The sequence below is a fragment of the Rattus norvegicus genome, chromosome 4, assembly GCF_021556685.1.
Source record: "Rattus norvegicus strain SHRSP/BbbUtx chromosome 4, alternate assembly SHRSP_T2T, whole genome shotgun sequence".
NCBI lineage: Eukaryota > Metazoa > Chordata > Mammalia > Rodentia > Muridae > Rattus > Rattus norvegicus.
Genome location: NC_141537.1, coordinates 166,213,081 through 166,274,351, shown reverse-complemented (window position 1 = coordinate 166,274,351; position 61,271 = coordinate 166,213,081). Strand labels below are relative to the sequence as shown.

Below are 61,271 nucleotides of genomic sequence, written 5' to 3'. Positions count from 1 at the left end.
TCTGTTTTTGTCAAGAAATAAGGAAAAAGATGAATTACTCCAGAAAATTTCATAAATTACAAAAATAGGAGAGTATGCATGTACAGCTTGTCTTTATTTTCTGCTGGCCCTCATCTCAGTTATTAATGTGAGGGTAAGGCCAGTTACAAAGGCTTACTGTTTACTAATGCATTGATATCTATTATCAGATTGTTTCCTTTGTGAGCATTACCTTATATATACTAAAGTGTAACAAAATGTATTTTCATTTAGCCCACTCTTGCAACATCATGTATGAGTATGTTATATGTGACATGACTGTGTACATCAAATGATTTAAGATTAAAACTTCATATTGCATCCTCCAGGCCTCTCTATGCTGTTCCCACACCCGTCCTGGCAATGTGCCATTTCTATTTTCCTGGTTCTTGGCAGTTATTAAATATTACAACTCATTTTGAAGACTTTGAGCCAGGAGTCTCAGATGAGAGAGAATATTCATTGTTGTTTGTCTGGGCCTGAATTATCCCACTCAGTAGGATCTTTTCTAGTTAAATCCATTTACCAGGTACCAGCATGAGTGGGATCTATAGACTGTGGCTTGCATGGAGAGGTTGGCCATCTTAGGTGTTTGGGTCTTCAACACATAAACTCAAGTGATATTTTTGTGTCTTGGATCACGTGTAGTAATGTCTGTGAAGGTCTGAGCATACTGTATAAATAAAGAGAGAAAAAACATTTAATTGTGTTTATCAAAATGTGTAATAATAACTTTAAAGCAACATTTTTATTTATTACTTAAACTTTGATTCTTTGCTATTTGCATAGATTGTTTAAAAGTCTTTCAATGATTTTCAGTGGTACCGATTTTACCTAACATTTTTTGGGTGCAGAAATCTTGAACAAACAGGTCATGTCAATAGTATAATAATTTAGTATTAATTTTTTAGTTCTTTCCATATTTCCTAGAACTTGATGTTAGCATTAGAAAAGTAAGCAACTTTAACACAAATCTGCAAAGATTTCTCACCTGTAATTGAATTCAAGGTTAGTCCATATCAGGGTGTTTGGATCATTAAGTGAATTAGTCAGGCCCCACCCTTTCCCAACCCTCTGTACCATCAGATCCAGGTACTTTCCTAAAGGCAAACATTTACCTTTTTCTGTTTTTAAAAATCACTCAAGAACATATTTTAACACAGAAGATACTCCAAATACTGCCAAGATGAATGAGCAGAGGGTCACTTTCTCAACTGCGAGATTTCATAATTCTTCAGTGCTGCAGAACCAGGAGAGGACAGAGGAGACTCAGAGGCCTAGAAAAGCTGGAAACAGAGGTAAATGATTTTACCATTTAAAAAATGTATTTTAAAATTTTAGGAATTTAAAAGTATCCTACTGTCATTTATTGAAAAGTATAATGTTATATTACATCTGGGCTTGGTTATGCACACGGGTGAGTGGGAAGAAGAGAGTATTAGTTGGAGGGTAATCATGTACAAAATTGTTGAAAGCTAAGTTTAAAAAATAAGGCAAACACGTTTTTTTTTATTAACTTGAGTATTTCTTATATACATTTCGAGTGTTATTCCCTTTCCCGGTTTCCAGGCAAACATCCCCCTGCCCCCTCCCCTTCCTTATGGGTGTTCCGCTCCCAACCCTCCCCCCATTGCCGCCTTCGCCCCAACAGTCTAGTTCAATGGGGGTTCAGTCTTAGCAGGACCCAGGGCTTCCCCTTCCACTGGTGTTCTTACTAGGATATTCATTGCTACCTATGAGGTCAGAGTCCAGTGTCAGTCCATGTATAGTCTTTAGGTAGTGGCTTAGTCCCTGGAAGCTCTGGTTGCTTGGCATTGTTGTACATATGGGGTCTCGAGGTCCTTCAAGCTCTTCCTGTTCTTTCTCTGATTCCTTCAACGGGGCTCCTATTCTCAGTTCAGTGGTTTGCTGCTGGCATTCGCCTCTGTATTTGCTGTATTCTGGCTGTGTCTCTCAGGAGCGATCTACATCCGGCTCCTGTTGGTCTGCACTTCTTTGCTTCATCCATCTTGTCTAATGGGGTGGCTGTATATGTATGGGCCACATGTGGGGCAGGCTCTGAATGGGTGTTCCTTCAGTCTCTGTTTTAAATTTGCCTCTCTCTTCCCTGCCAAGGGTATTCTTGTTCCCCTTTTAAAGAAGGAGTGAAGGATTCACATTTTGATCATCCGTCCTGAGTTTCATTTGTTCTAGGCATCTAGGGTAATTCAAGCATTTGGGCTAATAGCCACTTATCAATGAGTGCATACCATGTATGTGCTTCTGTGATTGGCAAGCTCACTCAGGATGATATTTTCCAGTTCCAACCATTTGCCCACGAATTTCATAAAGTCATTGTTTTTGATAGCTGTGTAAAATTCCATTGTGTAGATGTACCACATTTTCTGTATCCATTCCTCTGTTGAAGGGCATTTGGGTACTTTCCAGCTTCTGGCTATTATAAATAAGGCTGCGATGAACATAGTGGAGCACGTGTCTTTTTTATATGTTGGGCATCTTTTGGGTATATGCCCAAGAGAGGTATAGCTGGATCCTCAGGCAGTTCAATGTCCAATTTTCTGAGGAACCTCCAGACTGATTTCCAGAATGGTTGTACCAGTCTGCAACCCCACCAAAAATGGAGGAGTGTTCCTCTTTCTCCGCATCCTCGCCAGCATTTGCTGTCACCTGGGTTTTTGATCTTACCCATTCTCACTGGTGTGAGGTGAAATCTCAGGTTTGTTTTCATTTGTATTTCCCTTATGACTAAAGATGTTTCTTTAGGTGTTTCTCAGCCATTCGGCATTCCTCAGCTGTGAATTCTTTGTTTAGCTCTGAACCCCATTTTTAACAGGGTTATTTGTCTCCCTGCAGTCTAACTTCTTGAGTTCTTTGTATATTTTGGATATAAGGCCTCTATCTGTTGTAGGATTGGTAAAGATTTTTCCCAATCTGTTGGTTGCCGTTTTGTCCTAACCACAGCGTTCTTTGCCTTACAGTAGCTTTGCAGTTTTATGAGATCCCATTTGTCGATTCTTGATCATAGAGCATAAGCCATTGGTGTTTTGTTCAGGAAATTTTTTCCAGTGCCCATGTGTTCCAGATGCTTCCCTAGCTTTTCTTCTATTAGCTTGAGTGTGTCTGGTTTGATGTGGAGGTCTTTGATCCACTTGGACTTAAGTTTGTACTGGGTGATAAGCATGGTTCGATCTGCATTCTTCTACATGTTGACCTCCAGTTGAACCAGCACCATTTGCTGAAAATGCTATCTTTTTTCCATTGAATGGTTTTGGCTCCTTTGTAAAAAATCAAGTGACCATAGGTGTGTGGGTTCATTTCTGGGTCTTCAATTCTATTCCATTGGTCAACCTGTCTGTCTCTGTACCAATACCATGCAGTTTTTATCACTATTGCTCTGTAATACTGCTTGAGTTCAGGGATAGTGATTCCCCCTGAAGTCCTTTTATTGTTGAGGATAGCTTTAGCTATCCTGGGATTTTTGTCATTCCAGATGAATTTGCAAATTGTTCTGTCTAACTCTTTGAAGAATTGGATTGGTATTTTGATGGGGATTGCATTGAATCTGTAGATTGCTTTTGGTAAAATGGCCATTTTTACTATATTAATCCTGCCAATCCATGAGCATGGGAGATCTTTCCATCTTCTGAGGTCTTCTTCAATTTCTTTCTTCAGTGTCTTGAAGTTCTTATTGTACAAATCTTTTACTTGCTTGGTTAAAGTCACACCGAGGCACTTTATATTATTTGGGTCTATTATGAAGGTTGTCGTTTCCCTAATTTCTTTCTCGGCTTGTTTCTCTTTTGTATAGAGGAAGGCTACTGATTTATTTCCGTTAATTTTATACCCAGCCAGTTTGCTGAAGTTGTTTATCAGCTTTAGTAGTTCTCTGGTGGAACTTTTGGGATCACTTAAATATCCTATCATATCATCTGCAAATAGTGATATTTTGACTTCTTCATTTCTGATCTGTATCCCCTTGACCTCCATTTGTTGTCTGATTGCTCTGGCTAGAACTTCAAGAACTATATTGAATAAGTAGGGAGAGAGTGGGCAGCCTTGTCTAGTCCCTGATTTTAGTGGGATTGCTTCAAGTTTCTCTCCATTTAGTTTTATGTTAGCAACTGGTTTGTTGTATATGGCTTTTACTATGTTTAGGTATGGCCCTTGAATTCCTATGCTTTCCAGGACTTTTATCATGAAGGGGTGTTGAATTTTGTCAAATGCTTTCTCAGCATCTAATGAAATGATCATGTTTTTTTGTTCTTTCAGTTTGTTTATATAATGGATCACATTGATGGTTTTCCGTATATTAAACCATCCCTGCATGCCTGGGATGAAGTCTACTTGATCATGGTGGATGATTGTTTTGATGTGCTCTTGGATTCGGTTTGCCAGAATTTTATTGAGTAGTTTTGTGTCGATATTCATAAGGGAAATTGGTCTGAAGTTCTCTTTCTTTGTTGGGTCTTTGTGTGGTTTAGGTATAAGAGTAATTGTGGCTTCATAAAAGGAATTCGGTAGTGCTCCATCTGTTTCAATTTTCTGGAATAGTTTGGATAATATTTGTATGAGGTCTTCTATTAAGGTCTGATAGAATTCTGCACTAAACCCATCCGGACCTGGGCTCTTTTTGGTTGGGAGACCTTTAATGACTGCTTCTATTTCCTTAGGAGATATGAGGTTGTTTAACTGGTTTATCTGTTCCTGATTTAACTTCGGTACCTGGTATCTGTCTAGGAAATTGTCCATTTCCTGTAGATTTTCAAGTTTTGTTGTCTTTTATAGTAAGATCTGATGATTTTTTTAATTTCCTCTGAATCTGTAGTTATGTCTCCCTTTTCATTTCTGATTTTGTTAATTTGGACACACTCTCTGTGTCCTCTCGTTAGTCTGGCTAAGGGTTATCTATCTTGTTGATTTTCTCAAAGAATCAACTTTTGGTTCTGTTGATTCTTTCTATGGTCCTTTTTGTTTCTACTTGGTTGATTTCAGCTATGAGTTTGATTATTTCCTGCCTTCTACTCCTCCTGGGTGTATTTGCTTCTTTTTGTTCTAGAGATTTTAGGTGTGCTGTCAAGCTGCTGACATATGCTCTTTCCTGTTTCTTTCTGCAGGCACTCAGCGCTATGAGTTTTCCTCTTAGCACAGTTTTCATTGTGTCCCATAAGTTTGGATATGTTGTACCTTCATTTTCATTAAATTCTAAAAAGTCTTTAATTTCTTTCTTTATTTCTTCCTTGACCAGGTTATCATTGAGTAGAGCATTGTTCAATTTCCATGTATATGTGGGCATTCTTCCCTTATTGTTATTGAAGACCAGTTTTTGGCCATGGTGGTCTAATAGCACACATGGGATTATTTCTATCTCTCTGTACCTGTTGAAGCCTGTTTTTTGACCAATTATATGGTCAATTTTGGAGAAAGTACTATGAGGAGCTGAGAAGAAGGTATATCCTTTTGCTTTAGGATAGAATGTTCTATAAATATCTGTTAAGTCCATTTGGCTCATGACTTCTCTTAGTCTGTCTACGACTCTGTTTAATTTCTGTTTCCATGATCTGTCCATTGATGAGAGTGGGGTGTTGAAATCTCCTACTATTATTGTGTGAGGTGCAATGTGTGTTTTGAGCTTTAGTAAGGTTTCTTTTACATATGTAGGTCCCCTTGTATTTGGGGCATAGATATTTAGGGTTGAGAGTTCATCTTGGTGGATTTTTCGTTTGATGGATATGATTTGTTGAAAGCTAAGTTTAAAAAATAAGGCAAACAAGTTTAAGGGAAAAAAACAGAAAGAAAAATATAACCCTATTTCTACTGCTTAGATATTTTGGTAAGGGAATAAATCAGATGGAATTATTTGAACACTAGAACTTTGTGAAAGAAATTCTTGGGATTGAAGAAGTGAGGTTTTTATTATTTAGTTTAGTGAAAATTTATTATTTTTTACATTTGTTTATTGGATATTCATTTATTTACATTTAATATGTCATCTCCTTTCCCGATTTCCTGGCCATAAACCCCTTTCCTTGCCCCATCCCCCTTATTCCGTGAGGTGTTCCTTCACCCATCAAACCACCCCTTCCCACCTCCCTGCCCTGACATTCCCCTACACTGTGGGGTTTTTCCAGCCTTGTCATGACCAAGGGCTTCTCCTCGCCTTGGCATCCAACAAAAGCCATCCTCAGTCACATATGCAGCTGGAGCCATGGGTCTTTCCATGTGTAGTTTTTGAATGGTGGTTTAGATTCTGGGAACTCTGGTTTTTTGGTATTTTTTTTCTTATGGGGTTGCACACCTCTTCAGTTCCTTTAATCCTTTCTCTTACTCCTCCAATGGGGATCTTGTTCTCAGTTCATTAGTTGTGCATTCACCTCTGTTTTTTTCATGCTCTGGTAGAGCCAATCAGCAGATAAGTATAGCAGGCTAAACCATTAAAATTAAGAGAAAAGCTAGTGCCTAAAATAATATGAAGTGTTCTAGAGAAATGAACTCCTAAGGAAATGAAGCTTTTGTTTTCATTTGTTAGGAGTGAAATATTTCACTCTTGAAAAATGTGTTTTGGGTTGGGGATTTAGCTCAATGGTAGAGCGCTTGCCTAGAATGCACAAGGCTCTGGGTTCAGTCCCCAGCTCTGAAAAAAAAAGAAAAAAAGAAAAATGTGTTTTAATTGCCATAAATACCCCAACTTGTAATGCAACTAGGCAACAACAGATGTCCATCAGAAGAATTAGTGTCCTCCTGAGAATAAATGTACAGATGAAGGGAGAGAAAATGAGAGGATTAGTGTGTGTGGGAATGAGTAAACCCCAATGTTAACTCCCAAAATTACCAAAGAATAATTTTGTTTATTAATGAAGCCAAGGAAATCTTACTTTTTATCCTCTTTCTTGTTACTTTGTACACACTGCATTTGAGGTGCTCCAAGCCGAGATTTTTTCTTTTTCTTTTTCTTTTCTTTTCTTTTTTCTGATACAGTGGTAATCAGAGGCATGAGTTTCAGATTTCAATCTCCTTAGATACACCAAAATGTTTAGTATTATATTGAGTAATTTTGAAATTACAGGGCAATAGAGATTGTTGACTTATATGCCCTTTCATGGATGGGATTTTATACAGATCAAATCCAGAGCAACTCAGGTTCTCTATCAGTTCTCAAGAACTTTCATCCCTCTTTCCTTCCTCTTCATCTTCAGTTGGCTGGTTGACTGCATGCTTCAACTTGCTATCTTGTACATGGATTATGACTGTGCCTCCAGTGTCTTCTGTAGAATGTACTACAGTTCCTATGGAACTGTGTGAAGGGATATGCCTGTCATCTACCTCCTTCTAGGCTGAGTCGGGAGGATTCACAATACAAGGCCATGGCATTCTTCAAAATTTTATGAGACTTTATCCCTGTAGTATTCCTACAGCAGGTACATTTTAGATAGAAATCTACAGCTTTGAGAGCACATTTTCAGTCAGTTCATATCATAGACTTGTGTAAAAATTTTTCTGGGTTTCCATGCTACACAGACTGTAATATTTACTGAGATGTATTCTTTTCATGGGGATTTTCTTGTGTATTTTGCTTTTTTATGATTGTTCAGTCTGCTGGCAGATCACTGGACAGCTCTTGGAATCCTGCGTTCCTTTCGGCTAGTATCGGTTGCAGTGATGGTGACAAACAGTGAGTATTGGAGATACATCTTCTTTGATCTTCTGCATAAAGCATAGTTTTTGTCATGAACTGCTATGCAGTTACACACTTTCCATTTTTCTGCCTATAATCAGGGGATGAGCCAGAATCTCTGTACATTAATATTTTTTATCCTGACATGCTACAGTCTCCTTTCCCCTTACATACCTAAGCTATGAGCTCTGGGGCTGTTGCAAACTCCCCTTTCTGTCTCAATTTTGGCCATGTTCCTTCTTACTACTTGGTGATCTTACTACTTGGATCTTACTACTTGGATCTTACTACTTGGATCTCAGATAACTGTGAATTTTACATTAACATTTTGAGAGAAACAGCTCTGTAAAGAATATCAATGACCCTCTTTTCCTTTTTCTTCAACGTATATTGAGATCATGGTTAAGTAAAGAGACTTCATCTGTACAGCTAAATTAAAAGTTAAACTTTACGGGATTCCTTCATAATTAAAAGGAAATATCTTTCAGGATACATTTTAATATTGTTATACATGTGGATATGTAGCTTTCCATAAGCTCCAATAAGAATTTCATCATTTCCTAACGATGTTTATGTCAAAATTTTATGGTGTGTTAAGGTATTTATTTGTAAATTTGTGCTGTAAAAATGAAGTAATTGGACATTACTTCCACAATAATTTATACAGCTGTATTTATTTTATAATTAACTGTCCCCTAAGGAAAACTTGATGTATATATTTCTATAGTGAGTTAATTGAAGTGCCAATTTACAAATGGAAAAGTACCAAAAAAATTAATGATATGTGTTAGCTGTCAACATGAATCTTTTCTTCTAATCTTAAATTTTAATATGTAACACTTATGACCATTTTTGATGTTTTATATGTTACTAATTTTAATTTTTCAGTACAGTCAAGAAAAACATGAACTTCAGGAAACTCTATCCAACCTCCACCATAACTACAGCACCATGCAAAATGACATCAACTTAAATTAAGAAATGCTGAGAGATATGTCTACAGAGTATAGTGCTGTTAATCATTTTCTGGACTTCCTCAACAGAGAACAGAACAGATGGCACAACAAAACAAAGACTGTTTTAGATTCTTTGCAGCACTCAGGTACTGAGCATGGGAGGACCATGAGGGCAGAACTGCATTACTCTATTATTTCTTATTTGGAAGCTTTGAAGTACAACAAGCAACATAAAATGCTGGTGGTCACTGGGTTTATTGCTTGGGGGTTCCTTATTAGGGCCTGGAAACCCAGAAAACCCTGTTTGGTTTGGGAGAATATTATAGAAGTGAGTGTCCGTTTGGCACTCCTACTGATCCTAGAGGATGGAATTAGAAATTAGTACATCTGAGAATTTTGATTGCTTTGGTCTATGGGAAAATCTGAGTCTTTGACTTCATTCCTGACAGAACATGAAACTTTTTAATAAGAGCATAATATAAAATATTTATGCTAAAATGTACTTAGAGCATTTACATGAATGCAGTTATAAAAATAAACGTGTGTGTGTGTGTGTGTGTGTGTTTGTGTGTGTTTTCCATCTGAATTGTTTTGAGAGAGTTGGCCAATAGTAGGTTGTGATGATTCTCATTATGCAAGGACTGATATTTTTTAAATCTGCTACAGTATAAAATATGTCAGAGGGGAAAATGCTCCAAAATATGTAATTGAAATATTTCAGACCCATGAAACAGGTTTTGGGTCATTATTTTGAAATAACTTCATTATCTGTAAATGGTAGCATACTAATATAGTAGTCACTATAATTTTGAGATTGAGAGAGGAGGATTATAATTGTAAGGACAATGTAGACAGTCCAGTAAATCCCAGGCCAGTCTGTCCTGCACAATGATATCTTGTAACAGAAAAATGAAGATGGGAGATAAACATTAACAGAGCATAGACATTCGCAGCACCTCACTAATCAAAAAATTCATATTGGGTGATCCTACTATACAAACTGCACACATCATAATGCATTCATCTTGAAACATTTGGACTTTTGAGCACACCAATGAAGGCCTCGACATAACAATGAGAACAGCATCAGTAGCAAAACCTCCTTCATATGTCTCTTAATTTTCTTAACATAATAGCATTTCACTCAGATCAATATGTGGGGACTAGTTTGGGCACAATGGTTTACTGAAGAACTAGAATTCAGTCATCAGTTTAACCCCCTTTGATCAGAAAGTGCTCATTGCCTTCCCTTCTGCCCCTAGTATCTCACAAATGTCTGCTTCAGAGAACTGGGCTGTTTTAGAAATCTAATCTGAAAGCATTCATACAATGTTGTCTTAGGCCTGAAGTGTTTCACTTTGCACACCATCCTTAAAGTCAATGATGCTCATCACATAGGTCAGCATCCTGTTTTTGTGTTTGATTTGAAACAAGATGTCATTCTGTAGCCTAAGATGACTTGGAACTTACTGAATAGCCAAGGCTGGTATGGATGTCAACACTTAGTTTAGAATGGAATCAAACTGGCAGTGCTTCTCCTTGTTCTCCCTTTGGAGTGCTCTGATTACAGGCATAAGTCATCATGCCAGGCTGATCCATTTCACTTTAAAGAATAAATAGTATTCTTTTGTGTATTTTTGCTACATTTTCTCTAGTGATTCATCTATGATTGACACAAGAAATATTTCTATAGCTCTATGTTATTAACAATAGATCCTGGATGTGCAGGGGTCTCTGGTCATCATACATTCTCAATTTCTGAGCCATGTGAAAGTTTACTTTTTTCTTTACACAGGTTGAATAAATACAATGTTCTGATAACAGAATACCAGAAAATAATATGTTTAACCATTTACCTTCTCTGTTGTAGGTAGAGGTGTTGAAATACACAGGTTCTGTTATGGTATAAAATGTTATTATTTCATCATGGACAGAAAAACATGGAGTGGATGTACCCAGACCTGTCAGAATTACAGTTTGCCCCTTCTGACGATAGATGATGAGGATGAACTGGTGAGATACTGAATCCAGGTTTTTTGTTTTGTTTTGTTTTGTGTTTTTACTATTTGTATATGGTTTTCCTTTAATGTGAACAAAACTGTAAACATAGTACTTTTAAAGGGAGACTTGTTTTTATAGAGACACTTCTGTCTTTCTGTCTCCTCTCTTTCTCAGGAATCTATAAGAGAATACCTCAGAAACCATATCTTTCCCAGATGAAGTTTGATCCTTTGATAAAACATATCCTGTGGCAGCCTGTTGTTTATTAAATCCCTTCTGCCTAGAGTTTGCTCTTTGGAATTAGGAGTGTGGCTGTCTGAAATGAGTAATCAGATGACAACCGGGAAAATGGTTGAACTCTGGGCCTTGATGCCTAATGAGATAATATGAGAAATGTAGAATTAAATGGTTTGACCAGTTAGTCCCATTGTGTTTTTCGTGGAAAATCTCCATAATCTTTACTATATAGTATTCGTATGTTCTGTGAAAAAAGATATCTATCTTTAGAAATGACAATTTAAAAAACAAATTTAAAAAATTCTGGCATTTCCTGTTTATGCTGGGCATATGTCAAGGATAAGCTGAATCTTGTTGTAGAACTATTAGCAGTTTTATCAGAAACCACCAAATGGATTTCCAAATTGCTTGTAAAAGTTTGCACTCCTATTAGAATTGAAGGAGTCTTCCCCTTTCTCCACCTCCTTTCCAGCATGTGCCATCAATTAATTTTTTTATCCTATTAATTCTGATTGCTGTAAGATGACATCTCAGATTTCTTCTGATTTTCATTTCTTGGATGGCTAAGGTCTTTGAAATTTATTTATGTGCTTCTCAGCCATTTGAGAATCCTATGTTGGGAATTTTCTGTTTAGCTGAAGCTTAGAAGGTACAAAAGAAGAAATTGATACATCAGTTAAACAAAATGCTAAATTAAAAAAATCCTGACACAAACCACCCAGGAACTATGATATACCATAAAAAGGCCTAACCTAAGAATAATAGGAATAGAAGAATTTGACAAGTCCCAGCTCTAAGCCCAAAATTATTTTCAGCACAATGATAGAAAAAAAACTTTAGCAAGTTAAAGAATGATGAGACTATAAACATTTAGGAAAAGCTTTTAGAAAATTAATTAGATTGGGCCAGAAAAGGAAATCCTCCCACCACATAATAATGAAAAGATAAAATCTACAGAGCATAGAAAAAATATTCAAAGCACCAAGAAAAAATGCAGGGAACATATGAAGGGAGACCTATGAAAATTACACCCAAATTCGTAGCAGAGACTGAAAAGCTAAAAGGGCCTGGGCAGAAATCTTGTAACCTGTGACAAACCGGAGATGACAACATAGACTACTATACCCAGTAAAATTTTCAATCACTTTAGATGGAGAAAAGAAGATATCACAAGAGAAATCCAATTTCAAGCAATATCTATTCATAATTCCAGACTTACACAATACTAGAAGGAAAAATCCGACCTAAGGGGGTAACTAGGTAACTACATTCAGGTAAACACAAAAAATAAGTGAATTCTTACCAGCAAAAGCATATAAGCACACACAGTCACACACACACACACACACACACACACACAAACACACACACACAAACACACACAGAAACACAAACACACACACCACCAACACCACCACCAATATAATTAAGTTTAAAGCCACTCATATTTTAATTATATTTTAATTACTCTATTAGACATACCACTCAGGTATCTCATGTAAGATATACCAAATACTAGCAAATATGTCCCCATCTACTTCTCAGTTCTGTCACTTCTAGATTTTACCTAGGGAAAGTTCGTCTCTGAAGTATGGAGCTTCATGCACAGAATTTCATAGAGCAATTTTTGTCTTTATAAATTTTCTTTGAAAATAGGGCAGTACTTCCCATACAAGCACTTCCTATATGCTTATGAAGTATTCCAGAATGCACTGCACATTTGAACAATTTAATAGAGCATCAGAAACTGTTTAATGATCTATGTGCTTTTATGGGCCTTAAGCAAGAAGATTGTTAATTCAAGGACTGGCTTTGTACATAGTAAGCCTCAGTCTAACAAGCACTGTCACAAAATGTTTCATGAATCCAGTATCTCAGGACACCTGAAGTTTTTATTTTCAATAACACATTGAACTGACATAGTTTTGATTTAAATGTGATACTAGTAGGAATTTCTTTAGAAAGTTTACATGGTGAGATTGAGAGGTGGTACATGAAAGCAGAGAATGACACAGGAATGCTGGAAACTTTTGCTGCATGTTCTCTCATTCAACAGAAAAAATTTCATCATAAGGTTTGTTGTTTCCTTTACAGATGTTCCTTCATCTCCTGGTTACTCCAGACAGTTACTGGATTGGATTGTCTTATGATTATAAAAAAAGTGATTGGACATGGAATGACAACAACCCATCTAAACTGTGAGTTTCTGAACCCTGCAGACTGTAACACTGGTGTGGGGATTGGGAGAATTGTGTGCAAAGCATTTTCTCTCATTTTATATGACTTTCCTCATTTTCTTTGCACCACACTTGTAAGGAGAAGTTACTTAAGGCCATGTCTGTGCACTTGTTTCAGAGGGAAGATGTATGTTTTAGAAACTGACCAAAAGTGACTTAATACTTCATACACCTCAGGTCTGTTTGTTTTAAGTTGTGAAGGGCACCAGAAAGTCAAAAATCTTGAGAGAGTGTGAAGTGACTGAATAATCATGACAGATACAATGAGTCTCTGACACATTCCTGTGACATTTTTTGTTATCATTAGCTTACATAATTATTGTTTACTTAAAAATATAAGAACATGTTTATGAATACATATATATGTATGCCTACTTTCTATTTCGAAGTGTTGTGTAGACTCCAAGTTTTATATTTATTTATAATCTAGTAGAAAATTCTTCACTGATTATCTTTATTAATAATATTCATTTTTCTTGATAAATTTCATTTATCTCACTATATAAAATAAATTTTGATCATGTCATCCCCACTCCCCACAAAAGCTTCTTCTGCATCAGCTCTACCATGTGTTCTGCTAACTCATACCTTCATAATTATGGTGTATGGTTATAGGCCACAATCTTGCGTAAAGAAACACATCAGTGTCCACACTATCAAAAAAAGAATGAATCCCTCCTTTCCAGCACCTGTCACCCAAAGAAAGTTATTTCCTAAGATATAAAAAGCTTTGCCAGTCTTTGCCATACCTTTGTCCACATCCTGCATTTTAGAGAGCTCTTTCCCGGCTGTGATTCTTGCATTCTTGTTCTGTCCTCTTCCATGCTGTTCCCCAAGACTTGGTGGTGGTATGGAGGGGAAGAAGTTGATGTAGATCTCTCCTTTATGGCTGAGCACAAAATGCTTCTCCTAAGCATTTGACCAATTTCTGCCTCTCTACACTGACTTCTACCCACTGTAAAAGAAGCTTCTCTGATGGAGGTTGAGAGAAACTCAGGCTTAGGTCATTACTATAAATGATAAGAATACTATTTAATTCCCAAACATTAGCAGAGTGATAGTAGCTAGTTCTCACCTAGTGCCTGAGACCTCCCCAATTCTGGATTTTGTTTTCCATATTGAACATCTTTTTCCTGTGGTAAAGGCCACAGTTCCACTAGAAGGTATCTCTATTACAATTGTAATGCTGCACATATCTGTATGGTTTGTATCAGGTCAGCATTGCAGGATTGAGTGTCCAGTGCAGGACAGGATTATTCATAAATTTTCTCCCCTGCAACCTGCAAAGCACCTGCTAACCGTTAGAAAGCCAGCACAGAAAAAGATATTTCCATATTTGTTTGAAGTTAATGTCTCTGTCTTGATGGGAAGGTGTGGAATATCCTCAGCAATAGGGCCTTGCATTACACTTATAATGGATTACTAAAGACAGTAGCAATAGCTTGTGCTATTTGGGAGACAGCTTTTGTCTCCCTGACCAGTAATTCCTCTGGAGTAATCCTATGCCTTGCACATTGGTTCTCTTATAAAAATACATATCTTCTAAATTGTAACTCTTCTTTAATGTTAAATTTCAATAAATTAAGTTATTTTTTATTTTTTAAATATTTTTACAGTCCTATCTTTAGCCCCCTCTTAGTCCACCTTCTGTTCTTCATTCCAAAATTCCTTGCTCAGTCTCCAGTAGGATGTCCCCACCTCCCCTACCACCTCTCCAACAGTCCTCTGCACTGCCTAGGGCCTCATGACTCTCCAGGGTTAAGGGAATCTTCTCTCACTGAGGTCAGATCAGGCAGTCTTCTGCTGTATGTGTGTAAGGCACCTCATGAAAGCAGATGTATGTTGCATAGTTGGTGGCTCAATGTCAGAGAACTCAGGGGTCCAAATTAAATGAGACTTCTGGTCTTTCTATGGGGTAACCTTCCTCAGCTTCTTCCAGTTTTCCCTAATTCAACTACAGGGGACTCTGACTTCTGTCTATTGGTTGGGAATAAATATCTGCATTTGACTCTTTCAGATACTTGTTACTTTTTTTTTAAATTAACTTGAGTATTTCTTATATACATTTCAAGTGTTATTCCCTTTCCCGGTTTCCGGGCAAACATCCCCCTCCCCCCTCCCCTTCCTTATGGGTGTTCCCCTCCCAACCCTCCCCCCATTGCCGCCCTCCCCCCATAGTCTAGTTCACTGGGGGTTCAGACTTAGCAGGACCCAGGGCTTCCCCTTCCACTGGTGCTCTTACTAGGATATTCGTTGCTACCTATGGGGTCAGAGTCCAGGGTCAGTCCATGTATAGTATTTAGGTAGTGGCTTAGTCCCTGGAAGCTCTGGTTGCTTGACATTGTTGTACTTTTGGGGTCTCCAGCCCCTTCAAGCTCTTCCAGTACTTTCTCTGATTCCTTCAACGGGGGACTTATTCTCAGTTCAGTGGTTTGCTGCTGGCATTCGTCTCTGTATTTGCTGTATTCTGGCTGTGTCTCTCAGGAGCGATCTACATCCGGCTCCTGTCGGTCTGCACTTCTTTGCTTCATCCATCTTGTCTAATTGGGTGGCTGTATATGTATGGGCCACATGTGGGGCAGGCTCTGAATGGGTGTTCCTTCAGTCTCTGTTTTAATCTTTGCCTCTCCCTTCCCTGCCAAGGGTATTCTTTTTCCTCATTTAAAGAAGGAGTGAAGCATTCACATTTTGATCATCCATCTTGAGTTTCGTTTGTTCGAGGGATCTAGGGTAATTCAAGCATTTGGGCTAAAAGCCACTTATCAATGAGTGCATACCATGTATGTCTTTCTGTGATTGGGTTAGCTCACTCAGGATGATATTTTCCAGTTCCAACCATTTGCCTACGAATTTAATAAACTCGTTGTTTTTGATAGCTGAGTAATATTCCATTGTGTAGATGTACCACATTTTCTGTATCCATTCCTCTGTTGAAGGGCATCTGGGTTCTTTCCATTTTCTGGCTATTATAAATAAGGCTGCGATGAACATAGTGGAGCACGTGTCTCTTTTATATGTTGAGGCATCTTTTGGGTATATGCCCAAGAGAGTTATAGCTGGATCCTCAGGCAGTTCAATGTCCAATTTTCTGAGGAACCTCCAGACTGATTTCCAGAATGGTTTTACCAGTCTGCAATCCCACCAACAATGGAGGAGTGTTCCTCTTTCTCCACATCCTCGCCAGCATCTGCTGTCACCTGAGTCTTTGATCTTAGCCATTCTCACTGGTGTGAGGTGAAATCTCAGGGTTGTTTTGATTTGCATTTCCCTTATGAATAAAGATGTTGAACATTTCTTTAGGTGTTTCTCAGCCATTCGGCATTCCTCAGCTGTGAATTCTTTGTTTAGCTCTGAACCCCATTTTTTAATAGGGTTATTTGTTTCCCTGCGGTCTAACTTCTTGAGTTCTTTGTATATTTTGGATATAAGGCCTCTATCTGTTGTAGGATTGGTAAAGCTCTTTTCCCAATCTGTTGGTTGCCGTTTTGTCCTAACCACCGTGTCCTTTGCCTTACAGAAGCTTTGCAGTTTTATGAGATCCCATTTGTCGATTCTTGATCTTAGAGCATAAGCCATTGGTGTTTTGTTCAGGAAATTTTTTCCAGTGCCCATGTGTTCCAGATGCTTCCCTAGTTTTTCTTCTATTAGTTTGAGTGTGTCTGGTTTAATGTGGAGGTCTTTGATCCACTTGGACTTAAGCTTTGTACAGGGTGATAAGGATGGATCGATCTGCATTCTTCTACATGTTGCCCTCCCGTTGAACCAGCACCATTTGCTGAAAATGCTATCTTTTTTGCATTGGATGGTTTTGGCTCCTTTGTCAAAAATCAAGTGACCATAGGTGTGTGGGTTCATTTCTGGGTCTTCAATTCTATTCCATTGGTCTATCTGTCTGTCTTTGTACCAATACCATGCACTTTTTATCACTATTGCTCTGTAATACTGCTTGAGTTCAGGGATAGTGATTCCCCCTGAAGTCCTTTTATTGTTGAGGATAGCTTTAGCTATCCTGGGATTTTTGTTATTCCAGATGAATTTGCAAATTGTTCTGTCTAACTCTTTGAAGAATTGGATTGGTATTTTGATGGGGATTGCATTGAATCTGTAGATTGCTTTTGGTAAAATGGCCATTTTTACTATATTAATCCTGCCAATCCATGAGCATGGGAGATCTTTCCATCTTCTGAGGTCTTCTTCAATTTCTTTCCTCAGTGTCTTGAAGTTCTTATTGTACAGATCTTTTACTTGCTTGGTTAAAGTCACACCGAGGTACTTTATATTATTTGGGTCTATCATGAAGGGTGTCGTTTCCCTAATTTCTTTCTCGGCTTGTTTCTCTTTTGTATAGAGGAAGGCAACTGATTTATTTGAGTTAATTTTATACCCAGCCACTTTGCTGAAGTTGTTTATCAGCTTTAGTAGTTCTCTGGTGGAACTTTTGGGATCACTTAAATATACTATCATGTCATCTGCAAATAGTGATATTTTGACTTCTCCTTTTCTGATCTGTATCCCCTTGACCTCCTTTTGTTGTCTGATTGCTCTGGCTAGAACTTCAAGAACTATATTGAATAAGTAGGGAGAGAGTTGGCAGCCTTGTCTAGTCCCTGATTTTAGTGGGATTGCTTCAAGTTTCTCTCCATTTAGTTTAATGTTAGCAACTGGTTTGCTGTATATGGCTTTTACTATGTTTATGTATGGGCCTTGAATTCCTATTCTTTCCAGGACTTTTATCATGAATGGGTGTTGAATTTTGTCAAATGCTATCTCAGCATCTAATGAAATGATCATGTGGTTCTGTCCTTTCAGTTTGTTTATATGATGGATCACGTTGATGGTTTTCCGTATATTAAACCATCCCTGCATGCCTGGCATGAAGCCTACTTGATCATGGTGGATGATTGTTTTGATGTGCTCTTGAATTCGGTTTGCCAGAATTTTATTGAGTATTTTGCGTCGATATTCATAAGGGAAATTGGTCTGAAGTTCTCTTTCTTTGTTGTGTCTTTGTGTGGTTTAGGCATAAGAGTAATTGTGGCTTCGTAGAAGGAATTCGGTAGTGCTCCATCTGTTTCAATTTTGTGGAATAGTTTGGATAATATTGGTATGAGGTCTTCTATGAAGGTTTGATAGAATTCTGCACTAAACCCGTCTGGACCTGGGCTCTTTTTGGTTGGGAGACCTTTAATGACTGCTTCTATTTCCTTAGGAGTTATGGGGTTGTTTAACTGGTTTATCTGTTCCTGATTTAACTTCGATAACTGGTATCTGTCTAGGAAATTGTCCATTTCCTGAAGATTTTCAAGTTTTGTTGAATATAGGTTTTTATAGTAAGATCTGATGATTTTTTGAATTTCCTCTGAATCTGTAGTTATGACTCCCTTTTCATTTCTGATTTTGTTAATTTGGACGCACTCTCTGTGTCCTCTCGTTAGTCTGGCTAAGGGTTTATCCATCTTGTTGATTTTCTCAAAGAACCAACTTTTGGTTCTGTTGATTCTTTCTATGGTCGTTTTTGTTTCTACTTGGTTGAATTCAGCTCTGAGTTTGATTATTTCCTGCCTTCTACTCCTCCTGGGTGTATTTGCTTCTTTTTGTTCTAGAGCTTTTAGGTGTGCTGTCAAGCTGCTGACATATGCTCTTTCCTGTTTCTTTCTGCAGGGACTCAGCGCTTTGAGTTTTCCTCTTAGCACAGCTTTCATTGTGTCCCATAAGTTTGGGTATATTGTATCTTCATTTTCATTAAATTCTAAAAAGTTTTTAATTTCTTTCTTCATTTCTTGCTTGACCAGGTTATCATTGAGTAGAGCATTGTTCAATTTCCACGTATATGTGGGCTTTCTTCACTTATTGTTATTGAAGACCAATTTTAGGCCGTGGTGGTCCGATAGCACGCATGGGATTATTTCTATCTTTCTGTACCTGTTGAGGCCCGTTTTTTGACCAATTTTATGGTCAATTTTGGAGAAAGTACCATGAGGAGCTGAGAACAAGGTATACCCTTTTGCTTTAGGATAGAATGTTCTATAAATATCCGTTAAGTCCATTTGGCTCATGACTTCTCTTAGTCTGTCGACATCACTGTTTAATTTCTGTTTCCTTGATCTGTCCATTGATGAGAGTGGGGTGTTGAAATCTCCCACTATTATTGTGTGAGGTGCAATATGTGTTTTGAGCTTTAGTAAGGTTCCTTTTACGTATGTAGGTGCCCTTGTATTTGGGGCATAGATATTTAGGATTGAGAGTTCATCTTGGTGGATTTTTCCTTTGATGAATATGAAGTGTCCTTCCTTATCTTTTTTGATGACTTTTAGTTGGAAATTGATTTTATTTGATATTAGAATGGCTACTCCAGCTTTCTTCTTCTGACCATTTGCTTGGAAATTTGTTTTCCAGCCTTTCACTCTGAGGTAGTATCTGTCTTTGTCTCTGAGGTGTGTTTCCTGTAGGCAGCAGAATGCAGGGTCCTCGTTGCGTATCCAGTTTGTTAATCTATGTCTTTTTTTTTGGGGGAGTTGAGGCCATTGATATTGAGAGATATTAAGGAATAGTGATTATTGCTTCCCGTTATATTCATATTTGGATGTGAGGTTATGTTTGTGAGCTTTCATTCTCTTTGTTTTGTTGCCAAGACGATTAGTTTCTTGCTTCTTCTAGGGTATAGCTTGCCTCCTTATGTTGGGCTTTACCATTTATTATCCTTTGTAGTGCTGGATTTGTAGAAAGATATTGTGTAAATTTGGTTTTGTCATGGAATATCTTAGTTTCTCCATCAATGTTAATTGAGAGTTTTGCTGGATACAGTAACCTGGGCTGGCATTTGTGTTCTCTTAGGGTCTGTATGACATCAGTCCAGGATCTTCTGGCCTTCATAGTTTCTGGCGAGAAGTCTGGTGTGATTCTGATAGGTCTGCCTTTATATGTTACTTGACCTTTTTCCCTTACTGCTTTTAATATTCTTTCTTTATTTTGTGCGTTTGGTGTTTTGACAATTATGTGACGGGAGGTGTTTCTTTTCTGGTCCAATCTCTTTGGAGTTCTGTAGGCTTCTTGTATGTCTATGGGTATCTCTTTTTTTAGGTTAGGGAAGTTTTCTTCTATGATTTTGTTGAAGATATTTACTGGTCCTTTGAGCTGGGAGTCTTCACTCTCTTCTATACCTATTATCCTTAGGTTTGATCTTCTCATTGAGTCCTGGATTTCCTGTATGTTTTGGACCAGTAGCTTTTTCCGCTTTACATTATCTTTGACAGTTGAGTCAATGATTTCTATGGAATCTTCTGCTCCTGAGATTCTCTCTTCCATCTCTTGTATTCTGTTGGTGAAGCTTGTATCTGCAGCTCCTTGTCTTTTCTTTTGGTTTTCTATATCCAGGGTTGTTTCCATGTGTTCTTTCTTGATTGCTTCTATTTCCATTTTTAATTCCTTCAACTGTTTGATTGTGTTTTCCTGGAATTCTTTCAGGGATTTTTGTGTCTCTTCTCTATGGGCTTCTACTTGTTTATTTATGTTTTCCTGGAATTCTTTCAGGGATTTTTGCGATTCTTTCAGGCATTTTTGCGATTCCTCTCTGTAGGTTTCTACTTGTTTATTTATGTTTTCCTGGAATTCTTTCAGGGATTTTTTCGATTCTTTCAGGCATTTTTGCGATTCCTCTCTGTAGGCTTCTACTTGTTCTCTAAGGGAGTTCTTCACGTCTTTCTTGAAGTCCTCCAGCATCATGATCAAATATGATTTTGAAACTAGATCTTGCTTTTCTGGTGTGTTTGGATATTCCATGTTTGTTTTGGTGGGAGAATTGGGCTCCGATGGTGCCATGTAGTCTTGGTTTCTGTTGCTTGGGTTCTTGCGCTTGCCTCTCGCCATCAGATTATCTCTAGTGTTACTTTGTTCTGCTATTTCTGACAGTGGCTAGACTGTCCTATAAGCCTGTGTGTCAGGAGTGCTGTAGACCTGTTTTCCTCTCTTTCAGTCAGTTATGGGGACAGAGTGTTCTGCTTTCCGGCGTGTAGTTTTTCCTCTCTACAGGTCTTCAGCTGTTCCTGTGGGCCTGTGTCTTGTGTTCACTAGGCAGGTCACTTGCAGCAGAAAAATTGGTCTTACCTGTGGTCCCGGGGCTCAAGTTCGCTCGTGGGGTGCTGCCCACGGGTTCTCTGCAGAGGCAGCAACCAGGAAGACCTGTGCCGCCCCTTCCGGCAGCTTCAGTGCACCAGGGTTCCAGATGGTCTTTGGCTTTTTCCTCTGGCGTCTGAGATGTGTGTGCAGAGAGCAGTCTCTTCTGGTTTCCCAGGCTTGTCTGCCTCTCTGAAGGTTCAGCTCTCCCTCCCACGGGATTTGGGTGCAGAGAACTGTTTATCCGGTCTGTTTCCTTCAGATTCTGGTGGTGTCTCAGGCAGGGGTCCTGCCGCTCCTGGGCCCTCCCCCACGGGAGCCCAGAGGCCTTATACAGTTTCCTCTTGGGCCAGGGATGTGGGCAGGTGTGAGCAGTGTTGGTGGTCTCTTCCGCTCTGCAGCCTCAGGAGTGCCCACCTGACCAGGCGGTTGGGTCTCTCTCTCACAGGGTCTGGGGGCAGAGAGCTGTTGCGGGCCGGGATCCGCGGGTGTGGGACTTCCGGTAAACACAGAACGTGCCCGGTCCTAGAGGAATTCTGCTTCCCTGTGTCCCAAGCTCACCAGGCAGCTTTCTTGCAGCAGAAAAGTTGGTCTTACCTGTGGTCCCGCGGCTCAAGTTCGCTCGTCGGGTGCTGCCCACGGGCTCTCTGCAGCGGCAGCAACCAGGAAGACCTGTGCCGCCCCTTCCGGCAGCTTCAGTGCACCAGGGTTCCAGATGGTCTTTGGCTTTTTCCTCTGGCGTCCGAGATGTGTGTGCAGAGAGCAGTCTCTTCTGGTTTCCCAGGCTTGTCTGCCTCTCTGAAGGTTCAGCTCTCCCTCCCACGGGATTTGGGTGCAGAGAACTGTTTATCTGGTCTGTTTCCTTCAGATTCTGGTGGTGTCTCAGGCAGGGGTCCTGCCGCTCCTGGGCCCTCCCCCACGGGAGCCCAGAGGCCTTATACAGTTTCCTCTTGGGCCAGGGATGTGGGCAGGGGTGAGCAGTGTTGGTGGTCTCTTCTGCTCTGCAGCCTCAGGAGTGCCCACCTGACCAGGCGGTTGGGTCTCTCTCTCACAGGGTCTGGGGACAGAGAGCTGCTGCGGGCTGGGATCCGCGGGTGTGGGCTACTTTTTTATTTTTCAATTAGATGTTTTCATAGAATATATTTTGATCAGGTTCTGTCTCCACTAAATACTCATTATTCCTTCCCAAATTCCTACCCAGTCATCTTCATGCTACTTGTTTCTCCAAAACAACAAAACCCAAAAGGTCACATAAAATCAAGCAAGCAAGCAAACAAAATCCCAGTAAGAAAAAAAATGTCCCCAAATAAACACTAAAACACACCACATATATAAAAAAAGCAAAAGCAAACCAAACACAACAAAAACTCCAAACCACCAAGAAAACCTGGAGAGTATTTTGTTTTGGTCAACTATTAACTTACTACCTCCTGGGTTTCATATTACCTTCTGTACAACCTTGGTTTTGGTTGACCCATCTATTTTTCTTTCCTGTCTTTTGTTTCGTCATCCCTTGTCCTTGAATCCTCAGAATAGCCCTTCTGCCTTTCTACCATATATTAGCATTTTTGCTGATTGTTGATTTTTTTTAGAAATATGAATTTTAAGAAATCACCTCATAATTCTGTATTTCCTTTAATGACTTTTCTAGGTAATTGTAGTTTAAGTCGCTTTTTATTTATTTTGAAAATAATTTTACTTTTTATTATTTCATATTATATTGAGATAGAGATTCATCAAACCCAGGATGTCCTTCAACTACTCATTGTCATGCCTCCATTTCTCTGGCATTGGGACTATAGATAGACATGTCTACCATATCATTCAAATGATGCCCAACATACTTCTTTTACATGTGCTAATTGGTAATCCTATTGTCTGTACTTTTGTGTGTTTAATTAATTATTCCTGTTGTCTTTTGTTCATGATGCCATTTCCTTTGTGACATTCACCGAGTTTCTTCTTCAGCTGCTACAGAAAGCATCTGAGGCATCTTACTCACAGTGATAACTTTATCAAGAATATTTCTTTCAGTGCCTTGAAACATGGCCTTTCAGTTTCTGGTCCAATTCTACTGTAAATGAGGTGTTTTCAGTGTGGACAGCTAGGTTCCAAACCATCCAGAAAAATTCGTTCTCTCTTTCCTTGATGGACACTGTTAAGCAAGGTGTCAGTGTAGTAGACAGAATAACTACAGCCTTCTAAGATTTATTAATAAGTTCTAATCACACAGAATATTTGTATTGTTACTAATGTTTTTCTACATACATTTTCATTTCAAACAAACTAGGCTTAATATTCATAACTCTTTCTCCTAAGCACCTGGATTACTTGTATTGGCCTCTGAGATTAACCACAGAGTTAATAAATTTGATTACAGCCTGTAGAAGGATTCACAGTCAGAGATGAGCAAGTGGTAACCATTGGAATGAGGTGCCAGAAGAAGAGAAGTTGCCTGTATCCAAGTTAAGAGAACTTTGTGGAACTCATCTATGCTACAGAACTATTGCCTGATGATGGTGTTGTTACTAGGGCCAGACCTGAGGTTTGAGTAAGGGAGTCCAGCGGTCAGAGGTTTCCTGTGGCCACCACAAACATTTTCTCCAGTGAGAAGATACAGAGGCTGGCTCATCTGTTAAAATGTCATCTTCTAATCAACTCAGTGAGAAACGTGCTCCTAACTTGTTTTTCCGTACAGGTCTAGGTTACTATGAAAGTAACCATAAGAGTTCATGATACAGCATATGTACTTTATGTCTGTCTGTGAATAGTTAGTATCTGTTGCAGCCTTTTCTTCTTTTGTCATGTTCAATACATATTCTTTATTGATTGTACACAAATGGAATCTTATGGCTGGCTAACTAACACATATACTTATTATTACTGTATCTTACCTCTGCTCTCTGTTATTCATGCCACCTTGGCTTCATTTATCTTCACACTGTGTTCCTAAAGTAAATCTAAATACTGTTTCTTCCTGGATTACATCCAGGGTTTAAGAAAGGTGATCATTTTTTGAAGTTTTATCCCTTTGCCATTTCAGCTCCAAGGAGCTTTTTGGATATCATTTTTGTATGGTATTCTTTGACATACATTCTCATTAGGCTAGCCTGGTTCAAACTTACAGTCTTGACCAAATATGCCTTGAACTCCTGGTCTTCACGGATTCAGTATTTAGTATTTAAATGACCATTTTACATATTTCACATTTCTTCTTGACTTGAATATTAAAAGAGAGACTGACTGTCAGGCTTTGCTGATCCTCTGAAGTGTCAGCTCTGCTGAAGCCTAAGCCTGTTTAGGAGTCTGCTTACTGATTGTTCAGAGTGCATTGATGGAGGTATTAATTATTAGTTAAAATTTAATTAGGACCTGACTCTATAGCCTAGTCTAACCTGGTTATGATCCTCCTAATTCAGTCTCCCAGTGCTGATGTCACAGGCCTGCTTCAGCTTTCCCAGTATTACATATTTTAGTCAACATTTTAAAGTATGTTTTCTGAAGAACACAGTCATAGCACTTAATACACCATCCTGCAGAGGTTGCAGTTGTATTGCATGCAGAGAGGATCGTCAATCACCATGTTTCATCCAAGTCCCATGAGTTCTGAGAGAGAGAGAGAGAGAGAGAGAGAGAGAGAGAGAGAGAGAGAGAGAGAGAGACAGAGACAGAGAGAGAGGGAGAGAGGGAGAGAGAGACAGAGACAGAGAGACAGAGAGACAGAGAGAGAAAGAGAGAGACAGAGAGACAGAGAGACAGAGAGAGAGGAAAGAGGACAAAAACCACAATACCGGTCACAAAACCTCTTCTGTGACTCTATTCCAAAACTCTTTCCTCTTGGAAAAGAGGTATATAAGACTTTGTCCTGTTAGCCATGTAACATATTTCTTCTATTCATCTGTTGCTTTTGCAAATAATATCAGAGGAAATCAACTTTAATATAAAATTATCCCTTAGAAATGTGGAAATCTATGTTAACTGCCTAATGAAATGTTAACAGTGCAGAGTGTATTAGGATCTGATTTTTGTCCAAAATACCATCATTTTCTTTTTTAATTCTTTCATCATTTTTTACAGTCCAGAGTTTATCTTCCATCCCTGTCCACCCTGACCATCTCCCCACCCTAGTCTCCAAGAGGATGTTCCCCCCCATCACATACCCCACCAAACCTCCCTACTCCCTGGAATTCCAAGTCTTTCAAGGTTAGGTGCATCTTCTCTGATTAAGTCCAGACTTGACAGTTCTCTGCTGTATATGTGTTGGGGGCCTCATATCAACAGTTGTATTCTGCCTGGTGTGTGGCTCAGTGTATAAGAGATTCCTGGAGTCCAAGTTAGATAAAGTTCCTATCAAACTTTTGCTATTGATAAATGGCAAAGGAACCATTTTTGACATAATATAGATGACTGCAATACCAGAATTCAGAGAGAGGAACATAGAAGGTATATATGGCAATCACTAACACCTGTCCAAAGTAATAATCTAGACAGAGAGCAACCAAGAGAACCTAAAAATGTGTCATGGATTCTTTAGTGTAGCTCTCCGCAATGGATGGCTTCTCACAGGCTGCAGGTGGGGAAAGATTCATTTATCTATAATGGGCTGGCCAGAGAGGGGTTGGCAATTCTCTAATGACTATGTGGACAACACATATTGGTCTTCTTTTGATTGTTGTTTGCATTTTGTTTATTTGAGTTTGTCCTTTCCACCACCTTTCTTCTCTTTTGGGGCCATAGTCACAAGAATGGGTACATACCTGGGAGGAGTGGGAAGTAGGTGTGCAGTTTATTTGATATTACCAAATATATGAAAAATATGAAAAAAGAACTAGGATATAGTTGTGGATTTTTGTTCCTTTATTACTTGATTCTATTTGGTTGACTAGTACTTGTTACTTTTTGCACATAAGAAGAATAAAGTCTAGAATGCATTTATATGTTTTAAAATAATTTTAGATTTATTAATATTTTTTGGACTAGTTCAAGAAAGTCAAATGATCTTCCATAATCTATACATGTCTTGATTCACTCTCTATCTCTCTTTGATTATTTCATAGTATATTGAAACCCCATAGACACGATGATATTCATCAAGGCCAGCTGCATATGATAGCTCCATCATATGGTTGAGGTCATTCTGTGCTATAGAGGTATATTTTGCCTCATGGCACCTAATATTAATAATAATGATAATGTGTTAGTACTATGTTGTCAGTAAATATTTTGTGTGTCAAGCAATTTCTTTTGTGTCATCACCCTAAAATGTAAAGCAAAAATCTTACTTATGGATCTAGCAATATGTTTTAGTCCATAACTCATATTTACAATTTTCAGTTTTCTGGATCATGCCACTGTTGATATTTATTCATGTTATGATCATGCAGTGCCTTGCCTGTACAATCCTTTAATTCTGAAATGATTCAGTTCATTGTTTTGTTTACTCACCTGACAGTTACATGTTTTAAAGTCAAATCTTATAATCGGAGTCTGCAAGTATAACGTGTAACATTGTACATTATGAGATAAATGGATTTTAACAAATACATACACCTTTTCAAGCACCATAGTACAGTCTAGTTTTGTGTCAACCGAGAGAAGGGACAGTCATCTGAGTGTAGAAAATCTTAGTTGAGAAAGTGTCTCAATAACACAGCTGTAAGCAAAGCTATAGAGCATTTTTTGATTAGTTCCTGATGAGGGAGATCCCACACTATTTTGGGTTTCATCCCTGGGACAGTGGTGTTGGGTATGCTAAGAAAGTACTCTGAGCCAGTTTTGGGAATCAAGACTGTAAGCTGTACTTCTTCCTAACATCCAAATCAGATGATGCTTTCCATCTCCTGCCAAGAATAGCTCTTGCCCTGACTTCCTTCAATTATGGATATTGATGTAGAAGTTTAAGTAAAATAAATCCTGTCCTCTCCAAGTTGCTTTGACCATGGTGGTTTATCAAGCAAAAGAAACCATCTTACTAAAACAGAGCAATTTTGTTAAGATTTAAAGTTCTTTTTTGAACCTTGCAAACACCTGGCCCCAGACAAGCAGACATGTGTTTTCTTGTACTATAAATGACTGTAGCCTAGTACAGAGTGTTAAGTACTATGTACAGATTTGTGTTTGGTCAATATTTCTCTGACTCTTTGACAGTTGCCATTATCACTATGTTGTTTTGCCTAACTCAAGCTTTTTATTTGATCAGTGTTTCACTGTCCTACTTACAAAGCCCATTTACATTGTAACATTATTTCACAATATTTCTCAATTCACATGTGGACATACATTTTCCAAATTTTGACATTTATTATCTTTTATCATTTATAAATATTGTCATGACAATTCATGTGCAAGTCACTGTGTGAACATATATTTATTTATATTTTAATAATTATCTTTTGTGAACTGCTCTCTTTCGGGTTCTTTCTTCCATTTGCCTCTATTGCACATTCACACATGATTTTTTGACCATACCTACTAGAATTTCTTATGGATGTATAATATGCATATCCATTCCTAAGATTTTTGCCTGTTCTGTATATGATCCAGACAGCACTTGCTTTAATTTTTAGTCTTTGTTCCTTTTTCTTACCTATATATGTTAAGTATGAATATTCAATTTCTCCTCATCTTAAACCCAGAGTTCAAAGAAAGTAACATATTTCACTATGACTGATTACTTTGAAGTCTCATTCCCATGTAGAGTGGATTGCATTCTCTCTCTTTCTCTCTCTCTCTCTCTCTCTCTCTCTCTCTCTCTCTCTCTCTCTCTCTCTCGACAGAGTGTCATTGACTCAGTCTAGCCTCAAACTCTTTTTGTATGGAAGGGTGTCAATTCCCAAATCCTGGAACTAGAATTGAGTCCCACATGGCATCAATGAATCTAATATTGAGGATCTCCATTTTGAGTGTGTTATTTAGTCAGATATCTCTATTAGGCAAAAAAAAAAAAACTGGCTGAGATACTTTTTTTTCTACATAGAACTCTGATTTATGCTGGTTTATACAAGAACATATTAATTATTAAATAATTACTTTTTGACTTATGCATATGCTATGTAGCCCAGGCTCTCCCAGAACACATGTTCCTTGTATTTCATCCTACATGCTAATTTACTCTGTATTCTGATTTTATATTTATCTGTTTTGCAACTTGTAACTTCTTTATAAAAGGAAGTAATTCATAGGCTGTAATACTCTCTATTGCAGATTATCATGTTTCTGTGATGCCCCATTAGCCAGGATGTGGGGAAGGAAAAAGGAAAGAAGAGTCCAAAATTTTAGTTACCAACCTTCATCTGTGATTATATTTCAAATCCTCCCTTTCTCCTTACAAGACAAGCATATAAGACAATATTTTCTGTGTCACACATCTGATTTTACTTTCATCTTAGCACTTTCATTCACATGATATAAGTAAGAGAACAGCTGCAGCATAAAGTAATATCTTAGAAATATTGTCACTCTGTTTTCCCAGCTGACCAATAATTGCAGGTATGAAAAGAGATAAGGATTTTGTTGTTACCATGTCTTTTTAATGAGCTTACACAAAAGATGGCATTTTAGTGATTAATTTATGATTAATAGTGTTATATTCTGTTTCATTTGGCAAATAGAACTTGGAAAACCATGATTTACATCAGAGAATGTCCAAAATTAAACAATTGTCCCTTTTTTGTTCCCCAGTGCCTTGAACACAAGAAAATACAATGTTAAGGATGGAGGATGTGTATTCTTATCTAAAACAAGAATAGACAATATTAACTGTGATAATTTATTCAGCTGTATTTGTGGGAAGAGACTGGATAAATTCCCTGACTGACAATCCAGTGAATGTTAAAGGTAAAAAGATGAAATCTGTTACTCATTTGTTTCCTGTAGTAATTCCTAACTCTTATAAAATTGTTTTGATCTTAGTCTGTAGGGAAAACAGAGAGACAATTTGGAAGATTTTGGGAATGTTCTCTGGACTCTTACTGGACAGAGCAGAGGATATCTTCCTTCCCTCTGGATACAAGATAGATCCTCTGATGCATACCCCAAAGCCTGTAGGAATTTGTCATATTTGTTTGCATAAACTCACACAGAACTAAATAAAGAACCCTAACAAACAGTTTGAATATTTCTTTATGTGTAGAATAACTCATCTTAATTGAAAGCACAATGAAGAGCTAGACTTTCTTTCATCCACCTAATTCCCTTCTGGCTAGGACTTCTGGAGCAAGCTGAGCTGCTCTGTCAAGCCTGCTTTACCATTGAGACCTATGTTTTCCACCCATTAGTCTGCCTGCTTTCATCAGATCTGTCACTGCTGAGCAGATCTGCAGATTCTCATCCACAAAGACCTGTAGATTCAGAATCGTACAACACAAGGATACTTATCAGATGCCTGCCACACCAGTAAAATTTTCTCTCAGTATATCAGAAGCAATAAAGAGAGATAGAAATAGAAGTAATAAATAAAACGTAAACTTAGAGAATCTTGAAGTTGAAAAATCTAGGGAAGAGGACAGGAAGAACAGATACAATCATCACTACCAGAGTACAGAAGATGGATGAGAGAATCTGTGGGGTAGAACTACAAAAAAAATGTTGTTATATCAATCAAAGAAAAAGTTAACTCTAAACATTTCCTTACAGAATACATCCAGGAAATCTGGAATACCACAGAAAGTACTAACTTGTGGATAATATGAATAGAAGGAAGTTGAGTGTCCTAGCTCCGAGTCCTGGAAAGTATTTTCAATGAATCATAGAAAAAAAATGCTAACCTAAAGAGATGTCTGTAATTATACAAATGCCTATAGAATACCAGTTTGATGGGACCAGAAAATATAATCTTCCTTCCATATAAGAACCGTAATCCAAAATCTTCAGAACAAAGAAAGAATATTAAAAGAAGTAAGGGTAAAAGGATCTAGTAACATACAAAGGCAGATCTATCAGAATTACAAAGAAATCCTGAACAGAGTCTCTAAAACCCAGGAGGGACTGGACAGACATGTTGCAACATCTAAAAATCCAGAGCCCAACATAGACTATAATACCCCTCAAAACTCTCAATCACCATAGACAGAGAAAACAAGCTATGTCTAGAGAAATCCAAATTCAAAGACTATATATCCACCAATCAAGCACTACAGAAAATACTGGACCAACCCAATGAGGATAACTACCAGAAAACACAGGAAATAAGCAACTTTGTACCCGCAAAAACAAGAAAAGGACAGAGCAGCACACACACGCACACACACAAACACTAACTCCACTCACTGGCCCTTAATATCTCTCAATTTCAATGGACTCAATTCCCCAATAAAGATTCAGTCTAAATGAGTGGTTGGAAAAGCATCCATGATTCTGCCACATACAAGAAACATACCTCAGAAATTAAGATAGACCTAACGTCAGAGTAAATGGATGGAAAACCTGTGCCCATCTGAAGTTCTAGCTCTCCCCACCAAGGGATTTGGCTGCAGGGAGCTGTTTGACTGGGCGCGTTCAGATCTAGATGCAGTCTGGTTCATAGGGCTCCTGCAGCTTGACTGCCCCTCTCTTCCTGTACCCAGATGCTCTATACAGTCTCCTCTTGGGACAGGGATGTGGGCATAGGTGGGCAGAACTGGCAGTCTCTCCTGGACTGCAGTCTCAGGATTGCCCACACTTTTGGGAGATCAGCTCTCTCTCCCATAATGTTTGAGAGCAGGGAGCTGTGGGCCATGATCAGTGAGGTTTGGGCATCAGCTAGAAACTGGAAGTGTCTGTTCCCAGAGGAATTTTGTCTTTGTGTGTCCTTAGTCCACCAGGCAGGTCACTTGGAGCAGAAAAGTTGGTCTTACCTCTGGTCTCAGTTCTGAAGTCACTCCACGGAGCTGGGTTTCAGCTCTCTTTGTGGGCAGCAACCAGAATGGCCTGTACTTCTCCTGGGTCCCTGTGTACAGGGGGACTAGATGGTGCTAAGTGTTTTCCTCTAGAGTCAGAAATGTGGGCAGAGAGTAGTCTCTTCTCTTGATTTTGATATTATAGAGGATTATATTTACATGTTTTAATCTCAGAAGATTTTGAACTTTGGACTTTTAAGATTGTTGAGACTGCTTTAGATTTTGGGGATTTTGAAATTGGACTTAATGCATTTTGTATTATGCTATGCTTAGGTTTGTCCTCCAGAGACTTATCTGTTTGAAGAAGCCTATAGAGACTAGGGACTAGAAAATAGTGGTTTGTGTATCCTTGGACTACAGAGTGACACAGTTAGGAATTATGGCCATGTTGGAGCACGAGTGACCTTGTTGACAAAAGTGTGTCAATATGTGTGTGGACTTTGAGACCCTTCTCCTAGCCTTGGGGGAGCCAATCTTCTCCTGTCTGCCTACTGATCAAGATGTAGAACTTTTGGCTCTCCTTACAGTCCCCCATCTGCCTTGATGTTTCCATCTTCCTGTATTGATAATGACTGAACCTCTGAACCTGTATGCCAATCCCAATTATATTTTTTCCTTTATAAGAGGTGCTTGATCATGGTTTCTTCACAGCACTGAAAACCTAAGTATGTGTAAGTAATAAACATAAATTATTAATAATTCAATTTTTAGCATGCCCATGTGACAGTAGGATTATAGAAGTTTCCTCCTGCAGGTCCACGATCTCTCCAGTCATGGGTTTTTAATTGAATTATAATTTAAAACATGATATCTGTCATATATTGAATTCTTCAAATCCAGTAAGATATCAATTAGATATGCTCTAACAATTGTATATCTGGGCATCTCTTGCTTAGCATGTGTAGAATATGTAGCTAGGCATGGTAAGAGTAAAGTCGTTGATATCATTTCTCCTCACAGCAGAGTCTAATGTACCTTCTGACCTTTCCAAAGCTAGTCAAAGGACAACTGTTCTCTGGTGGATTGGAGATTAAATGTCTATATCCTGGTGTCTTCAGCAATAGGGTGTTTTCATGTAGTTATGATGAATCAGCAAGTTTAGAGGCAGTAGTCTGTGTTGTGTTGAAGACATTTGTGTGCCCTGCCTTGCACTTTGATTTTCATTTAATAACACGTCTTTCTGTGGTTTAATTCTTCTTAAGAGTCCTATTTTGAATTTTTAGTGTGTTTGAAAAAAGACATTATGTCATCCTGAGTGTGCTGGAACTTACTCAATAGACATGGTTGACCTCAATCTCAGAGATCTGCCTGCCTCTAGTCCTGCATGCTAGGATGAAAGGCATGTACCACCACACACTCAGGTCTATTTTGATCTTCCAGTTACATTTTTTCACAGAATATATTGTGATCAGGTTTTACAACTTCACATTCACCCAGATCCTCCCCAACATTCCTACCCACTGAGTTTCATGTGCATTCTCTTTCTTGATGAGCACAAACAATACAAAATGTGAAAATCGATTCAAATTCTGTGGGGACGAGAACTGAACACCAAGAAGTGAAGAAAATTCTGAGATTGCAGGACAGACTTCCACTTTTTCCCACTTCTGCCCACATCCTTGGACCAAGAAGAAGCTGCATAGTGTCTCAGGACACAGAAATACAGGAACAGTCAATTGCTGGTACTTGCGGTTCTGGTCTGCACCCAGAAATGAACTGATTTGAACCAATACTGCTTCCTGCAACCAAATCCCATGCGGGAGAGAGCTGGACCCTCAGAAGTACCGACACTCCTGAGAGTGGAGACTACCATCTGCTGGCAGTTAAATGAAAATCAAATTTATGTCACACTCCCAACCCAAGAGGGAATCATCTAGTGCCAGCTGTGTCCCCTGGGTGTAAGGATTAAGAGCAATCAGGGTCAGGACCCATCTGATCCCTGCCTGCATCAAGAGCTGAAAGACAGTCTCCAGGATTGCCTACACACCTGAGAGAAGAGCATCTGTTCCCATAAACTGATGAACGAAAACAGGAAAACAGTTCTACAAGGGTGCTGACAGAGAGGCCTACAGAAGGGTTAAGCCACTTTCAGAAACAGCAAGACAATGAAACACCAGAGACAACACGATGGCAAGTGGCAAGCACAGGAAACTAAGCAATAGGAACCAAGACTATTTGGCATCATCAGAGCACAGTTCTCCCACCAAAGAAAATACAGGATATCCAAACACACTGGAAAAGCAAGATTTAGATTTAAATTCACAGTTTATGTTAATGATGAAGGACTTTAAGAAGGACATAAATGACACACTTAAAAAATTCAGGACAACATAAGTAAACAAGTAGAAGCCTTTAGAGAGGAAACACAAAAACCCCTAAAAGAGTTAAAGGAAAACCCAAGCAAACAGGTGAAGGAATTGAAAATGGAAATAGAAACAATAAAGAAAGCACAAAGGGAGACAACCGTGGATATAGAAAACCAATGGAAGAGACAAGTAGCCATAGATACAACGATCACCAATAGATAGAAGATCAGAAGCAAGAGATAGAAGAGAGAATCTCAGGGGCAGAAAATACAATAGAAGACATTTAAACAATTATCAAAGATAATGTAAAATGCAAAAAGCTTCTAGCCCAAAACATACAGGAAATCCAGGACACATTGAGAAGATCAAACCTAAGGATAATAGGTATAGAAGATAGTGAAGATTCGCAACTTAAAGGGCCAGTAAATATATCCCACAAAATTATAGAAGAAAACTGCCATAACCTAAAGAAAGAGATGCCCATAAACATTCAAGAAGCCTACAGAACTGCAAAGAGATTGGGCCAGAAAAGAAATTTCTCCTGTCACATAATAGTCAAATGCACAAAACAAATAAAAAATACAAAAAACAGTAAGGGAAAAAGGTCAAGTGACATATAAAGGCAAACCTATAAGAATTACACCACACTTTTCACCAGATACTGTGAAGGCCAGAAGATCCTAGACAGATGTCATACAGACTCTAAGATAACACAAATGCCAGCCCATGGTACTATATCCAGCAAAACTTTCAATTAACACAGATGGAGAAACCAAGGTATTCCATGACATAACCAAATTTACACAGTATCTTTCTACAAATCCAGCCCTACAAAGTATAATAGTTGTAAAACTCCAACATAAGGAGAGGAACTATTCAATTCAAAAGCAAGAATTTAATCTCCTCACAATGAAGAGAGACACACAAACATAATTTAACCTCTATCAATGAAAATGACAAGAAGTGAAAATCAATATTCACGCTCAACATCAATGGACTCCATTACCCAATAAAAAGATATAGACTTACAGACTGGATACATAAGGAGCATCCACCATTTTGCTGCATATAGGAAACATACCTCAGAGACAAAACAGATAGTACCTCAGAGTAAAAGGCTCGGGAACAATTTTCCAAGCAAGTGGTTGTAAGAAAAAACCTGGAGTTACGATTTTAATATTGAATAAATTTCAATTTTAAACAAAAGTCATCAAAAAATATAAGGAAGAACACTCCATATTCATCAAAGGAAAAATCCACCAAAATAAACTCTCAGTCCTAAATATCTGTGCTCCAAATGCAAGGGCACCTATATTAATAAAAGTATTCTTACTAAAGCTCCATTCACACATTGCACCTAACACAATATCAGTAGATTTCAACACCTGACTCTTATCAATGGACAGATCATGGAAACAGAAATTAAATAGAGACATAGAGAAACTAACAGAAGTTATGAACCAAGTGTATTTAACAGAAATGTATATTGAACACTTCATGTATATAGAGCACTTCATGGAACCTTCTCTAAAACTGACCATATATGCAGTCACAAATCAGGACTCAAGACATAGAGTAAGATATAAATTATACCATGCTTCCTATCAGATCCCTATGGACTAAGGCTCATCTTCAATAATAACAAAAATGCCAGAAAGCCCACATATATATTGAAGATGACAATGCTCTACTCAATGACAACTTGGTCCAGGAAGGAATAAAAAAGAAATTAAAGACAGGTCTTCCTGGTTGCTGCCGCTGCAGAGAGCCCCTGGGCAGCACCTCACGAGCGAACTGGAGCCCCGGGACCACAGGTAAGACCAACTTTTCTGCTGCAAGAAAGCTGCCTGGTGAGCTTGGGACACAGGGAAGCAGAATTCCTCTAGGACCGGGCACGTTCTGTGTTTACCGGAAGTCCCACACCCGCGGATCCCGGCCCGCAGCAGCTCTCTGCCCCCAGACCCTGTGAGAGAGAGACCCAACCGCCTGGTCAGGTGGGCACTCCTCCATTGTTGGTGGGATTGCAGACTGGTAAAACCATTCTGGAAATCAGTCTGGAGGTTCCTCAGAAAATTGGACATTGAACTGCCTGAGGATCCAGCTATAACTCTCTTGGGCATATACCCAAAGGATGCCTCAACATATAAAAGAGACACGTGCTCCACTATGTTCATCGCAGCCTTATTTATAATAGCCAGAAAATGGAAAGAACCCAGATGCCCTTCAACAGAGGAATGGGTACAGAAAATGTGGTACATCTACACAATGGAATATTACTCAGCTATCAAAAACAACGAGTTTATGAAATTCGTAGGCAAATGGTTGGAACTGGAAAATATCATCCTGAGTGAGCTAACCCAATCACAGAAAGACATACATGGTATGCACTCATTGATAAGTGGTTTTTAGCCCAAATGCTTGAATTACCCTAGATCCCTAGAACAAACGAAACTCAAGACGGATGATCAAAATGTGAATGCTTCACTCCTTCTTTAAATGAGGAAAAAGAATACCCTTGGCAGGGAAGGGAGAGGCAAAGATTAAAACAGAGACTGAAGGAACACCCATTCAGAACCTGCCCCACATGTGACCCATACATATACAGCCACCCAATTAGACAAGATGGATGAAGCAAAGAAGTGCAGACCGACAGGAGCCGGATGTAGATCGCTCCTGAGAGACACAGCCAGAATACAGCAAATACAGAGGCGAATGCCTGCAGCAAACCACTGAACTGAGAATAAGTCCCCCGTTGAAGGAATCAGAGAAAGAACTGGAAGAGCTTGAAGGGGCTCGAGACCCCAAAAGTACAACAATGTCAAGCAACCAGAGCTTCCAGGGACTAAGCCACTACCTAAATACTATACATGGACTGACCCCGGACTCTGATCCCATAGGTAGCAATGAATATCCTAGTAAGAGCACCAGTGGAAGGGGAAGCCCTGGGTCCTGCTAAGTCTGAACCCCCAGTGAACTAGACTATGGGGGGAGGGCGGCAATGGGGGGAGGGTTGGGAGGAGAACACCCATAAGGAAGGGGAGGGGGGAGGGGGATGTTTGCCCGGAAACCGGGAAAGGGAATAACACTTGAAATGTATATAAGAAATACTCAAGTTAATAAAAAAAAAAGAAAGAAAAAATAAGAAATTAAAGACTTATTAGAATTTCATGAAAATGAAGATACAACATACTGAAATTTATGGGACACAATGAAAGTAGGGCTAGGAGGAAAACTCATAGCTCTGAGAGCCTGCAAAAAGAAACAGGAGAGAGGAGAACCCACACACCTATAGTCATTTGATCCTTGAAAAAAGGAGCTAAAATCATCCAATGGTAGAAAGATGTCATTTTCAACAAATGGTGCTGGTTCAACTGGAGGTCAGCATGTAGAAGAATGCAAATTGATCCATGCTTATCACCATGGGCAAAGCTTAAGTCCAAGTGGATCAAGGATCTCCACAACAAACCAGATATAAATGCAAACTAATAGAAGAATAACTTGGGTAGAGTCTCAAACACATGGGCACTGGGGAAAAATTCCTAAACAAAACACAAATGGCTTATGCTCTAAGACCAAGAAGCAATAAATGGGACCTCAGAAAACTTCAAACCTTCTGTAAGACAAAAGACACTGTCATTCAGACAAAATGGCATCAAACAGATTGGGAAAAGATCTTTACCAATCCTACATCTGATAGAGGACTAATATCCAAAATATATAAAGAACTCAAGAAGTTAGACTCCAGAGAGCCAACTAACCCTTTTAAAAAATGGGTATAGTGCTAAACAAAAAAAAAATCCCCATCTGCGGAACATGTAATGGCAGAGAAACACCTAAAGAAATGTTTAACATCCTTAGTTATCAGGGAAATGCAAATCAAAACCCTGAAAAACCACCTCATACCAGTCATAATGGCTAAGATAAGAACCTGAGTTTATAGCAGATGCTAGTGAGGATGTGGAGAAATAGGAACACTCTTTCATTGTTTGTGGGACTGAAAACTCATTCAAGCCATCTGGAAATCAGTCTGGAGGTTCTTCAGAAAGTTGGACATACCACACTATCTGAGGACCAAGCTATACCTCTTTTGGCCATATACCCCAAAGATGCTCCAATGTACAATAAAGAAACATGCTCCACTATGTTCATAGCAGCCTTATTTATAATAGCCAGAAGCTGGAAAAAGCACAGATGCCCTTCAGCAGAGGAATGGATTCAAAATATGTGGTACATCTACACAAAGGTGTACTACCCCTCAATCCAAAACAATGAAATCATGAAATGCATGGGCAAGTGGAAGTAACTAGAAAATATCTTCCTGAGTGAGGTAACCCAGTCACAGAAAACCACACATGGTATACACTCATTAATAAGTGGATATTAGCCCAAAAGCTAGAATTACCAAAGATGCAATCCACAGACCTCAAGAAGCACAAGAAGAAGGATGACTAAAGTGCGGCTACTTACACTCCTTATTAGGGGGAAAAATATCCATAGGAGGGGATATGGAAGCAAAGTTTGGTGCAGTGACTGAAGGAACAGCCATATATATATCCACCAACTAGATAAGATTTATGAAGCTAAAATGTCCATGCTGAACAGGACCGGATTTTGTTCTCTCCCGAGACTCATCCAGAGCCTGTCCAATACAGAGATCAATGCTAGCAGCAAACTACTGAACTGAGAATAGGTCTCCCTTTGGGGGAATTAGAGGAAGGACTGAAAGAGCCGAAGCAGCTTGCAACCCCATGTGAACAACAATGCAAACCAAAAATTCCAATGCTTCCAGGGACTAAACCACTACCAAAAGACTATGCATGGACTGACCAGGGTTCCAACTGCATATGCAGCAGAGAATAGCCTTGTTGGGTCACCAGTGGAAGGGGAAGCCAGGGCTCCTGCGAAGGTTGGACCCTCAGTGCAGGACAATGTTGAGGGGGGCGCATAAGGGAAAGTGTATGGGGGAGAACACTCTTATGGGGTAGGGGTAGGGGATAGCTAGCTTATGGATAGGAAACCAGGAAAGGGAATAGCATTTGTAATCTAAATAAAGAAATATTTTCAATAAAATAATAAATAAAAATGTGAAAATCAAACAAGTAAAGAAACAAATAAACCAAACCAAACAATAAATAGAGCAACACATACAATAAACAAACAAAAAAGCAATGTACCAAAGAAACACAGAGTCTGTTTCATGATGTCAACTTCTGACTAACTAATTAGTATATTTCTATCAGACATTTTCATAGAGATTTTGTTTTGGTTAATCCATCTTTTATTCTCTCCTGCATCTTGTTTTTCATTTTTCATCTCATTTTGGTCTTTTAATACTCACAATCAACCCCTCAGTTTTCATATAACACACTTATCCCTCCTCTGGTATATTAATGATTTTAGAAACAATAAATATTAAAATCCCCAACAATTCCATAGTTTTATTAATATGGTGTCTATAGTTAGCAATTTTCTGAGTTGTCTTCTATATCTTTAAATGTATATTAAACACTTATTCTTTTTTGTATTGATATAGGTATTCATATCAGCCAGGCTACCCTTGAATTCCAGATTATCATGTTTCCATCTCTCAACTGATGTCACAACAGGCATCTGAGCCTGTCCTATAATAATAATGATAATATAAATTATTTATAAAACTTTTTCTACAGAGAAGCAATTACATTGACAGAGTAATACTACAATGATAAAACTCAAAAATTATTAATGATCTAATAGTATGTTCTATCGCATGATTCACATTCATATCTATACATTTGCTGGATTTTGTCAAGTCATTATGGTCAGTATCATGCTTTACAGTCACTTGTAATGTCCTCATGAACATTGTTTTTGAAATGCTTACTGACTTGTAATTTCTTTGTGTCTTTTAACTTGACATTTAAAAAAATTAAACTTAAAGTTGGAGTGTATATGTAACAATATGTATCTTCAGTAAGTCATAGGAAATAAGAGTTGTATCACATATACACATCCCTTCAATCACTATTTTGCTCAGTAGTTTCATATCTATTAAAATAGAATAGAAATAGAATCATATCAGAGGTGGGAACCTCAGTTCTGAATGCACCTTAATAAGATCTGACTGTAGGTAAGCCTGGTAATATTTTATTAATTAGCAAATAATGTGTGTGGGGCAGTCAGATGAGGGTGCCACCTTTGGCTTAGTGATCTTAGCTTCTGTAATAAAGAAGGATGAGCAAGCCATGGAGAATAAACGAATGATCAACACCCTTACTTGACCTGTGCATCAGCTTCTTCCTCTTGGTTCCTGTCAAGTTTGAGTTTCTCCTCTGATTTCCTTAAGTGATGGATTAAAATGTGAAAATATAAACAAAATAATTGCTTGCCTCTCAGGGTTACTTTCATCATGGTGTTTCATCATACAAATAAAAGTAGGACGAATAGAGTCATCAATCCCTAATAGGGAAACATTTTAGGAAACATTTTAGGGAAACATTAAAGACTATTCTACTTGATGCTCTCCTGCCTGACTCCAGACAAGTAAACATATGTTGTCTTGTAATGCAAATTTGTATGTCCTAGTTCAGAGTGAGAATTTGACACCATTTTCTCTGTATTATTTTTACTTCTATTACTGAGTGTCAGCCAATTCAAACATTTTTCACAAATCAGTGGTTAATTCTTTTTATTAATCAGCACTTTGCCTGTTTCACAAATAACAGTGATATTCCTCCGTCCAGAGGTGAACATATGTATTTCTAAGTTTTATCAATTCTGAATAAAACTTTCATGTAAAGTTTTGGCCAGAGCCTTACTTATAGAGATGAGGATGCTTTCAGGTAACCATCAGATTCAGCACATGGACCCCATTGGAGCATTTACAAAAAGGACTGAAGGAGCTGAAGGGGTTTGCAACACCATAGGAAGAACTACAATATCAACCAACTAGACCTTCCCTAAGCTGCCAGGGACTAAATCACGAAACAAAGAGTACATATGGAGGAACCCATGGCTCCAGCCACATATGTATCAAAGGATGACATTGTCTGGCATGAATAGGGAAGCCCTTGGTCCTGTGAAGGCTGTTTTCCCCAGTGTAGGGAAACGGCAGTGTGTTGTGGTAGGAGTGGATGGGTGTGAAGGGGAGCATCTTCATAATAAGATGGGTAATATTTGAAATGTAAATACATAAACTATCCAATAAAAAATCTTATGTTATCCACTGTGAGTGAATACACATATATTATCTATCTATCTGTCTAATCTATCTATCTATGTCTGTTTGTTAAGCATACAGAGCTATATTTGTTTTCCTGTGAAGATTTTTTTCATAAGAAACTTTGAAAAGTTACCCCTTACTTTTACCATTTGGTAATATCAATGCATTGAATTTTTAATCATCTGGATGAATTGAGGTTGTCTTAGTTCTCTGAGATCTAATGATACCAACCATATGTTCATGTACCTTTTGGTCACTCAGATCTTTTCCTTCTCAAAAATCCGTTCACATATGCTCATTGCTTATAAGTCTTTTCAGTCTTTGAATTGTAAGAAAATATCCATATATACATACATATATACACACGTAGAGACACACACATATAATTTGTATTCAAAACCTTTGACTACATATTATAACAAGTTCCCAATGTGTAGTTATTCATTTTCTGAAATAAATCAATTAATAACACATAATTTAGCACTCTATTGAATATTGACTTAACAGTTATCAACCCTTTCTGCATCAAACTGTATCAAACTGCAGAGATTTTATCTGTTAATTTTCCCAAAAATTATGTATTGTTTTTGTAGGTGTAGAAATTTTCTCTACTCTTTTTTAAATTATTTTTCAGTTAACTACTTATATGACTTCTTTTGCCCCTGTTTTACAGGATAATTTTTATTTACCTTTCAAATGTTATTCCCTTTCCTCCTTTAACTTTTTTCCTCCTTCCTCCAACAGAGACCCCGTTTGTAATTCAATGGTTTGCTGCTAGCATTTGGCTCTGTATTTGTCATGCTATGGCTGAGCCTCTCAGCAGACAGCTACATAAGATTCCTGTCAGCATGTACTTCTTGACTTCGTAGATATTATCTAGTTTTCATGGCTGTATATGCCTGGGCTAAATCCCCAGGTGAGGCCGGCTCTGAATGGCCATTCCTTCAGTCTCCTCCAAACTTAATCTTAATTTTTCCTGTGAATAATTTAATTCCCCTTTGTAAGATGGACTATAGCATCTGTTGAACGGCATCTGGGTCCTTTTCAGCTTCTGGTTTTATAAATAAGGTTACTACGAACATAGTGGAACGTGTGTCTTTTTTGTTTGTTGGAGCATCTTTTGGGTAAATGCCCAGGAGGGTATAGCTGGGCCCTCAGGTAATACAATGTCGAATTTTTTGAGGAACCTCCTGACTGATTTCCAGATTGGTTGTGCCAGCTGGCAATCCAACCAACAATGGGGAAGTGTTTCTCTTTCTCCTCATTCTCACCAGCATCTGTTGTCACCTGAGTTTTTGATTTTAGCCATTTTTGACTGGTGTGAGGTCGAATCTCAGAGTTGTCTTGATTTGCATTTCCCTGATGACTAAGGACATTGTACCTTTCTATAGGTACTTCTCAGTCATTTGATATACCTCATCTGAGAATTCCTTGTTTAGCTCTGTACCCCATTATTAAATAGTGTTATTTGGCTCTCTGGAGTCTAACTTCTTTGTATAATTTGGATACTAGCCCTCTTTCTGATGTAGTATTGGTAAATATCTTTTTTTCCAATCTGTTGGTTGCTGTTTTGTCCTAATCACAATGTCATTACAGCTTTACAGAAGCTTTGCAGTTTTATGAGGTCCCATTTGTCGATTCTTGTAGCTTTAACGTATACATTTAGATCAAATAATATTTTATTTTAAATTTTCATTTACAAATCTGTTGGTATGTCTTTGTTCAAATGCTGTGTGTGTGTGAGTTCTTGCAGAGGCCAGAATGTGCTACTAGATCTCCTGAAGTTTTAGTATTAGGTGTTCGTGAACCAACTCAATGCTGGAAAATAAATTCTGATCTGCTGTAAGAGTAGCAAACTCCTCATTCTCTTTTAAATATTATAACAGAGATTCAGTGAATACATTCTGTGAGCTCAACAATGTACTGTGCATTTAAAACTGGCTTTACTTTTCCAAGAAGTTTTATTATTTCAAGTATATTTGTATTAAAACAAGTTTTGTAAGAGTATACATTCATATGATGATTCCACATGAACATTTCTCAGTTCTGTCCCAATTCCCTTACACTCTCAAATCAATATAATTTTTTCTCCTCTCTCTTTAGTATACAAACTGACATCAAGATGATAATAATAATGAAATAAAATTATGTTCAGTAATAAAAATATCTGAACTGGACAAAGCAAAGGAACAGAATCAAAAAAGTAATGAAAACTCTAAAGGAACACAAGTAGACACAGAGCCATCTACATTTATATACACAACCAGAGTCTGTAATACATAAGCAAACGGCCTATAAGGAAGAAAGAAAAAAAAAGTTCCAATATTTAAGGAATTGTGGGACAAAGATCTTGTGAAAGTGCCATTGAATTCATTTTACGTTGACCTTCTATTGTAGCACATGGTGTATATCGTTCAATGTGGTCTATATACCCAATGAGACACTATAGGAAAATAGCAAACACTAATTTTTCCTTTAAAAATGGTTCTTGTTTCAGAGAGTCCAGTCCATCTGATCTAAGTAGCTTTTCTGTAGCCATCCATGTGTATGTCTTTTCGTCATTTGCTTACTGCTCCAGTTAGGCCAATCCCTGCATCCACACAGAGCAGAGGTGGAGAAATTTTGTCCATTTAGGCTGCTATGGTTACTTGAAGGAAGTCAAATTAAAACAATGATGACCCCTCCTCCTTTCATTTTTCAATAGCCAATAGTTTCCAATCAGGGGCCAATGTCCCATGAACCTTATGCCTATACAAGACTGAGTGTTGGTAGAATGAAACTTGTGCACCCTCAATACTGACAGCCATAGGTTAAGAGAGGTATCTTTTCATGGTGGATAATGATTATTCCAGAAGCTAGAAGCCATCAAAGAAAAATGCCTGGGCCAGATTTTGGACAGAAAGTTCCTGGAGGCACTCAAAGCAACAAAGGGTAATGCTTTTGCTTTTGATTTGCCACCACAACAATATTATAATATTCTATTGCTGAATACTTTGCTTAGGTCATATAGAGAAATCAATTTGGAACACACACAGAAGGTTTCATGCTGCTGGACTGTGTACAGAGTGACAGAAGATGACATATAGGAAAAGGAGGGAAAAATCTATGAACCTTCATATGCAGCTATGAACCATGAGGGCTAGAATATCAACCTCCCAGCCAAGATGTACACCCTTGTGGAATAATAGCATGACATTTATGGAAGTAAGCAAAAATTACTTCTGATTGTCATGGGGCCCACTGTAGAGAAGAGTTTTCATGTCTGGTACTGGGAAACCAGTCATAACCCATGGATTGACAGATTCTGTTCTCAAATGGGGAACTGGATACTTTGTTCAGGTGAATTGAATCCATCAACCTACCTTTTGAATATTTATGGTTCTATCCATAGATGAATGCATTTGCCGTTGTTTGACTGTTAATCTTCTACATGTGGAGATATTACATTTGTTCTTTGTTCTATTATCCAATTTGTATAGCCCTGTCTGCTAAGAGTATGTGTTCATTTGAAAATAATTTTTGTTTTTAACATAAAATAAATAAATAAATAAACAGTTTTCATTTTTTATTGGATATTTTATTTACATTTCAAATGTTAATCCCTTTCCCGGTTTCCTGGACATAAGCCCCAAATTCCATCCCTCTCCCCTTCCTCTATTAATCTGTTCACCTTCCCAACCACCCTCTTTCTGCCCTGTAACATCCCCCTACACTCCTACACCAGGGGGGTCCAGACTTGGGAGGGCCAAGGGCTTTTCCTTCCATTGGTGCCCAATTTTCTTTTGAAACAGAGTCTTACACTTGTCCTTTATCTGACCTGGAATTCAATGTGTAGCCTGAGCTGCACATTTACAATTTTACATGTTATTATTATGGATGTAATCTATAAAATTCTCGTTAAAACTTATTTATTTTATTGTGTGCTTATTTTTTTTCTTGAGACAAGGAATTTGTAAGCTTGGCTGGCACTGAATTCACTATGTTAACCTGACTGATATTAAGCTCACAAAAATATTCTTACCTCTGCCTCCTAGGTGCTTTCATTAACAGTATGTGCTGTTATTACCAACACTTGTATGTCTATGACATGGAGAAAACACTGGTATTCGCTTATTTGGAATTTTTAGAAGTCATTCTTGTATTTTTGAAAGTTTAGATTTTGGAAGAATTTCTATTTTATTTTCTTAAATTTAGTTATCAATTAACAATGGGGCTTGAAGATGACTTTGGGGGAAGATATTTATTGATTAGGCATGCATTTAATAGACTTAATGCAACTTAAATATTTCTCTTTTAATTTGGGTCAGTTTGTCTTTTAATATATTTGTGCCTATTGCTAAATTCTTGGATTTCTGTGATTTTTGTTATTGTATTAGTTTCTTGGGCATATTCTAATTAAAAGCATACATTATGGGCATAAAAGAAAAAAAAACATTGTTTATTTGCTTACCATGTGCAGTTTACATTTCGTTTGTTTGGATGTTTCTTTGTTTGTTTTTGCTTTTGTAGAGTCAGGATTCAAGGGCCAACCTAGATTCAAACTCAGTCTATAGAAGAAGATCAATTTGACTTGCTGATCCGCATACAATGACTTTCTGACTACAGTTATGCATCCAAGTTCCACCTGGAAGACAGATATGTAGCTTTTCTTTCTGGTTGAGACTTGACCATTGTCATCATTTGAAAAAGTGAAGCTGTGATCACCTACAGAGGACACGACACTCAGGAGACCTTTCACACCAGTTTTCCTTGTGGAGAGAGAGTGAGGCTGAAGAGCACTCATAGGAATGATAGGCATTGAAGAATCCTTCAGTAGACCCCATCTATACAAAGTAACATCAGGCTTTGGAGAGGATTCTTAAGTAATATTGATCTTTATGTTGCCAGTTGTACAGCTTTTTCTGGAGTGCATATGTAGCTTAAATGTACTTATCCTTCACAATATGTTTGTCGTGCTTTTGGAGAAGAGTCTCATTGTGTAGCAATGTTTGCCTTATCACTTGCTATACAGAGAAGGGTGAGTTCACATTTCCTTCACGTCCAGAAGTTCATGGGCGAATTTCAGAATGCAGACTTTATTACACAACATGGATTGACATAATTGCATTTGGGTTTTACTTAGAAATATTTGTTCTGGGTCATTCCTCTGATAAGAAATTATGTAGCATAGTTTTTGTCAAAAAAAAAAAGTCAATACCAAGAACTTCTAATTTCTAAACACTGCTTGGAACTTTAAATTATTGAAAATAATTTTAAAAGATTTTTAACTTTTAAAAATTTTAAAGAGTACTGCCCAAGGATGGATAGGGTTAATATTGTGAAAGTGGCCATCTTGCCAAGATAACTCTACAAATTCAATGCAGTTCCCATAAAAATTCTAACACAATTCTTTAGACTTTGAAAGAATAATTATCAACTTCATATGCAAAAACAATAAACCCATAAAGTACAGAGTAGATAAAATAATTCTGTAATATAACAGAACTTCTGGAGGTATCAGCTGCTTGACTTCAATAGAAAATCGACATAGTATTAGTGTAGAAACAGGTAGATCAATCGACTTGAATCAAAGAAACATAATTAGACCTAGATACCTACAGGCACTTATATTTTGACAAAGAAGTTAAAACCATACAATAAAATCTGGAGATCCACTTCACCACATGATGCTGGTATTACTGGATATCTGCATGTAGAAGAAAGCAAATGCATCAATGTTTATCATCCTGAAAAAAACTCAAGTTCAAGTGGCCCAACGTAAACCAGATACACAAAATTTAAAAGAATAGAAAGGTTGGAATAGCCTTTAGCTCATTGGTACAATAGACAACTTCCTGAAGAGAACACAGATAGCTGAGGCACTAAGATCAACAATGAATAAATGGTACCTCATGAAACTGAAACCTTTGCAGGGCAAAGAGCACTGTCAATAGGATAAAGTAAGAATCTGCAGATGGGAAAAATATCTTCACCACCCCTGTAGTTGACAGAGAGCTGATATCCAAAATATATAAAGAAATCAAGAAGTTAGACCCCAATCCAAATAACAAAATTAAAATTTAAGTACAGAGATAAACAGAGAATTCTACAAAGAGGAGTCTTGAAGGGCTTAGAATTTTAAAGAAATGTTCAACATCCTTTAGCCATTGGGGAAATGCAAATCACTACTCCGAGATTCCTTACACCCATCAGATAGGCTAAGATCAAATCTTAGGTAATGGTACATGCTGGCAAGGATGTGGAGCATGACAAAATCTCCTCCAGTGTTGGCTGGATAAAAATTTTTATAACTACTCTGGAAATCAGTTTGACAATTTTTCAGGAAATTGGCAAAAGTTCTACTACAAGATTCAGCTACACAACTCATGCACCTATACTTAAAAGATGCTCCACCACATCGTAAGAAGATCTGGTCAACTATGTTCGTAGCAGCTTTATTAGTAATAGCCAGAAATTTGAAACAATTTAGATGTCCATTAGCTGAAAAATGAAAAAAAATGTGTTATATCTGCACAAGGAATAATACTTAGCTATTAAAAACAAAAACAGCATGAAAATTTCAGTAAATTAATGGAACTGGAAAATATCATCCTGAGTGAGGTAAGTCAGATCCCGAAAGACACACATGGCATGTATCGCTTATAGGTGAATATTAGCCCTGGAAAGAAATAGACACCAAACTACCGGTATCACGTTTGCCCAAAAGTTTGTGCAGCCTACAATCTGGGAAGGAATAAAGATGGAGCAGAGATGGAGAGAATGGACAGCCAGTAGCTGCCATATCCTGAGACCCAGCCAATGGGAAAGAGCCAAATCACGACACTCTCAATGATACTGTTAAGTTTGCAGACTGGAGCCAAAAATAACTGTCTCCTGAGAGCTTTCATCCATTAACTGATGGAAACGGATGTACTGTCCCCACAGTCAATTGTTAGGCTAGACTTGGGGAGTCTTGTGGAAAAGTGTGGAATTAGAAAATCACTCCTGAGGGTCAAAGGTACCACAACGGTAACTACAAAGTCAACTAACCTGGACATGCGGCCTAACAGAGACTGAACCACCAATCACAGAGCATGCACAGGTTAAACCTATGCCCCCGTACACCTTTTTAACTGATGTGCAGCATGTTTGTCTTATGGGTACCCTAAGAATTGGAGAGGAGGCTGCTGCTATACTGTCGTTTACCTTCTGCAAGGCATTCTTGTCTAGCTGAGAGGCGGAAGATGTTCCTGTTGCAATTGAAGGTGCCAGGTTAGATTCTTACCCATAGAGGTTTCCCACTTCTCTGGGTAAATGGAGACGGGATAATGGGGCAGGGGTTTGTGTGGGCATGGGTGTTAGGAGTGGAGAGAGTGATGAATTATTAAATAAATTATTGAAAAAGTAGAAAAAGAAGGAAAGAAATAGATAAACTTGAACCAAGGACCAATCAAGAAAGATCATTTCTCTGTGGTTTTTGCTTTAAGAATTCACTTAAATTCTTGTACAGTATTCCTTTAACATCTAGGAGTAACATGTGAAGTGAAATAAACCATTCCCTCCAAAGTTTATTTGGTTCACTATACAGGACAAGACAGAGACCTGGGATAAGAAAAAAGCACCCAACAGTCAAGGCTGTGACCTTAGTGTGACATTAGGGATATGGGAACTGTACAGGCCTATGAGAGCTCTTTGTAGATAAAGTAGTGACCTTAAGAAAATGAGTAGTTCCACGGTCTTAGTCTCTCACTGGGGGAGCTGATAGGTGAGTGTTCTTTCAGTCCTCAAGACTGGGTCCCTCAGTAGTTCCTGTGTGGCATGGAAAACCTTCAGAATTCCTGGAATGTGGCTGTTTCTTAGCCCATGATTGCAGTCTGGAAATGCAGCTCTAACATCAGCTGATTCCAATGTGTGGTGAGTTGAAATGAAAACTACTCATAAAAAAAGGGCTTAGAACAAATATCATCAAGGTTTTCAATGTGGATTCTGGGATTCCAAACTTTGTTCTGTGGTAAATTAGTCATTAGCAATGTAGCTACTCCATTTTATTTTCATGCCTATGAATTACAGTTGAGCTTATTTGAAAATTAGGCTACTACACTCCAATATCTTTCTTAAAATGAGTGAGAGTTGTTTGCTACAAAGAGCTAAGGTCTAAATTGAACCAGACATAAGTTTGCCTGTTTTAATAGCAGGATCCCTAAGCTTATTGGATAATGAACTAGAATAAAACTTCTCACCAAAATAATAAACATAAATACACAATCAACAGTTGAGGACAGAAGGACTGAGCATGGTAGATCATGCTGAAATTAGACAACTCACAAGTTACAGGAAGCAAAATCAAGTGTTTCAGGGCTGTCTCAGCTATACAGTCATTCCAGTAATCATGAACTCTATCACACCATGCAGCAGGAATAAGAAATATGCTTAAAAGATTAAGCTTGAAAGTGGTTTAAGGAGGATGGGTGGGGCCTGCGGAGTCCGTAACGGATGCACTGGAGCTGCATTAGTGTCTCTGCTCTGAAGTATGACACAATGAGAAACAGGGACTGAGGAAGCATACTTCTTAAGGATTTTTGCCTGTCTTCTCCAAGAGGGAATTTGGAGAGCCCAGATATCCACACAAAATTCTTTTCTTGGCCCCCTTTTTCATGCTCACTACATTTTTATATCTTCTTTATTTCCTCAGTGCTTTAGCACATCAAGGGCCATGTGTGTAGGCAGATTAGTCAGCATGTTAAAGTAGATACAAGCACAGGAAATCTCAAAATAGAGCTGTTTGGGGTTGTCTTAAGACCTGTGAAGTTTACCATATTTCATGGTCCTGAAAGTTCCACCTTAAGAGACAGTACCAAGAGGTGAGACACTCCCAGTGAAGCAAGTGATTAGTCCTTGCCATGGACTCATAGCTACTCCAGGTGTCCCTCTTCTCAGCCTGGGACAGGAAGAGTAGCTTGCAGCTCTGCAATGATGGCACTGAGGTCTGAGGGTCTGACTGGAAGTTTGAATGTGTGACTAGGATTTTGTCTGTCCCAACATAAAGCTGTTGTCACGACTAAAGGCTTTTGCAGCAAAGCAGCCAGGAAAATGTGTGTGTGTGTGTGTGTGTGTGTGTGTGTGTGTGTGTGTGTGTGTGTATTTGTTATGTTTTTGTTTGTTTTTTCATAAAAATTCAAAAATGAATTTAGTAGACAAAATGAACAAATATTTCTTTACTGTTTTATTACCTTGTCCTGTGAGTTCAGTACTTCCTGTTTCTGCTGCACTTTGGTTGAAACAACAAAACTGGAGTATCAGTCACTTCCTTCTGCAGTGACTATATCTTTCAACACTAATTGTGTTGCTTACCAGTTTACAGTCTTCTATAAACTCAGAGCTCAATTGTAAGCACATAAAGGAAGCTGCTGCTCTTTGGCTTTTGTTTATGGGCCTTCTCCAACATCTCTTCAAAGAAACAAACACCAAATCTGTGTTCAGTTTCAGTTAACCACCCTCCTCCTTCATCAAGTCCACTGATAGCACCCTCCTCTCTTGCTAACACTATGGTCAGAGTAACATCCAAACAGCTCTGGACTTTTTTGCTCAGAGTCTTTGCATGATGTTAGGGGAGGCAAGCAATATGTAGAAAGAACAGCCAAATGTGCCCTGTGCATGTGCTTTTTAGCCTCTGTGTTCAGAATGACATGCTGTCAGCAGAGATAAGGATGAAAGAAAGTCTCAGCATATATTTCTGTGGGCAATGTGACATAAACCTCCCAGATTTAAGGGTAGAATGTGGGTTTTCTAAAGCAGCAATGGCTTAGGGATGTAGATGTGTCAGATTCTCACTTTTGCTCATGGACCCTCCCTCTATCGTCATTCCAAACACCTCGAAATTATCAGATAGAAAATTTACCCTGGTTTGTGTCTTAGAGAAGCTTCTGGAGGCTAAAAACTTCAAAAGATTTCCTTGAAATCTATGAGCTTCTGTCTATGTTCCTGATTACAATTAGTTCAAAGCCTTTGAAGTAGGTCACACACGCTGGATTACCTCCTGAATGCACAGGCTTGCAGATTCAAATCTGTGTGCTAAGAAAAGAATTGAGTATTGCTCTGGAAATAATAATGTTTTGTGTTGAATGACACTTGCAATCTACTTTCCAGGTTATGATTAAAAACTTTATTTGAAGCTGGGTGTGGTAATCACAATTTTAGTCCCAGCATTTGGGAAACAGACTCAGCTACTTTATGGTTTTGAAGCCAACCAGGTCTATATGGTATGTTCCAGATCAGCCAGGGCTAAATAGTGAATTCCTGTCTCACAAACAGTAAAACAAACCTGCTTGTGTATCTTATTAAAACTTCATATCAATCTTGTAGAGAAATGACTTTTTTGAACTTTGAAGAGTTTGTGAATGATGGGACTTACATGAAGTCACAAGAGCCTGAGATGATATGACACTCATGTCTCCACAGCTCCTAGATTCAAAGTTTTACAGGAAGCTAAAACCCATGTTCTTCTAAGTTATCATTTTATTCATATTCTGTGCATGCATTGATGATGTACTAGGAGCAAAGTCCAGTGTTAGTTTTACAGACTCCTTAAGTAAGTTAGCTGATCCTTCAGAGGCTTTGTGTGGAAAACTGAAATAGCACAAGTATCTGTCTTCATAGGGAAACTATTGCTACTTTCTTGAACACTCCTCCATCCTTATTTCCCATGCCCTCCAAAAGTTAGAGATAGAGACAGAGAGACAGAGATACAGAGCGACAGCACACACACACACACACACACACACACACACACACAAAGGAGAGAGAAAGAGAGAGAGAGAGAGAGAGAGAGAGAGAGAGAGAGAGAGAGAGAGTATGTATGAAGGCTACAAATAGAGGGATCTCCCAGGGCAGAGAGGTAGGTACAAAATAGACTTCCTGCATGTGTTATGGAAGCATCTACACTGTACCCTTTGAACTTTTCTCACAATGTTGAGACGATTTAATGTCTGTCAAATGTTTTATGGGACTTCAGGTGAACAATAATGGCAGATTTTAGTGGTAACCCAGGTTTATTTGGGTTAAAGAACCAAAAATTGTACCTTTGTAATATCTCAGAATGTAATCCCTGGGCACACAAAGTCTGATGTCTTCCCCATATTTGACCCATGGAATCCTTCACAGAAGAAAGGAACTAACTCCTCAAAATTGTCCTCTGACCACCATGTACACCACAAGACATGTATACTCAAACTCATTCACTCTTTCTTTCTCTCTCTTTGTCTCTCTAACACACATACACATATACATAAGCATGAAACAATAACGATCAATATAAAAGTTGTGTTTACTTTAAGTATAAATGATGAAAAATGTATGGAGACAGAATCTGGTCATTTAAGATAAAAGCATCAGAGGTAATTGGTAAGGACAGGTATGGATTAAAAAGTAGGAGAAAACCTTGGAGGGGGATTGAAGAAAAACTAAGGAAATCTCTGAGCTGCCTAGAAGTTACTAATGGAGGGGAAAGGAGTCCTTTCAGTTTCTCTTCTAGTCTTGAGCCATCCCCCATTGTGCAATGCTTGGGTAACCACAGTCACTTAATTTAAAGAACAATTGAAATTGTTTTCAGCAAAAACAAGCCAGTAGATGGAAAAAAAACTACAATCAAATGAGAGTACAGTTAAGTAGGAGACAAACATATTTACCATGGCAAAAGACTACTGAAGTCAAATAGCCTGTTACCTCATCTCTTTATTTTATTATTATTATGGTTGATTTTATTACTAACATTGCCATTTGTATTATTATTATTATTATTATTATTATTATTATTATCATTATTATTACTATTGCATTGTCCAAGGTCAAGCATTTGCATATTTCCTACTATGAACTCAACCCTCAATCCCAGTGAAGTGTCTAAAGTCTTCAGTAGAAACAGCATTACTAGTAATGTGCATAGCAAGAGGTTGAATGAAGGGCTACTGATGCAAAAACTATCTTTATCTTTGGAAGAAATAAGCAATAGTATATTCTGGAACCATTTTGAGTGACCATGGCTCCTTGTTACAATGTGGCAGCATTTCATTAAGTTGTGCAGTTTTAAAGATCCTAGAAAGTCATAAATGAAGGCAATTTCATCATACATTGGTGGCTACATCAGAGAGTTGGTTGCAGGAAAATGTAAGAAGCTATTCTATAGGTCATCACAAGGCATTGTCAGACTTCAGGTTGGTGAAAGTTAATGGTTTGCTATGTTCAAAGATTTCATGAAGTTTTTATCTATTAGTCACAGGATGTTATTTCTGACATATGTTACTTTAGAAGACTAGAGCTAGCCTCTGACAAAAAAATAAGTCCCTAGATCCACATCATCACAATGTCCCCACTTGTCTGTAGTTTAAATCAGTCTGAGCTGAAACAGTTTCTTTCCAGGAATTCTCATCAGAAATCTAAGGGTAAAACCCAGAAGAAAAACCACCTTATCTCATCTCTATAAAATCAATTGTGAATATTTTCATGACAACTGGTAGACTGTAAGTTAAGTAGCTGTCATGTGATAATCTATGTCAGAGTTTCTTAAATATATATCTCCTTGAATCTTATGACTTCATGCACAAAATAACTTTCTTAGTATGTTCTAAAGTATATCCCATGTGTTTTTTAAAAAAATAATCAAAAATGGCTATTAAACAACTAGAATGTTCAGAAATAGGTTAACTAATTTATACTGCATATAAGTGCTTAATAAGTACATATGGCTTTGAAATCTAGAGATAAATATTTATAAAATGAAGAAATACTTATTGTTTATCAGAAAAATATCTATCAGAAAACTAGTGCATATTGGTATAGAGGTATACAGCTGTAATTCTAAGACAGAAAAGAGTGAGACCAAAGGACTGTGAATATGAGGTCAGTCTATGCTACATAGCAAGATACTAGTATCTCAAACAAGAATAAGAGCAAACATCAAACAAGTCAAAAGCAAAACAATAGAACAAAACAATATCCAGGTCTGAGTCTATAGCTCAGAGGAAGAGTATTTACTGAGCATTGTCTTTGATTCGATTTCCCAGCACCATAAAAAGATCAACAGTAAAACCACTCCATATATAATGACATCAACATTCACAGAAAATATTATCTATCATTTAAAAAGTTAGGAAAGTGTAATGGAGGCCCTTGATCTTGTAGAGCCCTGATGCCTCAAAATAGAAGAATGCGAGCATGGTGAGGTAGGAGTGAGTTGTTGGGAGGGTAGGAGAGTTTCCTCATAGAAGCAGGAAGGAAAGGGTATGGATAGGGTTTGGGTAGGAGAAACAGCGAAGGAGGATAACACTTGACAAGTAAATAAATAAAATAATCAATAAAATATAAGTTAACGAAAAAGGTATAAGAGTATAAAGAAAGACATTACCAGTGGAAATGTGAGTGCTTTAAAGGGTTTCCTCGTACATACTTAGATATAATTCACATAATTCAAAATCAAGGAATAACTTTAAAAATTGTAGAATAAAGGATATATCCAACAGTCTGTTAAAAAACAAGGAGGAGTTTCAGTCTGTGGATTGCTGCCTATATGTAGGTGAAGGCAGGTATGAGATAAAGCAAAAGCCTGTGATTGGGCAGTAAAAAAGAAAGGCAGACTGAGAATTTTAGAAAAGGTTCAGAGAGTTGGAGAGACTCAGAAAGGGAGGAAGAGGAAAGAAGATAAAATACATCCAGATTCCATATGGTTTTAAATAGCCACAAGTAGCTATGAATATCTAATAAGGGATGCATAATTGCAGGACAGTTTGTCTTATCTAGGTGGACAGTTAACATCAATATCAATTGGGATGTTTTTTGGAATGAGAATTTACTGATATAAATCTAATTGATTAATTACAAACCTGTAGACTTTTGATTTTATAGGATTTTAGGGATTTGTGACTGCTAACCACAGAGGGCAGGTGGCTGGGAATGTGAGCAGAATCCACACAAGAGAACAGCAAGTAGGGCTGTCACTACATGGGGATAGCAATGGAAGTGTCGGGACCAGTGAGGCCAGAGAATAGCAGGCATTTGTATGAATTGGTGCATTTTTTAGTATTTTTCACAACGTCAGTCCATCTTTTTCCTTGTGGTTTTGCTAAGGACACTGGCTTTACTCTCTCTGCAGGAGTTTACATCTTCTCAATCTTCAAATATCAATTGTGAACATTTGTTTTTCAGCATCTGGAACAATATGTTGCTTCTTTGCTTTGCTCTCATAGTCAGCTTTCATTAAGCAATTTCCTCTTTTTGGTTTGGTCAAGAGGAGGGGCAGAAAATCATGAGGTTGAGTACCACTCAAAAGAAATTTAGTTTTGTCATTTTTCTCTGAGCCTCTTAGGGTATACAGACATGTAAAGGTCAACTTTTCCACCAATTGGGTGACCAATTTCCTCCACGAGAATCGCATTGGGATAGAGAGACAGGTAACAATCGCTGCTTTTCTTCTTTTTCTATCAAATGATCAAATATTTTAGAGAATTTCAGATGGTGTGACATGAGAGCCAGATAGATGGGGAAGCCATGTTGGTTGTATTAGATCAGATTAACTCTGGCAGCATGTGAAAATATTATTCTGTACTAGTATTTTCTCTCAGCATATGCTGTGACTTGTGTTGTGTGCTAAGAAATTAAGGTTGAAGGATGTATGGAGATCATAACTCTTTAAATGGATCAAGTGTTTATATATTATCCATTTAAATGATGTCAAATTATTAACCAGGTTATATGGGTCAGTCTGTAAATGAACTTGGTGCACAAACCTGACTGAATACTTGATTTTGATCCGTGGAACTCACATGAATTTGGAGAGTAAAATTTGTAAAATTGTCTTCCAGACACATGAACCTTTGCTTGAGCAATAATAACAAACAACAATTTTGAAAAATTATTCTGTAGTTGGATGCTTTTTATGTCAAGAAATAAGGCAAAAAATGAATCACTTCAGAAATCTTCATAACTTAAAAAAAACTAGATAAGAATGCAATCAACGTGCAGCTTGCCCGTATCATATGCTGGCACACATCTCTGTTATTAATGTGAGGGTAATGTCACTTACAAATATTTTACATTTACAAATGCATTGTTATCTATTGTCAGATTGTGTCCTTCATGGACGTTAGCTCATGTATACTGCAAAGTGACAAAATTTATTTTCATAAGTCCTCTTCTTGAAACACCATGTATGAGTATATTATATGTAACATGATTATGTACATGGAAGGGTTTGAGATTAAAACTTCATATTGTATCGACTATGCCTCTCTCTGTTGCTCCCATGTCCTCTTCACAAATACTCCCTTTCTATCTTCCTGGTTCTGCAGTTACTAAAGGTTTCAATGCATTTCCGAAGAATTTGAACCAGGGGCCTCAGATAAGAGAGAATATTCAGCATTTGTCTTTCTGGGTCTGGTTTATCCAGCTCAGTAGAATTTTTTCTAGTTGAATCCATTTACCAGGTCCAAGAATAGAGAGGAATGGGTAGGCTGTGGCTTGGTGGAGAGGTTGGGCATCTCAAAGTTTTGGGACTTCAACCCCAAAGATATTTCTATGTCTTGGATCTCCTGCCGTATTAACCTTCAAATATTCTTTTGAAGATTGTTTCTGGAAATCTCTGAGAGTCAAGAATGAATAAAAAAGACTGAAATGACATTTTTGTATTCATGTGTTTATCAAACTGTGTAAATAATTTTAAAACAACACTTTTTTTATTCCTAAAGCTTTGATGTTTTCTATTCAAATAGATTGTCTAAATGTATTTCTATGTTTTCAGTGATACAAATATAAAACCTAAAATGTTTATGTGTTGAACATTTTGAACAAAGGAGTTATGCCACGATTATAATGACTTATTAGTAAATATGTAACTTTTTCCACATTTCATAACAATAATTGCTGGGACCCTTAGAAATATAAATGACTATAACATAAATGTACAACGAGTCCTCATCTGCAATGTTAATCGGGATCAGTTCGTGTCTGGGTGTTTGGGTATTAAGGGATTTATTCAGACCCCACCCTTTCCCAACCATCTTTATCATCAGATCTAGGTACCTTCCTATAGGTGGACATTTAAACTTTGAAAAAAAAACAATTCTCAAGGCTCTAGTATACTTCATATATTCCAAAATATGACTGAGCAAGAGGTTACTTACACAACTGTGAGATTTCATAAGTCGTCAGTGTTCCAGAACAAAGTGAGGTCTGAGGATACTCGAAGTGCTAAAGAAAATGGCCACAGAGGTAAGTGTTTTAAGTATCTAAAATTTCATGTTTTGTGCATTTTAAAATTTTAAAAACATCCTTCTAGCTTCTATAGAAAACAATAATTTTCCATTTCATCTGGACATGGTTATGCAGAAGCATCTTGGCCAAAAAAAAAAAAAAAACAGTATTAGGTGGAGAGTAATCAAGTACAATATTGGTCAAAACTATATTTAAAAATACAGCAATCACATTTTAAATAAAAAGGAAAAGAATTATAACCCTACTTCTATTCTTTAGTTTTTAGGTAGTTGCAAAATAAATCAGAGGGGGAGAGTAGAACAATATAAATTCATAAAAATTACTTGAGAAACAAGAAATGAGAAACTATTAATTTATTATTATTTTGTCTAGTAAAGGAAAATTCTGGAACTTTAAAATAAAGACAAACAAGTCTGTGAAAAAAGATGATCTAGAGAAACAAATCTTATGGAAATGAAGCTTATGCATTAGAAACAATACTTTCATTCTCGGGAAAGTGTTTTAATGTCATAAATATCCCCAACATCTAATGCAATAGGCAACAACAGTTGTCCATAAGAACAAGCAGTCTCATACAAGAAATAAAGTTTCAGATGAAGGGAGAGGTGATGAGAGGAATAGTGGGTGTGGGAATGAGTAAAACACAGTGTAAATTTCTGAAAACCTCAAAGAATAATTTGGAATATTAATGAAAAAGCAGAAATATTACTTTTTATTTTCTTTTAATTTTATTTGCTCTATACACACTGTCACAGCTGTGCTCCAAACTAATATCTGTTTCTTCTTTGACCTAGTTAGTCAGAGGCATGAGTTTCAGATTCCAAATTCCTCAAATACACCCAAATACTTAGTATTATATAGATCAATATCAAAATTACAGGGTCAAGAGAGAGTGGACTTATCAACTTTCAAAGATTGGGATTTATAGAGATCAGGTCGAGAATATCTGTGGTTCCCTATCACTTCTCAAGAACATCCATCACTTTTTTTACCTATCCAATCTCAGTTATCTTTCTTTCTGGACTGCATACTCTACTTTGTTTTCTTGTACTTGGATTGTATCTATGCCTCCAGTGCTTTGTGTAGAATGCCTGTATCTTCTTTTTGTACTGGGTAAGGGCACATGTCTAATAACCAGCTCCTTCTAGGCTAAGTCAGGAATAACAATACAAGGCCAAGCCTACAGTAATTACAAATTGTGAAACTTCAGTCATGTAGAATTTCTACAGTGAGTGTATTTTAAGTAGAAATTTACAATTTTGAGAGCACATATTCAGTCTGTTTGTATCATATACTTGAGCATAATTTTCCCTTGTTTCTATGGTATACAAAATTGTAGTTAGTATTGAGACATACTTTTTTAATGATGTTCATTTCCTTGCTTTGTTTTGTTGATTTAAGAGAGTTCAGTCCCCTGGAAGCTCATTGTGATAGCACTTGGAATCCTCTGCTCCGTTCTGATGGTAACTGTTGCAGCATTGGTGACAAACAGTGAGTAATTAAGATATATCTTATTTGACCTTCTGCCTAAAGAAGAGCTTTAGACATGAACCCTTCAGTTGTACACTATGTCCATTGTCCTGCCTATAATCATGGAATGGGCAACAATCTCTGGACTTTAATAAATTTTCCTGATACTCTGCAGTACTCTGTTCGCTTTCATACTTAATCTGTTAGCTCTGGGGTGGTTAGCAGCTGTCCTGCTTTTTCTCACACTTGGCCATGCTCCTTCTGAGGACTTGTTGGTAGTCTACATTTCTGAGCTAAGATGATTGTTAACTTTATTCAAACATTTTGTGAGAAACAGCTGCGCAAATAATTGATGATCTTCTTTTCTTTTTTCTTCAATGTATATTGAGGTCATAGTTAAGTAAAAAGACTTCATCTGTCCTGAAACATTAAAAGTTAAACTTTACTAGATTCCTTAATATTACAGATTATCGTTTCTAGGCTATGCTAATACATAGCTATGGATGTGGATAGTTTACACACTTTATGTTTCAATAATAATCATCCCCTTACTTAACTTTTTTAGTTCAAATTTCCATGATGTGTTAAGTATTTACTGAATATTTTACTTAGGTTTTTATTTGTCTAATTATGCTGTAAATATTAAGTAATTGGAACTTACCTCCAACATAATTTCCTTCAGCTGTATTATTTATTTTACAATCAACTTAACTATAGAGAAAAAATTATGTATCCATTTCAACAGTGAGTTAATAGATGTGTTGATTTATAAATGTTAAGTACCAATGAAAATAATGATGTGTTGACTGTCAACATGAAGTTTTTTCTTGAATCTTAAATTTTAATATATATACTTTATGGACATTTATGCTGTTAAACCTGTGACTACTCTAGTTTTTCAGTATAGTAATGAAAAACATGAACTACAGAAAACTCAAAACCGTCAGCATAACTGCAGCACCATGGAAAAGGACATCAATTTAAAGGAAGAAACGCTGAGAAATATGTCTGTAGAGAGTGTTCACTACAATGCTCTTCTAGACTTAATCAACAGAGAACAGAACAGATGGTACAAGAAAACTAAGACTGTTTTAGCTTCCCCTCAGCACACAGGTATGTAGCAGGGGAGGACCAAGAATGCAGAATTGCATTATCATCTATTTTTTTTTTTAGAGAAGGTTTGAATGCCAAATTTCAGCTTAAGATTCTGGTGATCACTGGGTTAATCATTTGAAGGTTCCTTATTTCCATAAGGTCTTGGAAACACAGAAAACCCTGTCTGGGTTAGGAGAATATTATAGTTTCTATGTTTGGTACACTTCTAGCTCCCTGGGGATGGAATCACAAATCGGTAATCCTGATAATTTTTTTGTTCCAGGAGAAAGTCTGAGAGTCCCACTTTGTTGCTGATATAACACAGAAGTTCTTTTTTTTCCCTTTTCCAGTTTCACAAACATAAGTCCTCTCTCCCAGTCTCTTCCCCATCTACTCCCCCTTCCTTCACCCTGACATTCCTCTACATTGGTGATCCAGCCTTGGCACAACAAAGGGCTTCTGCCCCCATTGGTGCTTAACAAGACTATCCTGTGTTATACATGTAGCTGCATCCATGGGTCAGTTCATATATAGTCTTTGGGTAGTGGTTTAGTCCCTTAGAACTCTGTTTGGTTGGCATTGTTGTACTTATGGGGTTGCAAGCCCCTTAAGTTCCTTCAATACTTTCTCTAATTCCTCCAATGGAGATCCTGTTCTCAGTTCAATGGGTTGCTGCCATCATTCGCTTCCTCATTTGACACGCTCACAGAAGTTTTTAATAGAGTACACTTATCAAGTACTCATTCTAAAATAGAATTAAAGGTTTACATGGGTGCAGTTATAAAAATAATTGTGTGTGTGAGTGTGTGTGTGTGTGTGTGTGTGTGTGTGTGTGTGTGTGTTTCATCAGACTTACCTTTAGAAAGTTGGCCTGTTTATAATAAAGGGATCCTCCCTGCAGTGGACAGGGGCAATTAACCATGGTTTGCCGACATTGCACCAGGGTCATTGACACATGAATGAAACTGGAAGTGTCACAAGAAAACTTTCTTAACCTTCATTGCTTCTGGTCATTCTTAACTGATACTGTTTTTCAATCATCATTAAATATTTTTTCAAGATTTAGAGTTTATGAAGAGTTCTTGTTTTTTTATCTCATCATGCTGAGAGAGTAGGATGTGATGATTCTCATTATGTAAAGACTAAATATATCTAAAACTGCTATATTATAAAAATTGAGAGAGGAAAAAAAAGAGCTCTAGATCATCTTTGAAGTATTTCACACCCATGAATAATAACGGCCTCAAATTGGTAGTATTCTTCCTGTCTCTGTCTTTGGAGTCCTCAGGATATAGGCCTAATCATCATGCCCAGCTGTTTCATTCTTTTTAAAGGATAAGGAGGATTCTTTTGTATATACAGGCTACATTTTTTCTATTGACTCATCCATGATTGACACATAAAATGTCTCTTTATTTCTAATGGTTTAACAATGTTATATAGATCATGAGTGTGCACGGTTCTCTGAGCATTATGAAATCCCTGTTTCGAAGAACTGTGACATTTTACTTTTTTTTTTACACAGCCTTCATAAATACATTGTACTGATAACACAATCCAAGTAAACAATGTTTAACTATTTTCATTCTTTCTGTAGGCGGGTGTGATGAAATGCACTGGTTCTGCTATGGTATAAAATGTTATTATTTCACCATGGATATAAGGATATGGCATGAATGTAAACAGACCTGTCAGAACTACAGCTTGTCCTTTCTGAAGATAGATGATAAGGATGAACTGGTACTGTAGATATTTACTTGCCCCTTATTCTCTTATACTCTATTTCTTCCCCAGAAATATGAGATACTGAATCTTGAATTTTTAAAAAGTATGTGGTTTTCCTGTAATTTGA

The 61,271-nt window shown here is 37.7% G+C and overlaps 1 protein-coding gene and 1 pseudogene across 1 annotated transcript in view; both read left to right on the top strand.

Annotated features, from left to right (window-relative positions):
* The first annotated feature begins 1,204 nt into the window (after positions 1–1,204).
* On the top strand, positions 1,205–29,145 carry Klra4-ps2 (killer cell lectin-like receptor, subfamily A, member 4, pseudogene 2; annotated as a pseudogene).
* A 25,655-nt stretch (positions 29,146–54,800) lies between these two features.
* Positions 54,801–61,271, top strand: part of Ly49i4 (Ly49 inhibitory receptor 4) — a 21,597-nt gene continuing 15,126 nt past the window's right edge. The window contains exons 1-5 of the mRNA NM_001009495.3: positions 54,801–55,035; positions 56,653–56,851; positions 58,256–58,345; positions 59,219–59,437; positions 61,017–61,159. Coding sequence (NP_001009495.1) covers positions 56,740–56,851; positions 58,256–58,345; positions 59,219–59,437; positions 61,017–61,159 — 564 coding nt within the window. The 5' untranslated portion in view covers positions 54,801–55,035; positions 56,653–56,739. The remainder of the gene's footprint in view (positions 55,036–56,652; positions 56,852–58,255; positions 58,346–59,218; positions 59,438–61,016; positions 61,160–61,271) is intronic.